We start from the raw sequence: 51,458 nt of genomic DNA, 5'->3' as shown, positions 1-51,458 counted from the left end.
TGTACCCACCGCCTAAAAGAACCCTCCTCTGGGCGGGATGAGATTCTCTGGCCCTTAGCATGGCTCTAGCCTGCCCTGTCCTCTCCTGCACATGCACGAGCAGTAAAAGCTGAACTTTGAACCACAGGTGCACTTCTTGAAAGGGGGCAGAAAAAACACGTTGGATCCTATACATGCCTTTGGGAACTCCGAGTGAACTCTCGGGGTTCCATGTCTAGTCACCTTTACACTCCCTTCTAAGACTGTTGGGAGGAGCTGTTGAACACTCTTGCATAAGACGTCCACAACCATAAAAAACATGGCAGCAGGGGAGGGGAAATGAGAGAGAAAAAGAATAGAAGAATTTGAATAAAAGACTGTAGCTTGGAAGGGAAGGTAGTGGGGAGGGGCACCCAGATCTGGCCATCCTCACTGTCCCTCTGTTGCTGTGCCGGAGGCTGGCCCTGCCAGGAAAGCCTCATACCTTACTTCAGTTTCCCCTTTAAAACAGGGCTGCTAATTCCTACCTCACAGGGTGGTCCTCATGAAGACAGCGTGAGATAACGTCTGGGGAAATTGCTTGGGGAAGTGTAAAAGGCCACTCACACAGAAACCCCTCATGACCCATTTGGCCAAAGTGGGGATGTGGACTCAGAGGCCCTGGACCCAGGCCTGGGCCCTGCCTTGCCTGTCTGGGGAAATGGTCCTGGCCTTTACTCAACACTGGCTCTGCCTTAGGAGGAAGAGCCCTGCCCAAGCCAACCTCCCGCGCCCTGACCGAAGCAGGTGCCGTCAGAGTCCTGGCTTGGGAGTCAGAGGGATTGAGCTCAACATGTGGGTACCCTAGAACCTGCGCCTGGAAAACTGAGTTGCTGATGCAGCCAGGCCCCCACTGCTGGGGTAGCCCAGCCTACCCCTCCGGGGACCTTCAGGGAAGAGAACCAGCTAAGGCTGGGGGGACCAGGAGAAGGGTCCCCCAAGGTTGGAAAGTGCATGCAGGAGGATGCTCAGCAGGGGCTGCAACAAGGGGGCTTTGGGAGCCCACCAGGCAGGGATCAGCAAGGGGTCTGACTCAGCAAGGGACTGCAAAGCCAAAGTCTCACTTCAGTCTCTAGGCCCAGGGATCAGGCTCACCAACTCCCTGCAGAGGCCCCAGCAGCAGGGGACCGCAGGCTCACAGCATGGACCGTGGGTGACATCTGTTGTAAGCTCTCCTCTTCCCTCTCCCGCTCCCCATGGCCTCCACTGTCAGAACATATTCTGCCTCTTGCAATATGGACAGAGTGGGTCCTTAAAAAAAAAATTACCTGAAATGATAGTTCAGGGTTCATTTCCAGAAGAGAAAATAGGTGTAAGGGGTTCTGGGACAGGCCTGCGGAAATCGGGAGTGATACCGAGGCTGACTGTAGCGTTGGGGATAAAAAGGAGGGAGGAGTCCCAGAGTGGGGTGGGGACCACATAGGACACCACTTCCTTAGGGTGCAGATGGAGGCAGGAAGTCTGATAACAGCAGTCAGTTGGGACTAGGGGTCTAGGGTGGTGGAGAGAGACCTTCACAAGTTGGGCAGGCTGCTCTGCTTCACCCCAGATGAGAGGGCACCACTGGACACCCACATGGCAAAGTGGCCAAATCCCAAGGGAAGACCCAAGGAGCCGAGTTGAAGCTGAGACCTAGGGGCAGCATAGATTCCCCCCACCTAGGACTTGGAATGGGTCATCATTCAATGCTATTTAATTCCAAGGGTAGCTTGGACCCCAGACTACACATTTTTGCTACTCTTCCTACTTTCCCATCCTAAATTAGGTCCAACCTCAAAGTTCAAATGAGTCAGCGGTTCTGCAAATATATAAAATGCCAGATACGCAGATAAAAAGTCAACCTAGAAATGTCTTTCATAAATGTCCTAGGGTCAAATTCAAGTCAAAAAATTAAGTTCCCTTGTCCTTTTAGGTTAAAGTTGAAAGGGAAAAAAAGTCTTAAAGTCAAAGGATTCAAGCCCAAAGCATTCAAAGAGAGCCCAGGGATCCCTCAGAGCCCAGTGGTGTTAACCTCCTCTCCAAGGCTCTGTGCTCACCCAGTGAGCAAAGTGGCCCAGCAGGCACGGGAGGGCTGGTGTCTCCTGGAAAGTGAGATCCTTCTTTCCCCATCTCAGCATTTTCACTAGCCTGCCATGTGCTCCAGTTTTAAAAGACCCAGAGTTACTAGGAATGAGCAGATGGTGATAGCCTCAGCCTCCTACTTGCCAACCACAGGGCAGTCCTTAGAGCAGCATGCAGACCAGATGTCTCCAGGATCCCCGACTCAGCCCCAGCCCCATGTAGCCCTCTCTTCCTGCTACCTCAGTACTCCAGCAGGAATGCCCTGGCAGCTGCTGGAAAGAGAGTAGACAGGGATGACAAACCCTAGACTGCACAGCATAGCTGACCAGGTAGAGGGTTAGCATTAGCCCTGGCGACCCCGCTGGGGTGGAGCAGGAAGCAACTTCTGCTGTCCTCCTCCCTGAGCATATCTGTACAAGCAGTCATCACCTGCCTGGGTCTTATTTATAATACCTTCTTCCTTTTCATATGTGTGAAATCTCATCATTTCCATTTCCCTCTGTGTGCCCATTGCATGGGTGTCTTCAGTCCTAAGAGATCCCGCCCCAGTCAGTGCAGCGCAGCCCAGCAGGTTGCTGAGCTGAGCACCAGGGAGCAGCGGCTGTGTCCCACTGGCTCTCAGGACACTAGCTGTCCTCCACTGGGGATGTTCCCAGCCCCGAGCAGCACTGTTTCTGCAGCACAGTTGTCAGCAGTTGGGGACAGATGTCCACAGCTGTGCTTCCTCATGCGACTGCTGGCTCGCATCCCCAGCATGGCTCAGCTGGGGCCCTGGCAGTTGTGCTGGCTGCTGGCAGTCTTCACACAAGAGGGCTGGTCATTTGTGTTCAACCCCATTGCCTTCCCTCCTTTTACTTTCTCTTTGCTTTCCGGCCCATATATTTACTTTTTCTGACATGTTCCTCTAGATTTTATCACTTGGGGGTCTCCCCTGGCAACAGAAAGCAAAACCAGGCAATCCCAGTTTTGCTACAAGAATTGCTGTTGAAACAGTCCCATGGCTGCATCCAAGAGATGGCGACCATGGCCATCAGCCTCCCTGCTGTCAGCCCCTCTCTCCTTACTGGCTGTGCTCTCCTCAGGGAGGACTCCACTGAGCCCTCCTTGACACCTAATCCCTACATTTAAAAAATGCATTCCCTTAGGTCCTGAGCAACCCCAGTCACCCACCCACAGTAACTGTGCTGTCCCCAAGTGTACCCAAAATATTTTCAATGTTTGATGCTTATCTGTCCTTTAATTTGCCCAAATTCCCTACAGCCTCTGAGGGCTGCCCTGGCTCATGGAATGGCTTCTGGTTCTTATGGAGTCGCTGTCTGCAGCATTGAATGGTCCCCCCACAAGAGTGTTCTGGGTCACCCGGTTCCCTGGTGGTGACCTTGTCTGTTCCCAACATCTGCCCTGCCCTCACATCAAGGAGCTTGCCTGTCCCCTAAGTTGGTCTGGCCCACTCCAGGGTCCCATGATCCTTCATCTCTGCCCAGCCTGCCTCCTAACACCACTGCTCCCATTCTAACGGTAAGACTGTGGTGTGTTTTTCAAACCATTCCAGTTCCTTCTGATCTCCCAAGTAAACCCAATTCCCTGGTACAGACGGTTCTCAGCACAAGCCATTTGTATGGCCCTTGCTAGCTTTGGATGTGTATTGATTTCATTGTTTCTCTATCTCAACCCAAGAAAATAGCATATTCTCTGAAGGGCCCTGATTCCTTTTAATGCTGTTGTCCATTAACAAACTCTTGCCTTTCTGTGGGCAAAGCCACGACTTTAGTCTCCCAATTCCTGGGTCAAAATGTATGTAATAGCCGGGCACGGTGGCTCATACCTGTGATCCCTGTAATATTCTGGGATGCCAAGGCGGGAAGATCACTTAAGGCCAGCCTGGGAAACCTAGTGAGATCCTGTCTCTACAAAAATAAAGATATAATTAATTAGCTGGGCATGGTGGCACAAAACTGTAGTCTCAGCCACTCAAGAAGCTCAGGTGGGAAGATGGATTAAGCCCAGGAGTTCAAGGTTACTGTGAGCTTGATTGCACCACTGCATTGTAGCATGGGCAACAGAGTGAGACCCTGTCTCTAAAAAGAAAAAAAAAAAAAAAAATGTATGTAAGGCACAAATCCACAGCCATGCTGAGCCGCACAAGGGGACTAACTCAGCAGACCTAGGGATGTGCTTTGTGGGTTCAGGAGGGACCCTCCCCAGTCCCTGTTCTGGCAGGAGGCTTTGAGGACAGCTCATCTGGCGCAACTCCACTGTGGGTGGTACAAGACTCACACCAGGGTGCACCGGTCCCTTGCTGCCTTCGCAGTTGGAAGTGGTGATCTCAGACCTGGCTGAGAACACAGTAAAGGCAGCAAGCCTGGGCCTGCCCTCCTCCATTCATGCCTCAGAGGTTGGGACCCTTCTGTAGCCTCCTCTGCACTGTCTCTGTTTGGTTTAACAGGAGGCCTGTGCGGGAGTCAGAGAACATGGCTCTGAGCTGTGGCCATCCCTAAAGCACTGCCCTGAGTTGCCAAAGGTCATATCCCCACATGGACCTTACTTTATACCAGCAAGGTGGGACCTCCGGCCTGGGCCACTAGTTAAAAGTCAACCCTAAGACCATAAGGATCAGCTTGTGGCTCCAAAGCACTGTGGGAACTGCCAAGGCCAGAAGCCAGCGTGGTCCCCGTGAAGCCCCTCTGTACACACCAGGCATCCCCAAAGCCTCACTTTATGTGGTTACTTGAGGACTCAAACCTCAAAGCCTCTGCTGGATTTAAGGGGGCTTAAATACAACACGCCTTTCTTCCCATTCCAATCCTGGGGCTTCCGCCACAGTTGTGAGGGTCGTAGCACATGCCAGAAGGCAGGGAGCACACGGCAAAGCAGGGCCCAGAAAGGCTGAGCTAGACAGGGGGCGCTAAGGAGGTGCTTGTTTAGGGACATAAGCACCTCATGGGGAAACAAGGACGTGAGGAAGAAAGGCCCCCACTCCCAGCAGAAACTGTGGTGGGAAGCTCAGGGAGGCTGGGGGTGGGCTGGGGAAAGAGGCCAACAAAGTGGGAACAGCCCTCCGTATGGGCCAGTGTCTGGCAAGGTCTTAGAGGGATGGGGCCGTTGGGCAGTGCCTCTGCATGGCACGGTACCCAACAGTCGGCCTGGTGGTGGTGCTCTTCACTTCCTCTTCACTCCCTTCTACAGTGCATGTTAACATTTGTATCAGGGAGTATGACATATGGAAAAATGCGTAAGGTTTAATAAATATACATAGGCACTTGTAAGAACAGAGAGAAAAACACTGCAGCACCCCGTCACCTCCCAAATGCCCCTGGCCAGTGGGACCACTGTCCTGACTGTGACAGAAATCATTTCCTGGCTTTCATCACAATTTTCCCACCTACACATGGTCCTCTGAACAATACAGTTTGGGGCTCCTTGTTTTCAAACTTTATATAAATGGAACTGCATTATATATATCTTGTGGCTTTTGCTCAATGTTTATGAGATTTGTCCATGGTGATATTTGTACCTATAGCTTGTTCATTTCACTGCTGTTGAATATTCCATGAATGAACAAGCATAATTTATCTATTCAATTCTTGATGGACATTGGGTTGCTTCTAGGTCCAAGTTTCCCCAGGATAGACACACCGAGGAGTGGGACTGTGGGCATGTTAGTTACAGCTGAGGGGGTTGGTAGTGGTGTGTCATGGTGGTTCTTATTTCCCTGATTTCTACTGAGGATGAACAACTTTTCCATTGGATATTCTGTTCTGTGAAGTGGCTTCTAAAGTCTTTTGCCAGCCTCGATGGCAGTGGATAGGGAGGCAGGGACAGAGACAATGAGGAAGTGTGGTCAGGTATCTACTTAGAAGTCTCCAGATGGAGCCGGGAAGTGCTAGGAGGCCAGTGAGGCCAGTCCGTGCAGCAGGGCAAACTGGAGCAGTATCCTGCTGGGATGCAACTGAAATGCCTTCACTGGGAACTGCTCCCCCACCAGCCCCACACTGAAGGGCTGGCTCTACCACTCACAGGAGCTGGCAGGGCAGGCAATGAGACAACCCTGCTGCCTCTAATGCAGTAGATAAAATTAATGCAGGGCCAACCCTCATATCAGAGTGGTTTTTCAGTTACCTGGACGTGTGAAGGGAGGGGCCCCTGGGGCCACCAGCCCAAAGACCACAGAACTGGGTGGAGCTCTCTATGTGCAGGAGACACACACAGAGATCAACTGATCCCTGGACCTTGGGAGATTTCCAGGACACTTGTTTCTATAAAGCCCATATCTCCCATTCTCCTTGGCTGCAGCACCTGAATAAAGCCCTTCCTCCCGGCAGTGATAAGTCTTGAATCCATCTCCCTGACCGGCTAAAATTGGAGGGTTATATAACAGTGGAAGGGATGTAGCTACATTTGGGAAGGAATTAGGGAGGGGTAAGAACGCAACCATGATCGAGGGATCCAGGGTCTCCTTGTCTGGATGCAGTGATCTGGTGAATTTGAGACAGGATTAACCTGTGGAGGGAGGCAACAGGAGGGAGCCTTCTCTCTGGAGCCCCCTGGCATGCTTTGAATTTGAGCCATATAAATCTATTACCTATTAAACTGAGAAGAGAGCTAGGTACGCAAGAAGCCAAGTCACTGGGGCGGTGGGGACGATACTTCTCATTTGTAGCCTTTCAATTTGGTGCTCTATCTGGCTGTTTTGAGAGCTAAACTGTGAGTTGAGACCCCATGGTCACCAATGAGGTCTGAGATTCCAGGACTGAAAGGACAGAGTCGGTTTCTGAAACTGACAATCTCTGTCTCTTTTACCTGGGCTTCAAACACAGAAATGAAGTGGCCTGGCCTCACTCGCCAGGAGGGGAAATCTGGGCAGTCGGCTGGTGGGTTGACATTGTCCCTCACACCAGTCCTGTAAATTACTCAGGGAGGCCCAGGCCTGGAGAGCTAAGACTGGGCTTTCACTGCTCAGCCTGGAAAGGAACTGGTGCCACCAGCCCAACGGATCACAGAACTGGGTGGAGCTATGTGTAGGAGACACACCCAGAAACGGAAACCTCAGGTAACAGGACCTGGGCTGAAGCAAAGGGGCCTGTGGGTGTTGACCAGGTGGCCTCAGGGAAGGTATCCCAGAAGAATGGTGTGTGTGAGGCTTATAGTGGACAGGTGGGGGACAGGCCTTGAACCTACAAAATGAGGTTCGAGGCCTGCCAGGCTGTCTGTCCGTTGTAAACAGTGGCCCTGAGGAGAGTGAGGGTCACCCTGTAGGCCATGGGTCTTTCTCAGCAGATGACGTGGTACAACCAGAGTGATGGAGAACAGGCAGCATGATGGGCCCCACACCTGTCTGTCCTATACCTCGAGGTATAGAAGCAGAGGAGTCACCCTCCACTCACCTCGACCTCCCAAAGTGCCGGGATCACAGGCTTGTGCCACCGCGCCCAAACTGAAGGCTTTACAGACATGTCTGTGGCACCACAGAACACGACTGGTCCCAGTGGAAACCCCACGCCCAATTTCCTCAGGGAACTGTTATGGCGGAGGCTTGGGTATCTGAGGGGAGCAGCACCCAGGCGCGGGGTTCGGGGTAGACGGGGCGGTATAACCAAGAACTCTGCACCTCTCCCACCCACCCGCCTGAAAACTCTCCTGAAGTCACCTAACAAAGTGGATGGCAGTGAGTGGCTCTGGGTGGGATCTTTCTGTCCTCCGGCTACCCTCTGTCCATCAAGAAGGCTGGGGAAGGTGGGGCTGAGAGAAAGGTCTAGGCCTAGAAGACCTCGGACTCCGCCCAACTCCAACTCCTCCTCCCCCTCTTCCGTGGTAGGCTCACCTCAAAGCACCCCACGTGGTGGCCCTAGGTAGAACAGATTCGGGCGGGCAAAGCGCCTTAGATCCCGAGTCTGCAGGCCAGGGCGGAGTGCCAACTTCTCCTCATCCCTTCATACGCCATAGAATGGAAAGACACTGGGGCTTCTCTGTTGGTAGCGTAGGAGGGAAAGGCTGGACAAAAGGGCTCCCGAACAGCAGGTTCGGAGGAGAGCAACCCGGCCCTGACCCCCGCCCCCAACACCGTTCCCAACCTCGCCCCCCAAAGTCCCGGCTCTGCACCAATTCCTCCCGCAAGCCAAGGAACCCCGAGGCACTCCTAGTCTCTAAACCGTTTATTTCTCCCCACCAGAAGGTTGGGGTGGGCGAGCCTAGAACACAGCGTGGGGCGGGTTCCCGGGTGGAGCCAGCGCAGACAGCGTGGGTCCCTGCGGCTCTTAGGCGAAGGTGGAGTTGTTCCAGCCCACATTGGCCGCGTTCATGTCGTAATAGTTGATGTAGACCCTGCGCGGGGAGGAGGCCGGACTCAGCGGGCGGCTCAGTCCCGGGCCTGGCCGCGCGCCGCCGCCCCTCCCCCGCCCCTCCGCGCCTCCGCGTACCTGTCCGGGCTGATGCGCAGGCGCTCGGCCAGCAGGCCGCACAGCAGCTTGCTGTAGGAGCGGTTCTGCGCGCTGCCGATCTTGCCGATACTGTGCAGGCTGCAGAGCGCGCACGGCTCGCTGGAGCCGCCGAAGGCCATGAGCTGGTCCGGGACCACGTGCACCGCGATGTACTGCGAGGAAGGGGCGCGGTCAGCCCGCCCCAGAGACCTCGTCGGGCCCCGAGCGTCCACTTCGGGCCCGAGCCACCGTCCTCCCCCAGCCCCGCCCCCCAGCTCCGTTCAGGAGTCGCCTCCCCAGCTCCCAGCGCGGGATCCCTTCGTCCGGCGGGCACCCCCCTCTTCCTGTCCCTTCCCGCAAACCTGGGGGGGCTTGCCGGTGGCCTGCGCCAGCTGCTGGGTGAGCTCGGAGAGGAACCCGTCCGGCACGGAGGCGCGGGGCACGTTGGTGTTTACGATGAACATCGGCATGATGGCAGAAGGACCGGAGACCCGCGCAGAGGCACAAACGCACGCGCCGCGGCCGCCGCTGAGCTACGTGCCTGACTTCTCGGACACCACTGCGGCCCCGCCTTTTGTGACGCCACCGCCGGCGCCAGGCCCCGCCCCCGCGAGGCTGCGGCTCCGCCCCGAGTGGTAACGTCACCGCCTGCCTCGGCTCGGCCCCGCAGGGCAGGACCCTGGGCGACTCCGCCCGTTCCTCCAGCAACGCCGCTAAGCCCCACCCACCGCTCCAAGCTGTTCTCCACGCGGCGGCTAGAAATCGGCCTGTCCCGGCCTCGCCTCGGGTCTTTCTTAGTCCTTTCACTAAGTCACCGATGTTAGTCGCCAGGAGGCGCTGTGCCGGGGGTGGGGATGCGGCGGTGAACCTGGAAGATGGCCCCTTACCCTTCCAGAGATGAAGCCCAGTTCATTCCACTGCACGCACTGAGCCCCAGTACCTCCTGAGTCTTTGGGCCACACGTCCCCAAGGGCTCCAGTCCCGCATGCGTGAGCTTGTGTGTTTGAGATGGGGAGGGGTAGTCATTGCGGCAGGTGAGAGGGGAGCTGCCCCTGCGAATCACCATCCAGGGAACTTCCCTGAACCCCTGCTCTTTAAAGAGGATAGGATGCTGGGAGGCACCAAAGGGAAGGAGGTGAGGTCCAGAGCAGGTTCAGTGGTTCAAACGTGCTCAGCTCCACTTCTCTGGGCCTCTGGGCAGCTTCAGCTCCTCAGGGAAGCCACACCCTAGTCAGGTCCACTGTGTATGGCCTCTCATAGAGCCCTTGGTGAATTTCTTAAATGCCTTTTCCACTAATGGTAAACTCGGGGACCATCTAGCAGGTGCCAAGCATACAAGAGACATTGACTAATACTGCTGAATGAATGAATGGGTGAAAGAAGATAAGCCATGACATAGCAGGAAGAGGACAAGGCAGCAACTAGATCACAGGCCAGGTCCTCAGAGATTTCCAGGGAGGTCCTGTCCTTGGTCTCTGATAGGTGCAATCTATGTGCCAGTCTCGGTGAAGGCCATGTGATATAGTAAGGACACCCATGCCTGTGGGACCCTCGTGGCACCAGCCAGCCTCCAGCTGGGAGGCCCCATGGCCCATTTATACAAATAGCCTATGGGTGTTGGTTCCTGCAGCTGGGCCCCAGACTCTTTCCCTCCTGCTGTCACATCTTCTCTTACCTGTGCCCAGGGCTCCCTAACTGATGGCACTCCATGCCATGTCTCCAGCCAGGGGCACTCCCCTAAGCCCCAGGCGCTGACAGCAGCTGACTGAGTGTCCACTGCTCTGTAAAGTCCAAATGTATGACTTGTCCTCCTATACCTGATCACCTGACAGTGAAATACGCCTCCTTTCACTATCCCTTTATTCCCACTTCTCTCCATTCCCTGAACTACCGCCTAGTCTACACTAGCTGCATCCCCTTTGGCCTGGACCACTGTGACTTGCCTATGGTGGACTGCTGCTCCTCAAGGGAGGAGTCTGTTTCCAGCCCCATGCAGCAGATTTAGCCCCTGACTCCCTGTGCCCTATGAAAGCTGAGCGGAATTACATAAGTCACTCCAGGCAGAAGACTGAAGAGCCAGGGCCTGGTTGACCTGTGCCCTGTGAACCTGAATGACAAGGTGCAGCCTCGCCAGCAAGCACATGAGCTGCCCCTGGAGGTGAGCCCCTGCCAATCTCAGGTTGTTACCATAACAAAGGGTTGCCTTACCTGGCCAGTGACAGAGCAGGAGCACTGCCATCTTGAACAAACACCACCATTCTAAGTTCCCCCTTAATTAAAAGCCGCCTAAATCCAGCCCGAAAACATCAGCCTAATGGCTAATGTCAGCATAACCACAAATATTCCAACCCTAAGATAAACGCTTCTCTGACCAGAAACATGCCAACCCCGAGACAGCCTCCCCTCCGACCAGAGACATTCCAACCCCGCAATAAACTTTCCCTCACACAGAAACATTCGGAACCTATGATAAGACCCCTTCCAAAACCCTTAAATATCCTTAGTTTGTAAGAGAGTGTGGCTCTGACCTAACTTGGCCAGAAGCCCCTCTCAAGTTTGTTTTCTAAAATAAACCTGTCCTTGTTGACTGTGGAGCCACGCTTGGTGTTTCTTTCCTCTTTAATTCTTATAGCCAGGACAGCCTCTGAGCCACTTGTCATCTCCTTGTACTTTCCCCAGCTGTTTCCAGTAGCAGTCAGCCTCATCCTTCTAGAAGGGTACCCAAAGAAGTGATATGATTTGCCTCTTACTAGCATGGACATTTGGCTCAGTTTCCCCATCTGTAATTTGGAGATGACAATAGTGTTCACCTGACATAGAGGTGTTATGAGCACCAAGCGGCCTAAATGCCAATGACAGTCTCCTCTGATACTAGGGGTAGTACTGTCACAAGGCCCTGGGGTGACCCGGTCCCTGTGAGCCTCCACAAACCCTCCCTGGTTCTCTGAGTCATGGCGCATTGTGTAGGGACCAGCCCCACAGGGTCAGTGGGTCTCTCCCTGTGTGCAGTGACGAGAGAGTGTAGAATTAAAGACACAAGACAAAGAGATAAAAGAAAAGGCAGCTGGGCCCGGGGGACCACTACCACCAATGTGCAGAGACCGGTAGTGGCCCCGAATGTCTGGCTGCGCTGTTATTTATTGGATACAAAGCAAAAGGGGCAGGGTAAAGAATGTGAGTCATCTCCAATGATAGGTAAGGTCACGTGGGTCACGTGTCCACTGGACGGGGGCCCTTCCCTGCCTGGCAGCCGAGGCAGAGAGAAGACAAAGAGAAAGGCAGCTTTTGCCATTATTTCTACATATCAGAGACTATTAGTACTTTCACTAATTTACTACTGCTATCTAGAAGGCAGAGCCAGGTGTACAGGATGGAACATGAAGGCGGACTAGGAGCGTGACCACTGAAGCACAGCATCACAGGGAGATGGTTAGGCCTCCGGATAACTGCGGGAAAGCCTGACTGGTGTCAGGCCCTCCACAAGAGGTGGAGGAGCAGAGTCTTCTCTAAACTCTCCCGGGTAAAAGGAGACTCCCTTTCCCGGTCTGCTAAGTAGTGGGTGTTGTTCCTTGACACCTTTTGCTACCGCTAGACCACGGTCCGCCTGGCAACGGGCATCTTCCCAGACGCTGGCATCACCGCTAGACCAAGGAGCCCTTCTGGTGGCCCTGTCCAGGCATAACAGAAGGCTCACACTCTTGTCTTCTGGTCACTCCTCACTGTGTCCCCTCAGCTCCTATCTCTGTATGGCCTGGTTTTTCCTAGGTTATGATTATAGAGCGGGGATTATTATAATATTGGGATAAAGAGTAATTACTACCAACTAATGATTAATGATATTCATATATAACATATCTAAGATCTATATCTGGTATAACTATTCTTGTTTTATATTTTATTATACTGGAACAGCTCGTGTCCTCGGTCTCTTGCCTCGGCGCCTGGGTGGCTTGCCGCCCACAGCACTGTCCTTCAGTACCATGGCTCCTAGCTCCAGGGTTGGGGGTTGGTCCTGAAATCCAGTTTGCCCACATTTTCCCTCATCTGACTCCAACTCATCCTCTAGTTCTTGGCTCAGCCTTAGTTCCTTGGGAAAGCCCCGGAGCACATGGCTTGGTCCATTCCCACATGTGCCCAGTACCTGTCCTGTCCTTCGAGGCTATCTCCATATTTCTGAGTTAAGACTGCAGGCGGTAAACTCCGAGTTTACTTAACTCTGAGTTAAGACTCTAGTGAACTCTAGTTTACCGCAGGACGGTAAACTCCGTCCCAGCGGGGACAGTCTCTTTTTGGGCATTGCTGTATGCCTACCTCCTGACCCCTTACCTCCGTGGTAGGCAGATGACGCCCTGCCCACTAAAGAATAGCAGGGGGAGGACAAGCGCTAATCCCTGGAACCTATGAGTATGCTATGTTACCTGGCAAAAAGCACTTCACAGATGCAATTAGGATTATGGACCTAATAGGGAGATTCGCATGGAGCATCTGGGTACACCCAATCTAATCACATGAGCTCTTAAAAGCAGATCATTTTCTCCAGCTAGAGTGCCAGATTCTAAGCAAGAGAAACACTCGATGTCCATTACTGGCTTTGAAGATGAAGGGGACCAGAGACCTCATGGTACAACCACAAGGAACTGAATTCTGCTCACAACCAGATTTAACTTGGAAGTGGATTTTTCCCTTGTCCCTTCAGATACCTTGACTTTGGCCATGCGAGTCCTTACACAGAAGACATAGTCACGTCACGCTGCACTACTGACCCACAGAAACTGTGAGATAATAAATGTGTGTTGTTTGAAGCTGCTAAAAATGTGTTGATTTATTATAAGAGCAATACAAATAATACACCTGCGACCCATAGGGACACAATAATTAACTGCTAACCGTGGACAAATGCACTAGGAGGCATTGGCGGGCATGGCTGCTGACTCCCTCTTCCTCCTCACGGCAGCATCCCAGATCTGTTCGTTAGAAGGCTCACTGCCCCAGAGCCCCTGCCACCCAGGTGTGGCCACCTCATCTCCCACCCCATCCCAGCATGTCCAGCTGGAGGCACAACTCACCTCTCAGCTTCCTCACCCCTAGGCCTCTGAGGAAGCATTTTCATGGTCTGATTCCAAAGACAGCGGTGTGTGTGTGTGTCCATGTGTGTGCGCATGCACGTGTGTGTGTGTCCACATGAGCGCTCACATGCACTATGAGCCTATGAAGCTAGAGTAGCTGAGAAGTCACCATCTAGCCCTGGAGTGTGCACCCAGACAGGAGCCTGGGCTCCCCGGGCAGAGTCGTCTCTCTCTAGGTGTTTGATTCTCTCCAATCTTCAATGATTCCCTGCTACCTGCAGAATGAACCAGAGAATGGGGGCAGAACACGACCCCTGATGAGCACTGGCTCAAGCTCAGCTCCACTGCTAATCCACAGGATCACTCTGGACCCCTCGGGTGGCCTCTAAAGGCCTCCTCAATAAAATGGAGATCAAGGAGATCAGGAAGCACACAGAATCTAGACTACATTTCCCATGAGCACTCTGACTGATCAGCACCAGCGTGCCACGGACCTCAGGTACCAGGCGAGGCCCCAGACGCAGCGTGTGCAGTGATCAAGGTCTGGGGTCCATGGTCACCAGGTCTACTCCTGGCCATTCCAGTTATCTGTGTGACCCTAGACAAGCCACCAGCTTTTACTCAGTCTCTCATATGTACAACAGGGGTAACAAAAGTACTAATTTCATGGGGTCTTTTCCAGGATTAAAGGAGCTAACACTTGGAAGATACTCAGAATGGTCCTGATACGTAGAAAGCCCTCCATAGATGTTATCCCTGAACATTGTTGTTACTGGGAGACTGTTTTGCAAGGTAAGGACCGCCATCCTCACAACCCTGGGCACAGCCCGAGGACAAGGACTGAGGCGGAAGCCTCTGGATGTAGTGGACCCTAGGTGGATGCGTAAACTGAAGGGGAAAATGATTTGGCTGAGGCACAGAGTGATCTGGGTCCCAACAAGAGGGAACCAGAGACTCAGAGGGTCCAAGAAAGGAGAGGATGAGAACAAATAGAAGAGAATGGACAACGGCCCTTTGGAGGCTGTGCAAGCCCAGATCCTTGTGAGTGCCGCCGGGATCCCGGCAGCCAGGCAGCCAATTTGAGCCTGCCAGATGGGCGGGGCCCTGTCTCCTGGCCCTGGGAAGCTGGGACATATAGGTCCTGGTAATTAGCAAATGAGGGAGAGATTTGGGCTAGGAGAGGGGCTTGACCACATGCTCTGGGAGGTGGGGAGAGGCCACACTGGGTCTGGGGTCTGGGGAGGTGGGCTGGAGCTGGGGAGCATGGCTGTGGCTCCTCTCCAGCTACATGGGCTAGACATCGATGCTCACACCTGGAACGCAGTCTCAGCAGAGGCAGGTCAGCTCCCACCCTGGACCACCCCCTAGAAACCCAGTCTGGCTCTCTCACCCCTCTCTGCACTGCCCTTCCTTGTCTTCAAGGTCCTGTCCTGAGACCCTGTCTCCTCTCCCTAACTGAGGTGCTCCCTGGGTAACAAGGGACTTGCAACCCCCACCCTGCCCTCCCAGAGTGGCCAGAGCCAATTCCAGCTGGGTGGGTGGTGAGTGAGAGGGCAGGGCTCAGGCTGGGGACCAGGGCACCAAGTGTGTCCAAGGCAGGCCAGGACCTGGGTGTCACGTAATGCCTGCTCTGCTTGTGGCATGTATCCCAGGATCTCAGGGGTGCTTGTCAACGGATTCTTACTCATGACTGTGCATTAGAGGTCTGCAGCCAGGGTGGCCAGGGAAGTCATTTGGAGCACAAAGGTAAACTGGGGAGCAGGTCAACAGAGGAAGGACCAGGGTGGAGGGACACAGAGGGGTAAAGTGACCACACACAGGGCTCCTGGGAGGGCTGCCCCTGCCTCCTGAAGACTCCACAGTGACTGGATACGGGGGCTTCAATCCCATCCTGCAATGCTGCTGCCTCCCAGTGGCTCCAGCTTTTTTTTTTTCTTTTTTTCTTTTTTTAGTAGAAACAAGGGCTCACTCTGTGGCCCAGGCTGGAGTGCACTGGTGCAATCATAGCTCACTGTAATCTCCAACTCTTGGGCTCCAGAGATCCTCCCACCTCAGCCTCCCGAGTAGCTGGGACTACAGGCACATGCCATCAAGGCTCTAGCTTTTAAAAGGCCCCCAGCTGAGCCTATCCTTGGGAAGCCAGCTCAGAGTCACCTTCTCCCTGAGACCTCTACTGACCCCCCAACCCAGAGATTTCTCTCTCCCCAGAGAACGCACGGCCCCACCACTTCTCTTTAACCGTCACTGTTTCCTGACAAAAGCCAAATTCTTTCTTATACAACAATAGTCCATTGATTTTCTTTCTTTAGGCACCAAAGTAAAATAATGAAGAAAAGATGCCTTTTTTTTAAGCAAATGGTGAAGATAGCCATTTCAAAAAAAAAAGAAAGAAGAAAAAAGGGCCAGGCGTGGTGACTCATTCCTGTAATCCCAGCACTTTGGCAGACGAATGGCTTGAGTCCATGAGTTCAGAACCAGTCTGAACAACACGGCAAAAGCCTGTCTCTACAAAAGACAAAGAAAAACAATAAAACAAAACAAAACAAAAATTAGCCAGGCTAGCCGGGCGCGGTGGCGGGCGCCTGTAGTCCCAGCTACTCGGGAGGCTGAGGCAAGAGAATGGCGTGAACCCGGGAGGCGGAGGTTGCAGTGAGCCGAGATAGCGCCACTGCAGTCCGGCCTGGGCGAAAGAGCAAGACTCCGCCTCAAAAAAAAAAAAAAAAAAAAAAATTAGCCAGGCATGGTGGCACGCACCTGTAGTCCCAGCTACTCAGGAGGCTGAGGTGGGAGGATTGCTTGAGTCTGGAAGGTAGAGGTTGCAGTGAGCTGAGATCACGTCACTTGCACTCCAGTCTGGGCAAAACACAGTGAGACCCTGTTCCCCCACCCAAAAAAAAGGAACCTCAACCCCTCACACCATATCCGAAAATTAACTTGAAATTCACCATCAGCAACATAAGTGTAAAAGCTAAAACTATCCAACGTTTGGAAGAAAATCTTTGCAACATTGCGATAGGCAAAGATATCTTATGGCACAAAAAACGTGAATCACAAAAACCAAAAACTGATAAATCAGACTTTACCAAAATAAAAATTTCTGCTTGGCCGGGCCAGGTGGCTCATGCCTGTAATCCCAGCAATTTGCAAGGCTGAGGTGAGCAGATCACAAGGTCAGGAGATCAAGACCATCCTGGCCAACATGGTGAAACCCCGTCTCTACTAAAAATACAAAAAAATCAGCAGAGCGTGGCAGCACATGCCTGTAGTCCCAGCTACTCAGGAGGCCGAGGCAGGAGAATTGCTTAAACCCAGGAGGCGGGGCTGCAGTGAGCCGAGATCGTGCCACTGCACTCCAGCCTTGGTAACAGAGCGAGATTCCATCTCAAAAAAAAAAAAAAAAAAAAAAAAAAAAAAAAAAAAAAATTCTGCTCTTAGGTAGCATTAAGAAAATAAAAAAGGCAAGCTACAGACTGCAGGAAAATATTTACAATACTATATATTTAACAAAGTACTAGCTTCCAGAATGTATAAAAAATGCCCACATTTCAAAAATAATGACAACCAATCTGATAAAAATAGCAGATAAGGGCTGGGTGTGGTGGCTCATGCCTGTAATCCCAGCACTTTGGGAAGCCAAGGTGGGTGGATCACTTGATGTCAGGAGTTTGAAACTTGCCTGGCCAACATGGCAAAATCTCATCTCTACCAAAAATACAAAAATTAGCAGGCCATGGTGGCTCACACCTGTGGTCCCACTTACTTGCGGGGCTGAGGTGGGAGGATCGCTTGAGTCCAGGAGGCAGAGGTTGCAATGAGCTGAGATCATTCCACTGCCCTCCAGCCTGGGTGACAGAGAGAGAACCCTGTCTCAAAAAAAAAAAAAAAAAAAAAGTAGACAAAATATTTGAACAAATTATTCATAAAAGAAAACCCACGAATGGCCATACCGAGCACATGAAAAGATTTCAAACATTATTAGTCATCAGGGAAATACCACAATTAAACGACAAGATACCACTACACACTCACTAGAATGGCTAAATTGAAAAGACCGACAATACCAAGTGCTGATGAGGATTTGAAGTATCCAGAACTCACACATTATTAATGAGAATGTGAAATAGTATAATCAACCACTTTGGAAAACAATTTTTATACAGTTAAATATACATTTATTATTAAGCCCAGCAATTCACTTACCCAAAAAGCTAGACTGACTGTTTATGTCCTCCCCAGGTTCACACCTTGAAACCTAATCCCTTGCATGATGGTACTTGGAGGTAGGGCCTTGGGGCCTCTTGGGAGGTGATTAGGTCATGAGGGCAGAGCCTGCATGAATGGGATTGGTGCCCTTATAAAAGAGACCCCAGAGAGCTCCCTTGCCCCTTCTGCCATGTGTAGGAGGACACAGCAAGAAGACTGCCATCTATGAATCAAGACATGGGCCCTCAGCAGACACTGAATCCACTGGCACCTTGATCTTGGACTTCCCAGCCTCCAGAACCATGAAAAATAAATTTCTGTTGTTTATAAGCCACCCAGGCTATGGTTCTTAGTTATAGCAGCCTGATGGACTAAGACACAAAAGAAATAAAAACATATGTTTAGACAATGATTTTTGTAGGAATGTTCACAGCAGTTTTATTCATGATGGCCAAGAATTAGAAACAGCCAAAATGTTCACCAACAGGAAGATGGATAAATAAATCATGGTCTAACCACAGAGAGGAATACTACTCAGCAATACAAAGGAGTCTCTCCTAATATGTGCAGCAACATACATGATTCCCAAAAACTTTATCTGGAGCCAAGCCAGACACAAATGTGTACATACAGTATGGAATGACTTCAGATTCTGAAAAAAGGCAAATCTGACTAATTGAGGCAGAAAGCAGGTCAGTGGTTCCCCGGGTCTGGAGCTGGAGTGGTTATTGATAGCAAACAGGCATGTGGGTGCCTTGGGGCAGGGTAAATGTTCCATCTTGATTGCGGTGGTGTTTCGCAAGTGTATACACTCGCCAAAACTATACTTAAAACTCACAACTCGCCAAATATATACTTAAAATGGATGCAGTTATGTATCAATTATACCTCAATAAAGTTGATTAAAAACATCAATTCCTCAGAAAATTCTTTTCTGACCACTCCCCTCTCAGACTAGGTCGGGCTTCCTGGTATGCACACCCATACCCACTACAAACTGTATTTATTTTTTTTTGAAACATCGTCTCTTTCTTTTGTCCAGGCTGGAGTGCAATGGCTCAATTAGGACTCACTGCAGCCTCGACCTCCCAGGCTCAAGTGATCCTCCCATTTCAGCCTCCTGAGTAGCTGGGACCACAGGCATATACCACCACACCCAGCTAATTTTTTTTTTTTTTTTGGTAGAAACAGGATCTTACTATGTGGTCCAGGCTGGTCTCAAACTCCTGGTCTCAAAGCAATCCTCCCATCTTGGCCTCCCAAAGTGCTGGGATTACAGGCATCAGCTACCTCACCTGGCCAACCTGTATTTTTCTTTCACTGCATTTCCTGAGTCTGTAATTACTATGTTTTAAAGAGATGAAGTCTCCCTCTGTCATCCAGTCTGGCATGCAGTGGTGTGATCGTAGCTTACTGCTACCTTGAACTCTTGGACTCCAGTGATCCTGCTGCCTCAGCCTCCTGAGTAGCTAGAGCTGTTAGCACATACCACCATGCCCAGCTAATTTTTTAAATGTTTTGTAGAGATAGGGGGTCTCACTATGTTACCTAGGCTGGTTTCAAACTCTGGCCTCAATTGATCCTCCCATCTTGGCCTCCCAAAGTGCTGGGATTACAGTCATGAGCTGCCACAACCAGCCTGTAATTATGTTGTTACTGATTTTCTGTCAGTTAATTACCTTTAGCCTGGAACACCACTCTCACCATTGATTGCTAGGCACCTGGAGCCATGTCTGCACACAAAGGGTGCTCAATAAACACTCCTTAAACAAAGGAATGCGGGAGGGAGTGAGGACCAGGGCCCTGGCAGGAAGCAGAGGACAGGACAGTAGCTGGCTTTGGCTCTGGCCACCCCTTTGGGACTAGAGTTCTGTCGACTGGATAACCTCCAGGCTCCTCCATGTGGGGCCCTGGGCCCGCCTGGGGAAGTTGAGTCTGTGTAATTCCTCGGCGATCTCTTGGAAGGTCTTGCCTTTGGTCTCAGGAAGGAACAGGCCAGTGTAGATGGCCCCACAGACACAGACACCAAGGAAAGGGACATAGAGGAAGTGGGACAGGGCCTCCTGCGGATTAAAAGAGACCCCAAGACCTGGTGTGGCTCCATCAACCCCTAAACGGAAGGCCCATGATAGGTCGTGAGGAGGGATTTGCCCCCCTCTTTGCTCCCCTAAGACCCCTTCCTTTCAGTCTCAGTCTCCCTGGATGGAAGCCTCCCGCTGGGGTTCTCAGGATGACAGGGACACAGCCTAAGGCAGGGCGCCCAGCAGGAGGGGCGGGCCTACCATGATAAACGGAAGTCCCAGGCCGACCAGGAAGAGCATGAGCCACATGAGCGCCCCGCAGACCATGCAGGCAGCAGGCCTGGCCGTCTGGTCAAACAGCTCTGTGGCCAGGATCCCCGTCACTCCGGCTGGAAGGAGGGGCAGGGACAGGGGGCCGCTGGCCAGGGCTCCCTGCCTGCCTCTCCCCAACCCCAGCCCAGACATGGGAGTGGGAGCCCAGGCCCAGTCTGTATGGGGGGCCCCTCAGTGCTCTCCTCTTGCCATTCCCTCCCAGAAGCCCCAGCACGAGGTGGTCTCTGAGGGCCTGCAGGGAACATTGCATTCACACCCACCCACTGTGCACCCAGGCACTCATCACTCCTTCTATGTGATGACGGATGCCCAGAGCCCCTTGGGCCCACTCACCAGGGCCAATGCCAAAGCTGAGGATGAAGGCAAAGATGCAGGCCATGGCCAGGTAGAGTGTCCAGGGGAAGGAGCTCTGCCGTGGACGGGGTCGGGGTGAGGTGGAAGTCAGCCCGGCCTGGACCCCCCAGCCCTCATCCACCCCAGCTACCTGCAGGCACAGGGCCACAGTGAAGATGCTCCCCCAGCAGGTCATCAGGCTGTACCCACCGATGAGCAGCACGCGCCGGCCCACCCTCTCGATTACCACACACTGCAAAGGCAGAAAGCGCAGACCCACACATCCAGCCATGGTCCCCGAGGTCTGGGGCAGGCAATGAAAAGGGGTCTCCTGAGAAAGCTGGTGGTGGTGAGGGTAGTTTATTGCTTCAGTGTGACTTTATTAATTTCCTAAAGGAACTTGGTCAATCAATCACCCAACTTCAGCCAGTTTCCGCCTCTCAAAATGGTGCTGGAAGTGACCCGCAAACCATAGATGCTCAATAGATGCTCTCTAACTCGCTGCATTGATTGATTGATTGAGACAGGGTTTTACTGGTCTCACTGAGCTGAGACAGGGTCTCACTGGTCCAACCCAGGCTGGAGTGCAGTGGCACAATCTCGATTTACTGCAGTCTCAACCTCCTAGGCTCAAGTGATCCTCCCACCTCAGCCTCTCCAGTAGCTAACACTACAGGCGAAGACCACCACGCCTGGCTAATTTTTGTATTTTTTGTAGAGATGGGGTTTCACCATGTTGCCCAGGCTGGTCTCGAACTCCTGATCCCACCTCAGCCCTATTGCCTGGGCTGGAGTGCAATGGCACCATCTCGGCTCACTGCAACCTCCACCTACTGGGTTCATGCGATTCTCCTGCCTCAGCCTCCCAAGTACCTGAGATTACAGGTGTCCGCCACCACGCCCGGATAATTTTTTGTATTTTTTAGTAGAGACTGGGTTTCACTATGTTGGCCAGGCTGGTCTCGAACTCCTGACCTCGTGATCCACCCACCTCGGCCTCCCAAAGTGCTGGGATTACAGGCGTGAGCCACCGCACCTGGCCCCTCACTGCATTTCAACACCATAAGCTGGAGTGTAAACTGGTTTAATGCAGAGAACCTGGGGGTCCCTCCCCGCAGGGCTAGTGGAGGAAGGGCGCCCTCCAGACTCACACTAACAACCGCCATGAGCAGCTCGCAGCTCCCAGTCCCGATGATTGCGTACTGGATCTTCGCTTCCGGCACTCCTGCTTTCCGGAACACGGAGGAGGCGTAGGCATACACCTGGGAGAAGGTGGCTTTCAGGCCTGGGCTCCCTTCCACCTCCCATGGCTCCCAGCGGCCTGCAACACCAAGCCCCCGGGGCCCAGGGTGTGGGGCGGGGCAGGGGTCTCACCGAGTCATTCCCACAGAGCTCCATGGCACTGCCCAGCACCACGAGGCTTGTCACCTGTCTCCTCAGGGCCCGATGCTGGAATAGCTCCCATGGGCGCCGGGCACGGCAGCCCTGGCAGGCAGCGCGCTCCTCCTCCAGCTCCTCCAGCTCCCCTGCCAAGTCCCTGGAGCCCCGCAGCCGCCGTAGTGCTGAGCCAGGGAGGAGGGTACTGAGCTCCCCATCCCCAAGCCCCTCTTTGGTCCCCCTACAGGGACGCCCCCCTCCATCCCACCATTCCTTTCCTTCTTGGCTCACTCTCTATCTCTGAGTCTGTCTGTGTGTGTGTGTGTGTGTGTGTGTCTCTCTCTCTCTCTCTCTCTGCCTCTGTCTCTCTCAATCTCTGTCTGTGTCTGTCTGTGTGTGTGTGTGTCTCTCTCTCTGCCTCTGTCTCTCTCAATCTCTCTGTCTCTGTTTGCCTCCCTGGTCAGATGGAGATGATCTTCCTGGCCCTGACATTTCTCAGGGCTGTTTGGGTGTTGCCACCATGGATGAAAAAAGGCTTTAGAAAGAAACTCAGGGTTCTGCGGACATATCAGACAGGACATGACTGTTGCAGCACATTATCAAACCCAATTCTTCACCCCTCCCTGCACCCACACTGCCTGCTGTGTGATTTTGCAGTTCCTGCCACTAAAGGGGCAAGTACTGCCTACATCCCTGCTCCTGGCTCCGGGCACGGCCAATAGGATGAGGCTGCAGGGCGTGCCATGTTCCAGCCTAAGCCTTAAGAGGCCTTGCTCACTTCTACTTGCTCTTCTGCCTTCATGAGAACATTCCAGGCTAGCCAGGAGGATGACAAGAGACATGGACAGCCAAAGGGGCCCAGCTGAGCCACCCTCGCTGGGACTGTTCTAGATCAGCCCAGCTGAGCTGCAGTTGCAGGAATGACCAAGATCAGGAGAGCCATCAGCCAGAACCATCCTAGATCAGCCCAGCCCAGAGGACTTAGAGGCTTAGGCTAAATAATTGCTTTTTTTTGTTTGTTTCTTTACCACCAAGATGTTATGACCATCTATTAGTCAGCAATAGAAAGCTGATCAATAAATTGGCACCAGGAGTGGGTGCTACCATAACAAAGACTTGTGAAATATGGTATCAGTTCCAAGACAAGGCAGAGGATGGCGATGAGGTTGGAGAAATGAAAAGCTATGTTATATAGTGCAGTAACACGGAAGAAAGAAAATGGGCTCAGTGAACTTATGGACTTGAGCAAAGAAAACTCCAAATATTGAAAGCATGAACTGGTTGCTGTTAGATGAATATTCTAAGTTTGCTGTAAGACATAAAGAATTAGCTCAGAAAATAACTGGCCAGTTTGCAAGCAGAATTCAGAGGCAACAAAATTTAATTAAACGTAGCATATTTCAGAAACACTGGGTTAGTTGAAAACAACAAAAAATGTTTTCTCGCCTCTATCCTCTCCAGCTAGCAAAAGAATCCCAAATTAAGTAACAGCCTGTGAGCAAAGATCAAATCCGGAGCACTGCCAGGAAGCCATGGACTCACAGTAAAGATCAAGTCAAGGGTGTGGCTTAAAGCAGTGCCTCATAGGCCCTCACAGCTAGAAAAGGGGGCATTTAGGAGGCTTGAGGGCGTTGGTTCACAGTAGCCTGACATACCCTAAATACCAGCAATTAGGCCTTGAGAGAGAAGCCTGTCTCAAAAATAATTGTGAGCGTGGTTTGTTGGCACATGAAAAAACCTCAAATACATAGAAAACTCACATCATTTTTGAGAAAGTTGTATTGGCAAAAGGTCTGCCAGTTTGGACAAAAAAAAGACCAGGACAATTTGAAATATAAAGACTTCTGTGCCCCAACTTTCTTTTCCTTTTTTTTTTTTTTTTTTTTTTTGAGATGGAGTCTCACTCTGTCACCAGGCCGGAGTGCAGCGTGCAGTGGCACCATCTTGGCTCACTGCAACCTCTGACTCTCGGGTTCAAGCAATTCTCCTGCCTCAGCCTCCCTAGTAGCTGGGATTACAGGTACGTGCCACCATACCCAGCTAATTTTTGTATTTTTAGTAGAGATGGGGTTTCACCATGTTGGCCAGGCTGGTCTCGATCTCTTGACCTCATGATCCGCCCGCCTCGGCCTCCCTGGGATTACAGGCGTGAGCTGGCGCCTGGCCTGACCCAACTCTCTGTAGGCAGGAAGCAGGCTGAGAAATTTGCTCAACCATCAAAAGCAGCGCATTGTGCAACGCCCTCTTCAGAAGGAATCAAGGAAGTTGATAGAAAAGGAAAAACATCTCAGAGGGCAGACGCAAGAAGCATGGAGAGCCACACATAGTGGTGTGTGCCTAGAGTCCCAGCTACTCAGGAGGCTGAGGCAGGAGGATCGCCTGGGCCCAGGAGCTCTGGGTTGTAGTACGCTAGGCAGATCAGGTGTCTGCACTAAGTTCAGCATCAATATAGTGACGTCCCAGGAGCAGGGACCACCAGGCTGCCTAAGGAGGAATGCACTAGCTCAGGTTGGAAATGGGACAGTTCAAAACTCCCGTGCTAGCCGGATACAATGGCTCACGCCTATAATCCAAGCACTTTGGGAGGCCAAAGGGGGTGGATCACTTGAGCTCAGGAGTTTGAGACCTGCCCAGGCAAAAAGGTGAAACTCCATCTTTACAAAAAATACAATAATAAAAAAAAATTAGCCAAGCGTGGTGGCACGGGCCAGTAGTCCCAGCTACTCAGGAGGCTGAGGTGGGAGAATTGATTGGGCCTGGGAGGTGGAGGTTGCAGTGAACTGAGATCACACCACTCCAGCCTGGGTGACAGAGTGAGACCCTGTCCCAAACAAAACCAAAAAAAAAAAAAAAAAACCAAAAAAAAAACAAAAAAGAAGAAAATTTCCATGCTGATCAACAATGGGGTCATGCCTATGAACAGCTACAGCACTCCAGCCTGGACAAGCGAGAATCTGTCTCTAAAAATTAAAAAAAATCAAAAATAATAAAAGAACCATGGCCTGGGGTGCCCTTCCTAGGGGGCAGGGGACAGAGCTGGAACTTGAACAAAGAATACTCCCTACCCCCAAGGCAGGGGACATGGCCATATTTTCCTAGGGGCACTTCAGAATTGTTACAGATTAGTGACTGCTCCGTGCCTGCCTTGCTTCCTCGTTTTTGAAATGAGAGCATTAATTTTGGTTACCTCATCTTACTTTTCACCATTGCATGCTGAGTGTGGGAAGGGAAGAAGACTTATCTTTCTAGATCCTAGGTTTCTGGATCAAGAAAAGGCCCATATAGACTTAATGTGGTCTGAGATCTGGGACTTCAAGCCTGATGCCATGATTGGATGAGACTTTGGGGGATCCTGGGATGGGACTGAACACATTTTGCACAGAGGAGAGACATAAGTAATAATTGTGGCCATGGTGACACTAATGGGCCCTGGTCTTCACCCCTCCTTAAATCCACACCCCTTGCGATGGGAGAGAATATACCATCAATTTTCCCATCCCTTGACTTGGGATTCGGCAGCATGACTGACTCGCTTTGGCCAATGGAATGTTGAGGGGACCAAAGGTTTGGAAAGCGCTTATGCAACTGGATTTGCTTTCTTGTTTCTCTGCCATCACCATACTATTCCTAGGCTAACTCGTTGGTACCAAAAGTGAGAGGACAGAAAGTGCGGCAAAGCTGAATGGCTCCAGTGCAGACCAGCCTAGACTGGCCAACCCGCAGCTGAACCTCACCACTGCCCCCCTCCCCCATCCCACACTGTGAACTAGCCCAGCTGAGATCAGCAGAGCTGTGCAGCCACCCAGGCAAGTACATGAATAAAAGATGCAGTAAATAATTGTTGCTTTAAAGCAGAAATGTTGCGATTGTTCCTTAGGCATTCTTACTGTAGCTTAACTGATAACATGACCATCACCCAGTTGGCATTGGGTAAGTGAGGTCTCGCACAGGTGTTTCACCGTGTGTGTGTGTGCGCGCGCGCACATGTTTCTCTGCACCACTCTGGAGTACTTGAATAACAGTGGCTAGGTCTGATCCATTCTGCTGCCTGGCAGTTAGGACAGCCACTTGATAGAGTTCTGATGGAAGGCAGGTATGGGCAGATCATGAAATTGAGGCACAAAGAGAGGGATAGCTTTTCCTTGATAAATGAAACCTACAAAATGGGGACCCATATACTCTGGGGAGATGCACCCCTTGGTCAAGGGCAGTCTGGGAGCCCAAGGACAGAGACTCACCTGCCAGGCAGGCCTCGGTGTCTCCACAGTCAATGAGGAGGTAGCGCGGGCTTTCAGGGAGCAGAGGCAGGGAGGCGAGCTGGAGCGCCCCAGGCACCAGGCAGCTGGCCAGCAGCAGGGGCCAGGCCTGAGGGCCACCTAGGAGCTCCCTAAGGAGAAGGAGAGGCCGGGCCAGACGCCTCTTTGCCAGAGTCCTACCACCCTGCTCTCCTGCCCACCTGCACACCTCCCTGCAGAGGGTCTGCAATTGCCCCGTGCCTCTTCCTATCCAAGTCTGGGTCTGAACATCAAGATCCTTTCCACCCAGGTTGGGACCAAGAGAGGACAGGGCCACTGCCCCACCTCATCCCTAGCAACTCCCCTTCCCAAGGGTCCAGGCTCTGCCTTCTCCTCTTTTTTCTGGAAGGACTGGAACACATTTCTCTTTGAAAGCCCAAATCTTCACCCTCTCCTCTGTCAAGACCTGTTCTTTGCTCCCTGACCTGGAGAGGATGGGAAAAGGTGATTCACATTGCAGTGTGTTGACTGATACCCATTTTGTGAATTGGCAGCAGAGATGTGGATAGAGGATTCGATGCCTTCATGCAAAGCAACAATGCTTTAATCTACGAGTGGGTAGTGGAGACATTTAGGTGAAGAAACGCTTTTACTGGTATCTCCGAAACACTCAATGCACGTGGGGGAGGGGTGCTTACCTGAGTCCGACCACCTGTCCCATCACGATCCCCAGGGCGGTAAAGATGGCTGAGCTCATGGCCACAGCTCCTCGGAGCTCCTTAGGGGCGCTCTCCCCCAGGTACATGGGCTGGATGTTCATGCTGACGCCTGGACGTGTGCACAGCAGAGGCACATCAGCTACCAGCTGGGACCCTCCTCCACAACATCGGCCTGTCTCCCCTGCCCCACTCAGCACTGTCCAGCCACTCAACTGGATCCTGGCACTGAGGGCTGATCCCTCACCCCCACACTCAGGGGTTCTGCTTCACCTGCTGAAGGGCCGACAGGATCCCAACTCTACTCCTCACAACTTCTGAGAGAGGGCTTTCTCAGATCGGCTCCCATCCTGGTCCCTGGCCACAGTCCCACATGTTCATGGGACCTTCCTAGGTCCCATCACTGGGACCCAAGTGTGAAGGGCTCTGAGGGAGCTGTGTTGGAGCCCCTAAAAGCCCAGGTGGATGTGCTCAAAATTCTGCTCTCTCACATGAAAAGCCCCACAAACCGAGGAGTACCTAACAGGCCATTCTGCTTCTGAGGGAAGATCAGAAAACTCATCCTATATCCCTTTATACTTTGGCTGCCAGGAAGCTCATGGCTTAGAGTGTTACTCAAAACATGGGGCCTCTGTTAGTATAAGTTTGGAGATGCTTATTCCCCCACCCCTACACAACTTTTCCATTGTTCTGTACCTACTTTAAATATCTAGTCATATGAGTCTTTTAAGATAAACTATACTTCATCCTTTTGTGACAAAGGTAGGCATAAATAAAAAGTAAATAAATAAGGCTGGTGTGGTGGTTCACGCCTGTAATCCCAGCACTTTCAGAGGCCAAAGTGGGTGGATCACGAGGTCAGGAGATCGAGGCCATCCTGGCTAACACGGTGAAACCCAGTCTCTACTAAAAATACAAAAAATTAGCCGGGCATGGTGGCAGGCGCCTGTAGTCCCAGCTACTCTGAAGGCTGAGGCAGGAGAATGGCATGAACCTGGAAGGCGGAGCTTGCAGTGAGCCGAGATTGCGCCACCGCACTCCAGCCTGGGCGACAGAGCGAGACTCCATCTCAAAATAAATAAATAAATAAATAAATAAATAAATAAATAAATGGAGGAAATGAAGGAAGAAATGAAAGGAATTAATGAATTTATGAATAAATAGGCATAGAGAGGCAGGACGAGAAGCCCCCACCCCATACCTGCATTGACTCCCACAAGCAGTCTTCCCAGCATGATCATCTCAAAGGAGGCTGCTTTGCGGCTGAATCCAAACAGGATCGCTGCCGACACCACAAAGATGTTATTCACCAGGAGGGACTTCTTCCTTGGGGGAAGTGGAACACACAGAAAGAGAGGCTGTGGTTCAGTCCAGAGGGACCATCCTTGGGGACCACTCTTTGCAACTCTAACAAGCCCTGATCAGACACACACGTGTGTATGTGTGTGTGTGTGTGTGTATCTGTGTTTCAAAGAGTCTAAACTGCATGAATGGAAATGACCATTATAACTAGGCTTGCCTATGGTATGCCTTGAGGTGAATATTCCCACTCCCCTCCCCCGCCCATGCCCCCAGATTATTCTCCTTTCTGCCTACAGCAAAGGTTGAAATAACAGAATTCATATGGTATGGCTTTCCCCCTTCAGATTAAGTATTGTTCTCCCCAAACTCCTTTTTAAAATGAAGGGACTGGCCAGGGGTGGTGGTTTACACCTGTAATTCCAGCACCTTGGGAGGCTGAGGTGGGAGGACTGCTCGAGCCCAGGAGTTTGATTTTTTTTTTTTTTTTTGAGACAAAGTCTTGCTCTGCTATCCATGTTGGAGGGTAGTGGTGCGATCTTGGCTCACTGCATTCAAGCTATTCTCATGCCTCAGCCTCCAGAGTGGCTGGGATTACTGGCGCATACCACCACACCCAGCTAATTTTTGTATTTTTAGTAGAGATGGGGTTTTGCCATGTTGGCCAGGCTGGTCTCAAACTCCTGACCTCAGGTGATCCACCCGCCTTGGCCTCCCAGAGTGCTGGAATTACAGATGTGAGCCACCGCGCCTGGCCAAGACCCTGAATTTAAATCCTGACTCTATCATTCATTAGGTCATCACCTCAAATACTGGTATCCTTGCTGTCAAATGAGATGAGAGTTCCTACACTTACAGGTCTGTTGTAACACATAATTTTTAAATATATATAAAAATTGGGCTGGGTATGGTGGCTCATGCCTTTAATCCCAACACTTTGGGAGGTTGAAGCGGGCAGATCACCTGATCCCAGGAGACCAGCCAGGGCAACGTGATGAAACCCCATCTCTACAAAAAATACAAAAAAAATTAGGCCGGGGGCAGTGGCTCACGCCTGCAATCCCAGCTACTCGAGGCTGAGGCAGGAGAATCGCTTGAACCCAAGAGGCAGAGGTTGTGGTGAGCCGAGGTTGCACCATTGCACTTCAGCCTGGGGCAACAAGAGTGACATTTCATGTCAAAAAAAAAAAAAAAATTAGCCGGGCATGATGGCGCACGCCTGTAATTTCAGCTACTCAGGAAGCTGAGGTGGGAGAATTGCTGGAGCCCAAGAGTACGAGGCTGCAGTGAGCCGTGATCACGCCACTGTACTCCAGCCTCGGTGACAAAGTGAGACCCTGTCTCAACAGCAACAATGAAGGAACTAATATGTAATTTCTGAGATTCAATAAAACTCCAGGGAGGAAGAACAGGGACTTTTAGAGTGAAGCAAGGGACGCATAGAGAGTCAAGTAGTTTCCTTATATTTTCCTCCATGTATTACAGATACACTTCTAACAACTCAGAATGGCTGTATGTCTCAATGCCTCGGTCAATGGGACAGACACCAGTCCAAGGAGGGGACATTGGAAATGTCACCTGCTCCATCATGATGAAGCATTAGCTTTGGCTGCTCATATTGAGCTCAGAAGTGCTGTCATACAGATTACCCAGGAGAGCTCACTGTGATCATATAGCTCACTGTACTGAGAGGGAAACTGAGGACCAGAAGTGGCCAGTGTTCTGCTCAGAGTCACCAGCACATTGGTGATAAAATATGAGCCAAAGCTTGGGTCTCTTGTGTCTAGAGAATAAAAAATGACAGTAGATTATAACAAACTTGGTCCAGTGGTAACTCCAATTGTAACTAATAATTATAATTACAATAATATACATTTTCCTCACTGGAATTAATAAATTAATAAATGAATTAATGAATGAATTAATAAATCCATTAATAATAATTAAGTACTTCAATCTGGTGAGTGCATTTTGCTCCATTTCAATACACAGACATTGCCAAAAACACTTAGCATTCACCTTGCTGGAACAGTCATACACCTCCATCGACCTGCCTTAAGTATATAGCAGCAGCCGGGTGCAGCAGCTCATGCCTGTAATCCCAGCATTTTTGGAGGCTGAGGTGGGGGGATCACGAGGTCAGAAGTTTGAGACCAGCCTGGCCAACATGGTGAAACCCCCATCTCTACTAAAAATACAAAAATTAGCCAGGCATGGTGGCAGGCGCCTGTAATCTCAGGTAGTGGGGAGGCTGAGGCAGGAGAATCACTTGAACCCATCTAATAAATAAATAATAAATAAATTCAAGTTCTTCCACTGTGCTCCCCCCACCATGCTACACACACGCGCGCGCACACACACACACACACACACACGTCTGTAATCAGCAGCTTGGGGGGGCCAAGGCGGGTGGATCACCTGAGGTCAGGGGTTCGGGACCAGCCTGACCAACATAGTGAAACCCCGTCTCTACTAAAAATACAAAATTTAGCCAGGCATGGTGGCACGTGCCTGTAATCCCAGCTACTCAGGAGGTTGAGGCAGGAGAATCTCTTGAACCCAGGAGGCGGAGGTTGCAGTGAGCCGAGTCGCACCACTGCACTCTAGCCTGGGTGACAGAGCAAGACTCCGTCTCAAAAAAAAAAAAGGGATATAGCGGCTGTCCAGCTGTAGGCCACAGTCTATTCCACAGGGAGCTGTGCATCCCACAGGACATGCTGCTGTCCCACTATTTTGATGAGTTCATACAGAAAGGACCTGGAGAAGAGGAAGCAGCAAGTGCACTAGAAGTCTTGGTAAGGTACGGTGTGACAAAGAGTAGAAGATTAATAAAGAGATAGGGGGCTGCCACTCCAACGAAGTACCTGAGGTCTAGAGGACTAAGAGGTGGCAGTGTATTTTCTCCAAAGTGCATGACAAATTGCTGCACCTTGGTCCCCTTCCTCTAAGAAGGAGGGATAAACCTCTGAGAGCTTCTTTCCATTTTGGAGGCAGCAGAATACCACATCAAGTGTCATGACCGGGCACATTTATCAGGTGACTTGAAAACCTGGTAGCTTTGAGTGGTGCTAAGCAAGAGAAGTATATTCTCCAGTGGGTCGAAGCCAAATTCACGTCGCAGAGTACTAGCAACTATACATGATCGTGGCCCCAAGCCAAGTTCAAAGAGCTCTGCCACTCAACCCTTGAGCTTTAGGAGAGCCTGTGGTGCTCAAAGTGGCAGTTAAAATACCCTAAAAAGGGATCACAATGCAAAACCAAAGCTTTTTAGTTGAGCTACTCTCCTTCAGCAAATTACTATCCTCTTTTATATACATATATATATATAGAGAGAGAGAGATTTAGAGATAGGGTCTCACTATGTCACCCAGGCTTGAGTGCAGTGGTGCTATAACAGCTCACTGCAGCCTCAACCTCCCAGGCTCAAGTGGTCCTCCCACCTCAGACTCCTGAGGAGTAGCTGGGACCACAGGTGTGTGCCACTATGCCCGGCTAATTTTTTCTATTTTTTTTTTTTGTAGAGATGGGGTTCTGCTATGTTGCCCAGGCTAGTCTCAAACTCCTGGGCTCAAGAGATCCTCTTGCCTTGGCTTCCGAAAGTGCTGGAATTATAGGCATGAGCCACCATGCCCAGCCTGCTATCCTCTTAAGGAGAAAGAGCTCCTGGCCTTGTCACTAGGCCCTAGTGGGGAATAAACACCAGGCTGCAGGATGCCACAGGGCCATGTAGTCATCATAACTGGGTGCTGTATGACACCCTCCTACTAAGGTTGCGTGTGCCCTGTAGCACTCTATCACTGAATAGAAGTGGTAGAAACCAAACTTGCCCAATGTGGGCCCCAAAGTGTCCCACGAATAGGTCACTCACATCAGCTTGGACCTAAAAGGTATTGAAGGACTTAAACTTACCCTATAGACAGATTGTTTAGTATGGGCTCTTTTTTTTTTTTTTTTGAGATGGAGTCTCGCTCTGTCGCCCAGGCTGGAGTGCAGTGGCACGATCTCAGCTCACTGCAAGCTCTGCCTCCCGGGTTCACACCATTCTCCTGCCTCAGCCTCCCGGGTAGCTGGGACTATAGGCGCCCGCCACCATGCCCGGCTAATTTTTTTGTATTTTTTTAGTAGAGACGGGGTTTCACCGTGTTAGCCAGGATGGTCTCTATCTCCTGACCTCGTGATCCGCCCACCTCGGACTCCCAAAGTGCTGGGATTACAGGCGTGAGCCACCACGCCCGGCCTGCTAGCATGGACTTCTTTTGCCTCTTTTTCTGTTTTTTTTTTTTTTTTTTTTGAGATGGAGTCTCACTCTGTCACCCGGGCTGGAGTGCAGTGGCGCCATCTTGGCTCACTGCAACCTCCGCCTCCCGGGTTCAAGTGATTCTCCTGCCTCACCCTACCGAGTAGCTGGGATTACAGGCACCCACCACCACGCCCGGCTAATTTTTGTAGTTTTAGTACAGATGGGGTTTCACCATGTTGGCCAGGCTGTTCTCGAACTCCTGACCTCAGGTGATCCCCCCACCTCAGTCTCCCAAAGTGCTGGGATTACAGGCAGGAGCCACCTGTCCCTTTTTCAAAAGGTTTGGTTGGACAGAGTCTTAGATGAAGCAGAATTTGAAGACTGGTTTCAAGGAGGTACAGGGAAACACTAAGTGGGTGTATATTTTAAAATTAGCCCAGAACCTGAAAATATAGCTGGGTGCCATGGCTCACGCCTGTAATCCCAGCACTTTGGGAGGCTGAGGTGGGTGAATCACCTGAGGTCAGGAGTTTGAGACCAGCCTGACCAACATGGAGAAACCCCGTCTCTACTAAAAATACAAAATTAGCCAGGCGCGGTGGTGGGCGTCTGTAATTCCAGCTACTCGGGAGGCTGAGGCAGGGAGGCAGAGGTTGCGGTGAGCTGAGATCACGCCATTGCCCTCCAGCCTGGGCAACAAGAGCGAAACTGCGTCTCAAAAAAAATAAAAAATAAAATAAAATTAGCCCAGAACCTGAAAATATACATAAATATGTTTCTGCTTATCTTATCAGAAGCCCCTCCCACTGCAAAGAGGCTCTTCATAATCAGATGGACAATATGACCCTCTATCTGTAGATGGCATTCAACTGCCTTCCTTGACCATCCTGGTGCTTACTCAATTGGGTGATAAACAAAGCAAATAGGGTAGCAAGGACAGAAAATGCACATGGGCTGAACAATAGGGGCTTCCTGTCACCAAGACGACTAACCCACCCATTCCCCTACACAACCAACCCTGAGCACCCAATGATGGCAACACATTTCAGAGCTCCAGTCAGCTGCTGAATGGAAGAACTACATCCCCCTGTCCTGGGGAGGGGAACAGACATTTGATGTAATTAGAATAAGCATAAGTGCTAAATTTGAATTTTTAATTTCTTCCTTTTGTGCTTATGCCAGGTATCATGAGATAGCCGCACAATAGTTATTACCTCCGTCTTCTTCATGGGAAGAGCCCCACTTTTGTTTGTGACTGTTCCCCTACTCCCCACGGTGCAGATATGAGCCCAGTGGCCTAATCCAGTCTTGGTGATCCTGTGCTGGTGCTATGGTTTGAAGGTTTGTGTCTCTTCCAAAATTCAGGTTGAAATTTAATTTCCAATGCAACAGTATTTAGAGGTAGGCCTTTGGGAGATTGATTAGGCCTTGAGAACTCCACCTTCATTGATGGAACTAGTGCTTTATAAAAGGGCTGGAGGGAACTAGGCAGGCTCTTTTTGCCTTTTGCCCTTTTGTCTTTCACCATATGAGGACAGCATTCACCCTTTCTGCCATGTGAGGACACAGGGACAAGGCACCATCTTGGAAGCAGAAAGAGTAGCCCTCACAGTACACTGAATCTGCTGGTGCCTTGATCTTGGACTTCACAGCCTCCAGAACTGTGAGAAAGTAAATTTCTGTTCTTTATACATTACCCAGTCTCAGTTATTTTGTTATGGCAATAAAAATAGACTAAGATCGCTAGTAAGCCAGCTGTTTTGAGACGGGCTTACTGTGTCATCCAGGCTGGAGTACAGTGGCACAATCAAGGCTCACTGCAGCCTCGATCTCCAGGGCTCAGGTGATCTTCCTGCCGCAGCCTCCCAAGTAGCTGAGTCTACAGGCATGTGCCACCATAACTGGTTAATTTTTTTTTTTTTTTTTTGAGATGGAGTCTTGTTCTGTCACCCAGACTGGAGTGCAGTGGTATGATCTTGGCTCACTGCAACCTCTGCCTTGCGGGGTCAAGCAATTCTCCTGCCTCAGCCTCCCGAGTAGCTGGGACTACAGGAGTGTGCCACCACGCCCTGCTAATTTTTGTATGTTTAGTAGAGATGGGTTTTCACCATGTTGGTCAGGCTGGTCTCAAGCTCCTGACCTCAGGTGATCCACCCGCCTCAGCTTCTCAAAGTGCTGGGATTACGGGCATAAGCCACTGTGCCCAGCCCATACCTGGCTAATTTTTTGTAGAGATGGGGTCTCACCATATTGCCCAGACTGGTCTCAAACTCCTGGACCCATGCAATCTGCCCCCCTCAGCCTCCCAAAATGCTGGGATTATGTGGGTAAGCCACCATGCCTCGCCAGGCCTGGCTTCGAAGAACTTCTTTCATGCTATGAGCTGCCCCAGTATCATTCCAGCTATTACATGTTTGATTCTGTTAATCAGAGTCAGTTTGTATTGTTTGAAATCCAAGAACTGCATTAGATACGCAGGAGGAAAGTGAGGCCCAGAAAGAAAATACTTGTTTAAGGTCAGTTAGCACTTGTTGGCAGACATGAAATTAGAAACCAGGAGTCCTCCCTCTGTTGTAGCACGGGACTGTTTGCTCTACCAAATCCTTGAAGATGTGTCTTGCAAGGTGAAACTCCAGGCAGAGTAAGAGGCTGGATGAGGAGCTGATCTGGGCCTGGAGCTTCCCGGGCCTCTCCCTTCTTCCACATTCCTCGGCCTGCAGGCTGCAGCGCTCCTCATTAAAGGGCATTCAGGGGGTACACAAGAAGCACTTACCTTCCCAGCGTGATGGCCAAGGGACCTGCAAGCAGTGCGCCAAAGAGGCCTCCCAGGGGATACAGAGACACAATGAGGGACCACGTAAGTAGGACTAGGTGGTCGGGCAGTGGCTCTCCAGTACGCACCTGCCACGTCTCATTGGTGAATTCCTGAATGTGCTGTGGACAGAAATGCCAGTCAGCCTTCTGGGGATGGTGGCGTGGGGGTGCTAGTCGAGACAAGCCTTCTCCCCAACAGGGCTCCATGCCTCTACAGAACAGGCAATGAGAACAGGCACCATGTCTTCTGAGCTGCCCCTGGAGCAGGAACCAATTCACCTGAGCACCTCCCCCTGTGCGGGGCACCATGCTGGTTCTTTCATGGGCAGTATCCCTCGGAGCCTAGCACTGGACTTGCTCCATTTGCCCCTCTCTGCGAAAACACTATTTCTCTCTACTCACACAACACTTCTGACAGCAAATGTGTGGATTTTTTCCACATCAAGCAATTCTCTAACTCTCCGGACACAAGCTGGGTGTACTACAATGTAATTCCATTCTGACACTATCCACCTGCAGTTAGCATCAAATCCCACAAGTCAAAGGGCTCCGTTCCACAAGACTGTCCCTTCTTCAGATGCCAAGTGCAACTCCTGCACTTCTGACCAACTGGCCATCAACTGGGGATTCCTAGGATCCTTTCTGTGGTTTGATAATTTGCAACAATGGCTCACGAAACTCAGGAAGGCCCTTTACTTACATTTACTGGTTTGTTATGAAGGATACAACTCATGAACAGCCAGATGGGAAGGATGCACTGGGCATGATCCTGGGGGAGTAGGTTGCTGGAGGCTTCCATGTCCCCTCCAGGAGCACCACCTTCCCAGCACCCCAATGTGTTCACAAACCTGGAAGCTCATCAAATCTTGTCATTCAAGAGTTTTTATAGACCTTAATCTTCAGCTCCTCTCCCTTTCCTAGAGCTCTGTGAGTGGGGCTGAACATTCTGACCCTCTAATCTCTTGGTCTTTTTGGTGACCAGCTCCATCCTGAGGCAATCTAGTGGCTCTACCCTGTCATCTCATTAGCATAAGCGCAGGTATGATGAAATGGGGCTCATTGCAAATAACAAAACATGCTCCTATCACTCAAGAAATTCTGTGGCCAGGCACGGTGGCTCACACCTGTAATCACAGCACTTTGGGAGGCCGAGATGGACGGGTCACCTGAGGTCAGGAGTTCAAGACCAGCCTGGCCAACATGGTGAAACCCCATCTCTACTAAAAATACAAAAAAAAAAAAAAAAATTAGCCAGGTGTGATGACAGGCACCTGTAATCCCAGCTACTCGGGAGGCTGAGGCAGAATTGCTTGAACCTGGGAGGTGGAGGTTGCAGTGAGCCAAGATTGCGCCATTGCACTCCAGTGACAAGAGCAAAACTACGTCTAAAAAAAAAAAAAAAAATTCCAAGAGTTTTAGGAGCTCTGTGCCTGGAACTAAGGACAAAGATCTATTATATTTCTTATTATACCATACCCAAGGAATCCACTGCAGTCCCCTCCCACCCTGCTTTTGCCCCAGGGAGTCACCTGTGCAGCCCGCATCAGTGGGCTCCCTTACTGACCAACTTGGCCGATGGTGAGCACCAGCAGGATATCAGGAGGCAGGAGAGAGAAGTAGGAGTGTCTGTTCCCCGGCTCCCTCCCTGGGAGGTTGCCTCAGCCTGGCTGTGATCCTCTCAAGGGGGCCTATGTCTCTTTCCTTCCAGTTTCAGTAATCTCTCCATCCACTGGTCATAGCTCACAGCAGCCTCCAGCTCCTGGGCTCAAGCGACCCTCCTGCCTCGGCCTCCTGAGTAGCTGAAACTAACAGGCACATACCAGCATGCCAAGCTAATTTTTAAAATTTTTTGTAGAGACAGGGTCTTACTATGTTACCCAGGCTGTTCTCCAATTCCTGGCCTCAAGCAATCCTCTTGCTTCAGCCTCCCAAAGCACTGGGATTACAGACATGAGCAACCATGCCCAGCCTTGGTCACTGTCAAGACTGGGGATTAGGTTCAGGGAGAGGTGAAATGACTTGCTCACAGTGTTAGCCATAGGTCAGAGTTGTACCAGGTAGTTTGGACTCCCCAGACTCCAAACCTCAGGTGAGTGAAGGGAAGCCACATGGTTAGGAAAGACATGGGGAAGACATGGACACCCTTCTCTTGGTTGGAGATGAAATGTCATTTGCAGGTCTCCTGACAGAACAGAACACAAGGGAGGGCAGTGGGTTCAGGTGCTGGGCCAGCTCTCCCCTGCCCACCTCAGGGCAATGACTGTCAGCCTAGTGCCCACCAGCTGCCTCTCGGAGGAGGAACTGTCCACAGGAGCTGGGATCAGGGCCAGCCTCCCCTGACATTGGGTGGAACTCCTCAAGAGTGACTATTGACAAAGATTTTCCTCAGAGTTTTCTAAGCTCTTTTTTTCTTTTCTTTCTTTTTTTTTTTTTTTTTAAAGATAGGGTCTCCCTCTGTTGTCCAGGCTGGAGGGCAGTGGCATGATCATAGCTCACCGCAGCCTAGAACTCCTGGGCTCGAGCTATCCTCCCATCTCAGCCTCACAAGTACCTACAACTACAGGCCCATGGCACTGCGCCCTGTTGAATTTTTTTTTACTTTTTTGTAGATACTGGGTATCGCTATGTTGCTTAGGCTGGTCTCGAACTCTGGGGCTCAAGCAATCCTCCCACCTCAGCCTCTCAAACTGTTCGGATTAGTAGCGTGAGCCACTGCACCCAGTCTTCTGAGCTCTTTTTCAACTAGGTCTCAGCTTTTGGACTTCTGTGTTCATCTCTGCTTTGTTAATTTTAGCAAGTATCCTGCTAAGTTGGTTTAGCTAGAATCCTCATCCTCCACATCTGATCACTCTCAAAATCTAATCGGCCTCCTTATCCTCTGCCATCCTCCACGATGTCTGATTACTCTGGCCTGCCCTCAACAAGAATCCTGTTAGGACAATTTAACCAGAATCCCCCACAAATGCCTGATGATCCTCTTAGTCATTGTGTACCCACTGACCCCACTCTGCTCCTTGGCTATCAGTTCTCGCTTGCCCATGCTGTATTTGAAGTTGAGTCCAATCTTTCTGCCTCAGGGCAGGACCCCATTGCCACAGTCCTTACTACTAGCGCTATGGCCACCTCTTGAATAACATCTTCATTACTGTGCTTTGACAAGTGTCATTGAAGAGTTTTTTGTTTTTGTTTTTGTTTGAGATGGAGTTTTGCTCTTGTTGTCCAGGCTGGAGTGCAATGGCGCGATCTTGGCTCACTGCAACCTCCGCTTCCCGGGTTCAAGTAATTCTCCTGCCTCAGCCTCCCGAGTAGCTGGGATTATAGGCACGCGCCACCATGCCTGGCTAATTTTGTATTTTTAGTAGAGACGGGGTTTCTCCATGTTGGTCACGCTGGTCTTGAACTCCTGACCTCAGGGGATCCACCTGCCTCGGACTCCCAAAGTGCTGAGATTACAGGCGTGAGCCACTGCACTCAGCCTTTTTTTTTTTTTTTTTTTTTTGAGAGGGAGCCTCCTTCTGTCGCCCAGGCTGGACAACGTGGCGAGATCTCAGCTCACTGCAACCTCCGCTTCCTGGGTTCAAGCGATTTTCCTACCTCAGCCTCTGGAGGAGCTGGGATCACAGGCAGGCGCCACATGCCCATCTAATATTTCTATTTTTAGTGGAGACAGGGTTTAATCATGTTGGCCAGGCTGGTCTCGAACTCCTGACCTCAAATGATCCACCTGCCTCAGCCTCTCAAAGTGCTGGGATTACAGGCATGAGCCACCACGCCCAGCCTGAATAACTTTTTCTTTAACAGTTAGAACTTAACACCATTCAGCAGGGTAGGGGAAGCCTCTGAGCCTAGGAAAGTCTCCTTTGTAGGGGCTGGTGATGGCCGTGGGAGGTAAGGTCTGAGAATGCCCTGCCCAGCCCGGGATGGACCCGTCTCTAGTCTGAGTGTGCACTGAAGTGGGTGCTCAAATGCTTGATGAATTAATGAATAAATAAACCAATGCATCACACCTGTAATCCCAGCACTTTGGGAGTCCAAGGCAGGCGGATTACCTGAGGTCAGGAGTTTGAGACCAGCCTGGCTAACATGGTGAAACTCCATTTCTACTACAAATACAAAAAATTAGCCAGGCATGGTGGTGGGTGCCTGTAATCCCAGCTACTCAGGAGGCTGAGGCAGGAGAATCGCTTGAACTCAGGAGGTGGAGGTTGCAGTGAGCCAAGATCGCGCCATTGCACTCCAGCTTGAGCAACAAGAGCAAAACTCTGTCTCAAAAAATAAATAAATAAAAAATAAACCAATGCAGCCAGCTCAGATCTCCCTTTCTAAACTCTCATCCTTTCTTTAAGAGGCTGGGCTGCTATCATTCTTTCTATCCCCACCTCTATCTTCTGCTAGCAAATATTACTTTGGAGAAGTTCTCTCGATGGTCAATTACAGCTCTTGGTTCCCCATAAAGGTGATCACCTGGCCCAGATCTGGCCAATCTGAGCATCCCAGCCTCCTGACCACATTACTGGTCTGGGAGTGGACATGTAATCCAAACCAGCCCCTCAGGCTCTTCCCTGCCTTTCTACATGAGCTAACCTGAAATACTTTTGTTGGTGGGGGGAGTTCTCAGCTGGCAAGAAGTGAATCTGGTCACAGCAGCTCCCCAACTGGGTATGAAAACAAGGCCAAGCTGGGCACGGTGGCTCATGCCTGTAATCCTAGAACTTCAAGAGGCCGAGGTGGGCGGACCACTTCAGCTCAGGAGTTTGAGATCAGCCTGGGCAACATGATGAGACCCCATCTCTACTAAAAAATACAAATAAAATAGCTGGGCTTTGTCGTACATGCCTGTGGTCCCAATTACTTGGGAGGCTGAGGTGGGAGGATTGCTTGAGCGCCTGAGCTCGGGATGGGGCGGAGGTTGCAGTGAGCCGAAATTGTACCACTGCACTCCAGCCTGGGTGACAGAGCAAGACTGTCTCAACAACAACAAAAAAAACAGAGAGAGAGGAAAAACAGAGGCAGGACAGCCACAGTTCTGTCCTGGGGCCTGGTTCTTGCTGCTCTCCCCCAGTGCTGTGTGAAGCCCCACATCCCATCATTCCCAGTTACGTAACTAGGTACTTGCCCTTCTTACTTAAGCAAGTTAAAGGTGGGCTTCTATCACTGGGGCTGAAAGACCTATCCTTTCCACAGACACTCACAGAACATCGGCTCAGGCCAGGCTACCATCAAGTGCCAGAGATTCAAAGATGACTCAGATGCTGAGAGCAAACCAGCGGGAGAGAGGAGATGGACACAAAACAGCCCTCACACAGCCTGAGTGAGGACAGCCTGCACCAAGGGCTGGAGAGGGAAGAAGATTTCAAGAAGGTGGTGGTATCTGGGGTGGGCTTCTACAGGTGGAAGAGAGGGTCCTTCCATGGAAGGAGGCTTAGAGGAAGGACTGTGTCATAGGTATTTGAGGAACTAAACTTAACTTGCTTTGGTATCAGGGCTGGGGGAACAAAGGTGTGAGACAGTGAAACCACGGGGTTCATTTCATCAGGTCTGCCTGCCCTGCTTGCTTTTGGTCAGTTGGCTTTTTAAAATTTCTTCTTCCTTTTTCCATGAAGCTGAGGCCGTGGTAGCTCAAGGCCTCGCCGCTGAACACAGAAACTTAACCTCCACTGGCTACTTTATAAATAACATTGATGAGACCGGGCACGGTGGCTCATGCCTGTAATCCCAGTACTTTGGGAGGCTGACGCAGGCAGATCACCTGAGGTTGGGAGTTCGAGACCAGCCTGACCAACATGGAGAAACCCCATCTCTACTAAAAATACAAAATTAGCTGGCTGTGGTGGCGCATGCCTGTAATCCCAGCTACTCGGAAGGCTGAGGAAGGAGAATCGCTTGAACCTGGGAGGCGGAGGTTGCCGTGAGCCAAGATGGCGCCATTCCACTCCAGCCTGGGCAACAAGAGCAAAACTCCGTCTCAAAAAAAAAAAAAAAAATTCTGAGCAGGGGAGTGACTTGAAGAGATCAAGATTGGGAGAGGCTGAAGGCAAGGAGGCCCAGTGAGGAGGCTGGGCCAGAACTGGGAATGTGGTGGAAACATGGGGAGAAGTGGCTGGATTCCAGAGGTAGTTAGGAAGGACTTGGTGTCCAAGAGACGAAGAGAAGAGTCAAGGCTGACCCCCCATCACTAGGTGGAAGATGGAGTCATCCGCTGAGATTAGGGACTCAGGAGGACATGCAGGTTTGGGGAAGATGTATGCTCAGTTTGAACCTGCAGGAACCTGTGGGCCAACCCAATGGAGACAAATTTGTGGCAGAAAGCGCCACCTAGTGGATGCCTGGCTGAAGCCCCTCGGTGGGCAGCTGTTAGCCAGTACCCACTCAGACAGGGACAGTCGACACAGAGAGGATACATACCGAGGTCGGGGCATTGATGATAGAGAGGTTATAGCCAAACTGAAAAGTCCCACCAATGCCGGCAGCGCAGATGGTCAGGAGCAGGATCCTGCCCTGAATCTGAGGAGAGAGGAGAGAACAGAGTGACCAACAACAGCCTCCACCCCCTCCCTGGACCAGAGCTGCCAATCACAGCATTGCAATTTATTCGAATTAGGCAGTGATGTCTCCACTTTGCAGATAAGGAAAGTGAGGCACAGAGAGAGTTACCTGGGTCACATGGCTGGCAGGTAGCAGAGGAACCCAAGCCTCCTGCTGTGAGTCCAGGACCCCACTTTGCCCTTACCCCACCCATAGCCCCAACATTTCCCTGAGCTGGAGAGCAGTTCCCATCCCTCCTTGTTGGGCTGCCCCTGAGCATGTCGGCTGTGTTGGAGAAGACAGTCCCCTGAGCTGGGGCCCCAGTAGAGTAAAGCTCTGCCTCCAGCAGGACAGGAGCCCCTGACTTGCCCCAGGAAAACTTTCTCCAACAGAGTGGCCAGGCTCCAGGAATCTGGGCTGAGCCTCCTTCTCTTACCTCCCACCAGCATGTTCTGCAATGAGGCTAAGAGAAGAGGCCACATGGACCTGCAGGTGCAAGGACTTTGGGACATATGAGTAGCAGAGAGGCAGCATAAATGGCCCAGGTGCGTGGTCCCTATCCCAGCTCTCCCCTTCCTTCCTCATCCTAAGTCACTTCCTTACCTGGACCTGCAGATAATGAAGCCTACTTCTAGGCTGGGTACACATGAGTCATGCACACTTGGTACGGTACACAAAAGGACAGTGAAACACCCTTAGAGATGGAGGAAGAATTCCCCAAGGCATCCCTGATGCCTCATCCTTTGTAGTTGGGATTTTCAATTTTTTTCTTTTTCTTTTTTTTTTTTTTTGAGACGGAGTCTTGGCCGGGTGCAGTGGCTCACGCCTATAATCCCAGCACTTTGGGAGGCTGAGGAGGGTGGATCACAAGGTCAGAAGTTTAAGACCAGCCTGGCCAAGACGGTGAAACCCCATCTCTACTAAAAATACAAAAATTGGCCGGGAGTGGTGGCTCATGCCTGTAATCCCAGCACTTTGGGAGGCCGAGGTGGGTGGATCACGAGGTCAGGAGATCGAGACCATCCTGGCTAACATGGTGAAATCCCGTCTCTACTAAAAATACAAAAAAAATTAGCCGGGCGAGGTGGCGGGCCCCTATAGTCCCAGCTACTCGGGAGGCTGAGGCAGGAGAATGGCGTGAACCCGGGAGGCTGAGCTTGCAGTGAGCCGAGATCGCGCCACTGCACTCCAGCCTGGGTGACAGAGCGAGACTCCGTCTCAAAAAAAAAAAAATTAGCCGGGCGTGTTGGCAGGCGTCTGTAATCCCAGCTACTCGGGAGGCTGAGGAAGAGAACTGCTTGAACCCGGGAGGTGGAGAGAGAGACGGAGTTTTGCTCTGCCGCCCAGGCTGGAGTGCAATGGTGCAATCTTGGCTCACTGCAATCTCCGCCTCCCAGTTCAAGTGATTCTCCCGCCTCAGCCTCCCGAGTAGCTGGGATTGCAGGCATGCATCACCACATCCAGCTAATTTTTGTATTTTTAGTAGAGACTCCTGACCTCAAGTGACCTGCCCACCTCGGCCTCCAAAGTGCTGAGATTACAGACGTGAGCCACCACACCCGACCTGTAGTTGAGGTCTTCTTAGGGATTCACAAAAGTATTTATCTTTCTCCATTTCTGATTTTTTGTTTTGTTTTTTGAGACAGGGTCTCATTTTGTCACCCAGGCTGGAGTGCAGTGTCACAATCTTGACTCACTGCAGCCTCAACCTCCTGGGCTCAAGTGATCCTCCCACCTCAGCTCCCCAAGTAGCTGGGACTACAGGCACACACCATCATGCTGGGCTAATTTTTTTGTAGAGACGGGATTTCACCATATTGCCCAGGCTGGTTTCAAACTCCTGAGCTCAAGCGATCCACTCGCCTTGGCCTCCCAAAGTGCTGGGATTACAGGCGTGAGCCACCATACCCAGCCCACTCTTTGGTGATTTTTAATTACAAAATGACACGTTTGTTAAGATTTTTGAAAATTCAGTATATATTGAAAGTTCTCCACTCCTCCAAAGGCACAAAAATGAACTCCTTCCCTCAGGTGTTTTCCTAGGTATTTGCAAAGTAGTTGACTTCACAAAAATTGAATCGTTGATATCTTCCCCCCAAAAATACTGCCTTTCTTGTTCTGGCAAATTGTTCTGTAGAATTATATGTATTATTTTTGAAAACTTCGATACAATTTTCATGACAGAAGGATGTTTGGCTAAGGTTTTCTGAAGTTTCCAGAACCTACGGACTATTTATTCATTCATTAGTCAAATACTGAGTGTTGGCCGGATGTGGTGGCCCACACCTGCAATCCCAGCACTTTGGGAGGCCGAGGTGGGCAGATCACTTGAGGTCAGGAGTTCGAGACCAGCCTGGCCAACATGGTAAAACACTGTCTCTACTAAAAATACAAAAATTAGCTGGGCGTAGTGGTGGGCGCCTGTAATCCCAGCTACTCAGAAGGCTGAGGCAGGAGAATTGCTTGAATCCGGGAGGGAGGCGGAGGTTGCAGTCAGCCCAGATCGCACCACTGCACTCCTGCCTGGGCAACAGAGTGAGACTCCATCTCAAAAAAAAAAAAACAAAAAAACTGAAAGTTTATCTCAGCCAGGAAGTGTGCTGGGGGGCAAGATACAGCTGGGAAAGAGACAGCTGTGCTTTCACCATTCAGTGATATACTGCACTGGAGGGTAGGGCAGCAGAGGAAGTGGCTCTGGAGGGCAGAATCCTGCTGAAGGCCTTGCCATAGGTCTGGAGACAGGTTGGTGACAGGGGCCCTGGCTGCCCACAGTTCCAATAAGGCCTAAGTAACTTTCTCTTAGGCTGGAAGCCTTAGGAAGAAGCCAGGTGAGAAACCTGGCATCTGGTCCCATTGAGGCCAAATTACAGCTCCACGGGGGCTGCATGGAAGTGAGAGCTCCCTTAAGACAGCAGATGTGAAGGAAGCAACGAACGCAGTGCTTGATGGCAGCTGAGCTCATGTAGCAGCAGATACTGACAGGTCTCTAAGACTACGGGAAATTGTTGAATTCAATGAGATCATGCATGGAGATTGCCTATACCGTGCCTAGTCATGGTAAGCATTCAGACATTAGCTATGATAGGGACCATTAATTCAGCAAACAAAGATGTATTGCCTCCCTATTATGGTCAATAATCCTGCTGTTATAGGTGTTGGGATACAGCAGTGAACAACAGACAAAATCCATGAGCTGTCAGAGCTTTCCTTCCAGCAGGGAAAGGCAAGCAATCGCAAAATGAACAAGCAAAATATATAGTACATCAGGTGGTGCTACAGAGACTTAAAGCAGTGAAGGGGAGTAGGAAGTGTTTGGACCAGGTGGTTCTATTTTATTTTATTTTATTTTTATTTTTTAGAGACAAGGTCTCGCTACGTCGCCCACGCTGGAGTGCAGTGGTGAGATCCTATTAGATCCCTGCAGCTTCGAACTCCTGGGCTCCAGCGATCCTCCCACCTTAGTTGGTGCTATTTTAAATAGGGCTGTCAAGGAATACAAGCGCAAATCAAGACAAAGGAAGTGAGGGAATGTGCCATGCAAATACCTAAAGAAATCAGTCCAGATTGCGGAGGAACCCATAGAAGTGGTGGGCAGTGCGGCCGCTCTCCTCTGGCTGCGCCCTTTCCCTCTGTGAGGCAGGACGCCAGGTCAGAGCTGAGGGAGCATGAGCAGGAAAAAGGCAGGGGTGACAAACAGTCTCGGGAGGGGGCGAGCGGTCAGGACTGCAGTGCTGCTCGCTGGGGGCTGGGATGCCAGGGTCCAGCAACCTTGCTCTGGCTCACAGGCCGACCCTGGGCGTAAACACCTGCCTATGCACATCTGAGCCTAGCATCTAACGCCACTGTACATACAAGCACGATATTTTTGAACATTTGACGAGTTAGTTAAGCCTCCAAGGTGGCTGCACTTGCGCAGTTCACTCAGGTCCGCAATCCCTCATCTGAAACGCCTGGTCTGGGCAGGTATGAGAATTCAGACCATTCTAGATCGCAGGAGGGCATGGAGCATTCGAAAGAGGGGCCTGAGCGGAAGTCTTGCTGTCCCAGGGAGACCCTGGCTGCCATTAGCAAGCTGTGAGCCGGCCGCCTGCGCGCGGAGGGAAGGGCAGCGCGCGGCACCCAGTGGTGAAAGAGGTGCTAGCGCACGCGCACTGAGCGTTTGAGAGGAGCAAACCAGTCGAGACGAAGCTGCAGGGCAAGCGCAGTGGGTATTGAGAGCGGCCGCACAAGCTGAGGGTTCGCGCAACGCTAACCGGTGGCCGGGACTAAGGCCTGAGACTCAAACGCAGGCGCAGTGAAGGGCAGAGCCGCTAGACTGTCGCGGAGGGCGGCTGAGGCGCATGCGTGGACCCACAGCAGTTTAAGAAGGGCTGGGGGTGCTGGGGAGTTCGCCCCCGCGGGTTGGGGGGGTCGCCGCCGTGGTGAGGGGTTTGCCGCCGCGGGGTTTGTCGCCGCCGCTGGGAGCTCACCTGCGTCCGAGGCCGTAAGGACGGCTCTAGTTCATCCTCCATCCGCCTCTTCCGCAGCACTGAGGCTGAAAAGCCGCTCACTCCTTACTCGGCTAAGCGCCAAGCTCATCTCTGCAGGCCGGAAGGGAGCTCTGGTCCAAGGTCATCTCGGCCAAGCCCCTGCATTCGCCCCCGCAGGTGCCAGCAAGCGACTCTGGTCGCCGCGCTCCCAAGTCCTCCCCCGAAATTCCGGCTCCGGCCCCTCGTCCCCCTCCTTTGCTGCAGTCTCTGGACTAAATGTCTGCGGGTCTATGTCTCTCGCAGGTCGGACCTAAGCCGCAAACCTGCGCGACTCCCTGCGCCGGTCGCCCCTGCCGGCCGCCAGAACCTCGGAGACCCCTGCCCCTGGGCGTTCCCGGGAGGGCCAAGCCCTTGGTTGTGCCCAGATGCACCCCCCACCTACACCCCCCCCCACACACACTTTGGTTCAGGTATCCCTGACCTTTCCCCAGAGGACGGGAAAATTAGGAAAGACCGAAAGATAGACCCACCAGTCTGCGGAGCGCTCTCATCTGTGCGTCCTGGGCAGAGCGAGAGACTCGGCGGAATGCGGGTAGGAGAACCGGTCTCCGGTTGCCGCCAGGGGATCCACTGCGTGAGAGGCAGGTCCGACCTATGGTGGGGACACTTGGAGTTGAGGAACCAGACTCCACTGGACCGGATTCATCTTTTATCCCTCAGGGCTTCGCAGGCCCTGCATGGAGGAATCCAGGAGCTGGACAAAGACCAACTGAAACTAGACTTGCCAAAGATGCTATTTGTGGTCACAGAAACATAGAGCTGGACATGACCTTAGGAAGTCATCTGAGCAAAGACTGTGATGGGCACAGTCTACTGTAGTAGCTCTATTGCTCAGACTTGGTTTTTGTTTGACTTTTGCTGCTCTAAACTTTAATTCCTAAAAACACTGCATTTTTAAGGAAAAACAAAATATTAGCAGTTATCATAAATATTTTATTGCATGCTTTTCGTGCATCTATTAAGATGATCATATGGGTATTCTTTAATCTGTTAATGAGATCAGTTACATCAATAAACTTTCTAATGGTAAACCATTCTTGAATTCTTGGGGTAGACGCAACTTGGTCATAATATTATTGTTATTAATACATTGATAGTTTCAACTGCTGGTATTTAGATAGGTTAATTTTTTTCAAAACAACCATTGCCTTTTCCCCGTTAAAAAATAAGTGGGAAGTGACGGGCACGGTGGCTCACGCCTGTAATCCCAGCACTTTGGGAGGCCGAGGCGGGCGGATCACGAGGTCAGGAGATTGAGACCATCCTGGCTAACACGGTGAAACCCTGTCTCTATTAAAAATACAAAAAATTAGCCGGGCGTGGCGGCACGCGCCTGTAGTCCCAGCTACTGGGAAGGCTGAGGCAGGAGAATGGCGTGAACCCGGGAGGCGGAGCTTGCAGTGAGCTGAGATCGTGCCACTGCACTCCAGTCTGGGTGACAGAGGGACTCCGTCTCAAAAAATAGTAATAATTATAATAATAAATAAGTGGGAAGTGACGGGCTAGTAAATGGTGCTAGGACAATTGGTGATATGCGGAAAAATGAAACTGGACCTCTGTCTCACTTCATATACAAAAGTTATTCCAGGTACACACAAACCTAATGCAAAAACCTAACTTTAAACATTTTAGACTGGACGCAGTAGCTCCCACTTGTGATCCCAGCACTTTGGGAGGCTGAGGCAGGAGGATCACTTGAGTGCATGAGTTCAAGACCAGCCTGGGCAACACGGGCAGACCCCCATCTCTATAAAAAAAAAAAAAAAATGTAAAGCCTGGGCAAGGTGGCTAACGCCTCTAATCCGAGCACTTTGGGAGGCCAAGGCGGGTGGATCACCGGAGGTCAGGAGTTCCAGACCAGCCTGGCCAACATGGCAAGACCCCATCTCTACTAAAAATACAAAAATTAGCTGGGTGTGGTGGTGGGCGCCTGTAATCCCAGCTACTCAGGAGGCTGAGGTAGGAGAGTCACCTGAACACAGGAGACAGAGGTTGCAGTGAGCCAAGATCGCGCCACTGCACTCTAGCCTAAACGACAGAGTGAAACTCCATCTCAAAAAAAAAAAAAAAGGAAATATATAATACTTTTATAACCTCGGGTTAAACAAGGATAAACCATGCAGATTTCTTATGAGGATTTAACCTCATTAAAATTAAAAATCTGTGTGTTAAAAGACACCATTAATGGGCCAGGCACAGTGGTTTACGCCTATAATTCAGGTACTTTGGGAGGCCACGGTGGGCGGATTGCTTGAGCCCAGGAGTTTGAGAACAGCCTGGGCAACATAGCAAAACCCCATCTCTACAAAAATTACAAAAAATTAGCTGGGCATGATGGCTTGAGCCTGTGGTCCCAGCTACCCAGGAGACTGAGGCTCAGGGAGGATTGCTTGAGCCAGGGAAGTCGAGGCTGCAGTAATCGGTGATCACAGCACTGCAGTCCAACCGGGATAACAGACCCTGTCTCAAATAAACAAACAAAAGATGCCATGAAAAGGTGAAACCTGGCCAGGTATGGTGGCTCCAGCCTGTGATCCTCCCACTTTGGGAGGCCAAAGTGGGAGGATCACTTGAGTTCAAGAGTTCGAGACCAGCCCTGGCAACATAGACCATATCTCAATTTTTTAAATAAAAAAATATGCATTTTTTTAAAAAGTTGAAACCTAAAGCTACCAAGCAGAAGAAGGTAACTACAACATATGACCAACACAGTATTAGTATTCAGAATCTATATAGAATACCCATATACCAATAAGGAAAAGAAAATGGGCAAACAGGCTTGGCACGGTGGCTCATGCCTATAATCCCAGCACTTTGGGGGGCCAAGGTTGGGCAGATCGCTTGATCTCAGGAGTTCGAGACCAGCCTGGGAAACATGGTAAAACCCCGTCTCTACCAAAAATGCAAAAAATTAAACCCCATCTCTACCAAAAAATACAAAAAATTAGCTTGGCATGGTGGTTTGGCCTGTAGTCCCAGCTACTTGAGAAGCTGAGGCATGAGGATCACTTGAGCCCAGGAGGCAGAGGTTGCAGTGAGCTGAGATCGTGCCACTACACTCCAACCTGGGCGACAGAGTGAGACTCCGTCTCAAAAAAAAAAAAAGATATCAACAGGGAATTTACAGAAGAGAGAAAACTGAAATGACCAAAAAACTAATTAAAAGCTGCATTAGTAATCAGGAAATGCAAATTAAATCCACATCAGCATATTGGTTCCCACTCAACAGACTAACAGCTTAATTCTGGCAATACCAAGTGGCGGTGTTGATCAGCTGGAACACCCACGTACTATTGATGAAAATATCAATTGGAACTAGGTGTGGTGGCTCATGCCTGTAATCCCAGCACTTTTAGGAGGCCAAAATAGGAGGATCATTTGAGGCTGAAGTTTCAGACCAGCCTGGGCGATGTGGTGAGACCCTGTCTCTATAATTTATTTTTTTTAATTAGCTGGGCACAATGGCACACCACACAGCTGTGGTCCCAGTGACTTAGGAGGTTGAGGTGGGAAAAATCGCTTGAGCCCAGGAGGTCAAGGCTGCAGTGATCCATGTTCACACCACTGCACTCCAGCCTGAGTGACAGAGTAAGACCCTCTCTCAAAAAAGGAAGGAAGGAGGGAAGGAAGGAAAAAAAATGTAAATCAGTACAATGACTCTGGAGAGCAATTTTGGCAGACCAAGAAGTTGAAGTTCACATACCTCTCCCACCCAGCAATTCCACTCCTGAGTTTACCTTGGAGAAACTCTTAATCTCATGCTCAAGAACTGTTCACAAATGCAGCATCGTTTGTGTCATACGAAAACTGGAAACAATGCAAATGTCAATCATGCAAAAAAAGGAGAAATAAGCTGTAGAATACGACAGAATACCACTCGTCAGTGAAAATCAGTGGACTAGACGAGAGGAACAGTATCAACATGTGTGAATCACAACGCTGCATGAAGAAAGTTGCAGAAAGACGCATACACTATTATGCCTATATATTGTTTGGAAATATACAAAACCGTACCTAATATGTGTAGGAATACATGTCTACATAGTAAAAGCCTGGGGGCGAACCTGGGGATAAGTCCCAAATTTAGAACTGGGTTTAACCTTGAATCCAAGACCCTGCCAGACTGGACCCTGACCTGGCCACCATTAACAATACCTGGCTGCCCCTTGATTCTCCCTGAAATGCCTCTTGGATGCCCTAAAGCCACCCCCATCTCGTTGGAGACAGGTCCCCATGTGTGGGCTCCCCAGACATTAATTATTATCCTTTGGCCAGGAAGCTCTAGGTTTCGCCTCAGCAAACATTGACTGGGAGTTTAACCTTGAGCATGTGAAAGTCATAGCTGTATTTGTGGCAGCCTGGTGCTCACACCCGCCCTGTGCAGTGCTAGGTGCAACTACCCATATGTGGATGTCAGCCTCATTTACAAGGGGAGTCCCTGAGGCTCTGTGAGGCCAAGCCGGTGCCCGCACCAGCCCTACAGCCCGGCTGGCAGAGCTGGTCTTCCTCACGTTGCCAAGGGAGGAGCGCAGCTCAAACTAAAAACAATCAATACAGGCCGGGCGCGGTGGCTCATGCCTGTTATCGCAGCACTGTGGAAGGCTGAGGCAGGCGGATCAACTGAGGTCCGCCTGGTGAAACCTCATCTCTACTAAAAATACAAAGATTAGCTGGATGTGTGGTGGGCGCCTGTAATCTTAGCTACTGGGGAGGCTGAGGCAGGAGACTTGCTTGAGCCGGGGAGGCAGAGGTTGCAGTGGGCCAAGATCGTGCCACTAAACTCCAGAGTGGGCGACAGAGCGAAATTCAGTCTCAAAAATAAATAAATAAATATTTAAAAATAAATAAATAAAAACAATCAATCCAGCGAAGCCCGCTGGTGATACTGACTCCCACCCGGCCCGCACCCCGCTCCGGAGCCCACCGGCTCTTCTAGCGGGGTGCCTCCGTGTCCTTGAACTGTCTTAGAAAATGCCTGTTACCCGGGCCTAGGGAGGAAGGGCCCGGCATTGGGGACATCCCAGGGATTCAGTCTCCTGATGGAGACTTTCCCAGCCCTCGGGGAATGAATGGGCTCACCGCGCCCGGGTCCCGCCCCCGTTCAGTTTCTTCCCCTCAGGCTTTTCGGGATTTCCCCGACGCCGCCCAGACCGGCTCCGGCCGCGAGGGGGCGACAGAGCCCGGGCTCTGCGGAACCCGGTACCAGCGATTGCCGCCGACTCGCGAAGGTTCAGTGGTGGCGGTGAAACAAAGGCCTGCGCCCAAGCGCCGC

At 51.0% G+C, this 51,458-nt stretch overlaps 2 protein-coding genes across 6 annotated transcripts; both read right to left on the bottom strand.

Annotated features, from left to right (window-relative positions):
• Positions 1-8,216: 8,216 nt before the first annotated feature.
• MIF (macrophage migration inhibitory factor) lies at positions 8,217-10,427 on the bottom strand. The gene is made up of 3 exons (XM_003281733.4): positions 8,858-10,427; positions 8,496-8,668; positions 8,217-8,400 (listed from the first exon to the last, which is right to left on the bottom strand). The coding sequence occupies exons 1-3, from the start codon at positions 8,963-8,965 to the stop codon at positions 8,334-8,336; spliced, it is 348 nt and encodes a 115-aa protein (XP_003281781.1). The 5' UTR covers positions 8,966-10,427; the 3' UTR covers positions 8,217-8,333.
• Positions 8,950-47,067, bottom strand: SLC2A11 (solute carrier family 2 member 11). 5 transcript variants are annotated; one of them, XM_003281732.4, is made up of 13 exons: positions 46,657-47,067; positions 46,127-46,237; positions 41,538-41,636; positions 35,092-35,252; positions 27,981-28,105; positions 26,762-26,891; positions 26,067-26,215; positions 21,826-22,013; positions 21,603-21,713; positions 20,603-20,704; positions 20,452-20,527; positions 20,047-20,174; positions 18,177-19,827 (listed from the first exon to the last, which is right to left on the bottom strand). In XM_003281732.4, exons 2-13 carry the CDS (start codon positions 46,166-46,168, stop codon positions 19,627-19,629), a joined length of 1,512 nt encoding a protein of 503 aa, XP_003281780.1. In that variant the 5' UTR covers positions 46,169-46,237; positions 46,657-47,067; the 3' UTR covers positions 18,177-19,626. The 5 variants fall into 5 exon arrangements, with proteins under 5 accessions (XP_030671828.1, XP_003281780.1, XP_003281779.1 ...); XM_030815968.1 differs by lacking the exon at positions 18,177-19,827 and adding an exon at positions 8,950-9,489 and having other exon boundaries at positions 20,452-20,704; XM_003281731.4 differs by lacking the exon at positions 46,127-46,237.
• Between the last annotated feature and the right edge of the window lie 4,391 nt (positions 47,068-51,458).

The sequence above is a fragment of the Nomascus leucogenys genome, chromosome 7b (assembly GCF_006542625.1).
Source record: "Nomascus leucogenys isolate Asia chromosome 7b, Asia_NLE_v1, whole genome shotgun sequence".
Taxonomy (NCBI): Eukaryota; Metazoa; Chordata; class Mammalia; order Primates; family Hylobatidae; genus Nomascus; species Nomascus leucogenys.
Note: the sequence above shows the minus strand (reverse complement) of the source record. Positions and strands in the feature narration are given on the sequence as shown.

Coding starts and splice junctions, on each gene's coding strand:
- MIF (XM_003281733.4), bottom strand. CDS start 8,965: ATGCCGATGTTCATCGTAAACACCAACGTGCCCCGCGCCTCCGTGCCG. Junction 8,669..8,857: donor CCACCGGCAAGCCCCCCCAG/GTTTGCGGGAAG, acceptor CCTTCCTCGCAG/TACATCGCGGTGCACGTGGT. Junction 8,401..8,495: donor CTGCGCATCAGCCCGGACAG/GTACGCGGAGGC, acceptor CTCCCCGCGCAG/GGTCTACATCAACTATTACG.
- SLC2A11 (XM_030815967.1), bottom strand. CDS start 46,168: ATGGAGGATGAACTAGAGCCGTCCTTACGGCCTCGGACGCAG. Junction 26,892..27,980: donor GCTTGTGGGAGTCAATGCAG/GTATGGGGTGGG, acceptor GCACACGTCCAG/GCGTCAGCATGAACATCCAG. Junction 21,714..21,825: donor AGCTCTGTGGGAATGACTCG/GTGAGACCCCTG, acceptor ACCTTCTCCCAG/GTGTATGCCTACGCCTCCTC.